This window comes from Camellia sinensis, chromosome 12, assembly GCF_055761805.1.
Source record: "Camellia sinensis isolate YWXY chromosome 12, ASM5576180v1, whole genome shotgun sequence".
NCBI classification, from domain to species: Eukaryota; Viridiplantae; Streptophyta; class Magnoliopsida; order Ericales; family Theaceae; genus Camellia; species Camellia sinensis.
Genome location: NC_138972.1, coordinates 131,184,195 through 131,256,283, shown reverse-complemented (window position 1 = coordinate 131,256,283; position 72,089 = coordinate 131,184,195). Strand labels below are relative to the sequence as shown.

The 72,089-nt window shown below is 39.7% G+C and overlaps 1 long non-coding RNA gene across 1 annotated transcript; it reads right to left on the bottom strand.

Annotated features, from left to right (window-relative positions):
• Nucleotides 1-36,607: 36,607 nt before the first annotated feature.
• LOC114322046 (uncharacterized) lies at nt 36,608-62,125 on the bottom strand. The gene is made up of 3 exons (XR_014347184.1): nt 61,859-62,125; nt 37,402-38,049; nt 36,608-37,156 (listed from the first exon to the last, which is right to left on the bottom strand). It is a non-coding gene; the product is annotated as an uncharacterized LOC114322046 (long non-coding RNA).
• Nucleotides 62,126-72,089: the final 9,964 nt, after the last annotated feature.

The window sequence follows — 72,089 nt, the reverse complement described above, 5'->3', positions numbered from 1 at the left end:
TGGGCTACAATTGTCGAATTGACTTTTTCTTTTTTCTTTTTTCTTTTTTTGTGAATGATATACATGAAAAATTCGATAAAATAAATAATTCGGACCATCAAAACGGAACTTGTGATGAACCTATGGATTCAAACAACACTCTAATCCAAATCACAAACTAATCCAATTGGTAATTAATGCGTAGCGCCAAATAAATTTTCCTGATTAGTAGTCTCATGGGGTTATTTTTAAGTTTTTGAATTAGTTTTATAGCATTATTTTTTAATCTTAGGGGTGGCCACGCGCTGGATGTCCCTTCTAGTCCAACAAACCTAATTTTTTTGATTTAGAATAATTATTTGTCTGCAAATTAGAATGGGCAAAATTTTAAATTCGTTTATAAAATATAATAATTTTAAATTTTATATTATTTAATTAGAGAATAAATTATAAAATATATATTAAATTTTTCTGATATGGGTATAAAAACCCAAATAAAAATATTTGTTAGGTTCCAAATACATTTATAATTAAATTTTAAATTTATTGTGACATGGATCACATTCAAAATAGTTCTCACTCACAAAAAAAATTTCTAGTAATTTTTCTAGCTGGTTTCAATACAGATAGGAGCTGATCAGTGTGTCAAGGATAACTTGCTGAAACAGGATTGAGTATGGACCAAGGAATGTTTCGATCTGGTAAAGGAATTAACAAGGGTCTGTGAGACTTATTATGTGTTATGTTTCAATGATCCAATTTACTTATTTTATCAGGTATTTCATATTATTCTTATAATTATAATATATTTAATTTATTATATTTATCACAAAAAATAAATGACAATTGTGTTTTTTTTTTATAACAAATGTGATAAATTAAATTTGTTACGATTATTAGATCAACCTTTTTTATTATTATTATTATTTTTTTTGTAGATGATATATACGAAGAAAAAAAAGAACGGTTTAAATCATCAAAATAAATCCTATGATAAACTCCATGAACATCAACAACACTTGCAATTCTGGTTATTGACCACCTTCTTAAAAAAACTAAGTAAATCAGGAATTGATTTTGTTTCTTAGTACTTGCAAGTTATTGTTGGATAAAATAGTACCAAACTATAAGAAAAATATAATTTAAAAATATATAAATGCTTTTTGGGCAAAACCAAAAACTCAAATACATCAACATAATAACGTGATAAAACTTACAGTACGTAAACAGATAAAACCTGATCGAGTCGAGTGTGTGACACTCTTTCCTTAAGACAGATTCGTCCTCCCACCGGTGCTTAGGATTCAATGGACGTCTATATCACAGGATACAACGATCAATGTCTTGCACTAGCAGCACTACTATTGCAAGCCTAGCGAACTTTGCTGTGCATGAACTCTCTTTATAGGAAAATTAGACTCAGGCAATATGAAGAATAAATGCAAAGTGAAGAAGAATGACAATTCACTGTCCAAAATGAAGTGAGGGACATGGAATATAAAGACTTCTAAGTGACTCTTCAGAAAGGTTGTGATCATTCAAAAGGACACACCCTTTCATCTCAAGAGACACAACCATATGAGTAAATTTAAATTCAAATTTTCCAACAATCCCCCACATGAATGAAATTTACGGAAAGGACATGCAACAACATGCAGACAAAGAGAGAGTACATTATGGAAATATCCTGCATCGGGATAGGTAGCTTTCGGCTTTGAACCTTCCCTAGTGAAGGCCTATCGGACTTACTAGCTAATCAGTGGACGTAATGCCTTGAACTGTTCAGCCGTTTGTTTGTATTTAATTTTCTGTGTTTTCAAACTAATATTCTGGTTGGAAAAACAAATAGTGATTTATGCTATTTGACAGATAGTAGTAATATACTGTCTCTTTTCTTTGACAACTAGTTGTAATATACTGGTGTCATTAACAATTGCAGAATATTATTTGGTGTTACAGAAAATTATTTTGGTATTTTATTTTTCTAGTTTTAGTAACAAGGAAAATAAAATTATATTATTTTCTAGTTTTAGTAACAAAGAAAATAAAATTATTTTGTGTTTTAATTTATTTTCTGATTTTGGTAACTAGAAAATTATTTTGTGTTTGTTCTGATTTTTGTAATTAGATAGTTTTGTGGTATTTTATTTTCTAGTTTTAGTAACAAGGAAAATAATATTACAGCATTTTCTAGTTTTAGTAACAAAGAAAAATAAAATGATTTTGTGTTATAATTTATTTTCTGGTTTAAGTAACTAGAAAATTAAGTTGTGGTTTGGTTTTCTGATTTTTGTAATCAGATACTATTTCGGTATTTTATTTTACTAGTTTTAGTAACAAGGAAAATAAAATTATTTTGTAATGTAATTTATTTTCTGGTTTTAGTAACTAGAAAATTAATTTTGTTAATCAATCATGTAACTTTGTGACTCGGTCACAATCTGTTAATTTTGTAAGTAACTTATGGTTTCGTTTGGTAGACCACTTATTTTTGAACCCTTTGTGAAAAGGTGTTAATTATTTTGACTTTATCACAGTTCATCGTGAGTATACATGTTCTGATTGAACAGGCCAAACACATAAGGAGGGTGAAGTTCTTTATCGATTAATTTTCCGGGTTGTTTATGGCGGATGAGAGGCCGATGTATTCACTCGGACTCGACGGAGGTACAACTACGAGTTTGGAAACGCCGACTCGGAGATTGAGTCCACGGTTTTTTTTTTTTTTTTTTGTCTCTCTTCATTACATTTTGCATCCAATCATTGGTTCAGTTTTTGTTTATGACGGGTTAATGTACTTAATGAGAGCAATGCATTGTTTGGCCTGTGATGCCTTTGAATCCGTCGTTAGCAACGGAGAAACCAATCGGCATGATAATGTTTCGTACAAAGGTGACGTGTCATTTACATAATGGTTCGACCCAAACTGTTTGGAACCTTAAGTTGGGTGATTTGTTAGTGGACTTGGACAGAGTTGGGGTCGAAAATTTAAGGTTCTTGGTGGAATATTTAGAGTTTCTGGAAAGACTTCCATCACAATTTTGCTTTCTGGTGCATCTTCACTGTTCACCACAGCCTACACTTCCATTTGGTGCAACTCTTTTGACAAATTCTAGTAATTTTTTTTTTTTTTGGCATTGTCAAAGGATTTGTAGTAATTTTTATGTGGGTTACTGTACTTCATGCAAAAATAACAATCCATTTGAACATGTCAATAACGTTCTGTATCGCCGGAGTGGTTATCCGCGTGATGGTTCAATTCTAAACAGGTAGGTATGTCAGTTTTTGATCAACTTTGGTGCTTAGTTTGTTTGGCCTCTGTTTATTATTATTTTAGGTTCAATGGCCCTAATTTCCATTCCCAGTTTCCATGTGTTATAAATCTGATTTGTTTATAGAAATGGGCCCATGAGAAGGACCTATCACATTGGGCATCTTCGGGGGCCAATGTTATGGTTTTTTTTTTTTTTTTTTTTGTTATTTGGGTCGCTTGGGCCTTTGATTTTTAATCAGTTGAAAGAATGTGGAAGTTCTAAAAATGTATTTTGAAATTAAATTGTGATTTTAATTATTAAAATTTGGTATGATTTTTGATTTGTGAATTCTTGAAACTTGAGAAAATATAGAGTATATGTTATATACTTGGGTAAATTTTCTGAATAAATAAATTAGAATTTCTAATTTATGTAATTTTTATTTGAATGGAAATTTTATATTGATTGGTCAATCTATGATTCAAAACAAATACAATCACAATTTAATTGGAAGTAGTTTGAGACATCTTTTGTGTTGATTATTATTTTTTAATAATTAATTGAAAGTTATTTTTCAAGTAACTTTAAATTTTGTGAGATAGGATGTCTTCAATCTTTATTTCCCTTGTGTGGTAGATTTGGTTAACCTTGTATCATGTTCCTACTGTGGGAATTTATCTTTTGAATTAAAAGAGATAATTTCATTCTTGTCCCATATATATATATATATATATATATTTTATGAGTTATTTTTTGTGACTGTGTCACTTGTCTAGAAATGAATCATGTTGTTTGTGCTAATTTATGTATTATCACAAATGTGGGGGAAGAGAGATTAATGCAAATTAATCTTATTCCATTGACTTGTTAATCTTGCCCATGTTTACATATGTTGTAGAGTTGACAATCAAATTATGATGCCATTAATATCAATTTGGTATGTGGTATATTATAAATGGATGTCAATTATTTATCAAAGTATTGATAAAAAATGTGAACTTATGTGTTTTGACATAAGAGGAATTCTAATTATTCTTTGGAATAATGACTATGAAATTGGTGTGGTGACCGATAACTCCGTAATGAAATATTATATGAGTTAAAATATTTTATGGGTAAAAGACACTTTGGTAATTATCAACGTAGTCACTAATACTGGATAAGACAAATAAGATGTAAATGTATTTATACAGTGACATTTATATTCCATGTTAAGATTGGAATTAAAGGTTGCAGTAAACAAAAAGAAATTAATCATGGCTAAAGAAATGTTATTTGACAAAGTGTCGTGGCCACAACCGGTATTAGTCATTTCTTCTTTGTACTGCAAAAGCAAGTTATGAAGTCTAATTGTATTATTAGACAAAATTAGTATTGTGATTATATTCACAAAGCAATTCACATCTTGTTATTTAGTTCAAGCACGCCAATTATATATTCTGATTTATCTAAGAATTGTGGGGGTGTATTTATTAAACACCAACAAGAGGAATTAAGTTTCCTTAGAATGCTTAAAATGTGGGGGTGCTTGGAGGGTTTTACCAAAGTAACGGTTCCGATAATAGGTCCAGAAAGAATCTCAATTCTTTATATAGGATGTAACGCCCTCAAAATAATAACAATAATCCGATCAGATCAGACATGCATTTACATATAAACTAACCACATTCTTTTATTCATTAGAGTTCCATTACATAAGTATTACATGTTAACATCAAAACAAAATGCCTTACAGGCTTACAGCTTTCCAAGTTAACACTTGGTTACAACAAAAGAGTACTAACTCGTTTACACATTAAGCCCTAGGCTTGAAGTTACATGTAATACATCAAAAGTTAAGCGACAAAAGTATGTCCACCTCTAGCCACCCAGCTATGTCCTTGGAGGTGGCATGCTTCCTGCACCTGAAAATGATATTCCCATATAGGGTGAGCCACAGCCCAGTAGAAATACACTAAACCAACCATGAACAATGACTAAAATATTAGCAATTGATAGATGGCCAACACTGATATATTCACATAAATTACACATTTATGTCATACAACTTATGAGTCTAAGTGACCTTTCATTTTCCCTTTTTCAACAGATAAGCATGTTAGCTCTATCATCATTTCCACAGATATGTATAAAAACTATATCCCACATTCAGATAAGCATATAAGCTATATCCACATTCTCAACAGATATGTATAACAACAATATCTCACATTCACAGATAAGCATATAAGCTATATCTTTACTTCTCTAGACAAGCATATGAGCTGTGTCTACGGAGTTCATCCCCAGTCTTCTCCCAACACTATCCGGTTTAGAGGTACATCCCCTATCTTCCCCTAAACCGCGGAGTACATCCCCTATCTCCTCCTCTACACATAACGTATATAAACACATTGGTTCTATATACAATCACCCAATACATACAATTAATGTATTCTATTAACCGTCAAGTTCCATGACACATTTCATTGATTAGTTTCAGTTTGCCTAATCATCATGCATTGTCTACAACAATCACAACTATCCTCCACCGATAGCCCAAGCAGTTATTTCTAAACAGAAAATAAATGCACAAATGGATATTCAATCAACATTTCATTTCCTTACTTTTCACCATTAATTATCCCAATTAATCAAACAATGTAATTAGGCCATTTTCCATAATTACCATTTCAACCCTTAGGTCCCATTTTCATCAATGATTCAACATTTATTCCATTTCTCCATGCCAAACATGCATCTAGGTTTATTATGAATAAAACCCCAACTTTTGTAAAATTACACAAAAGCCCCAAACTTTCACAAAATTACCAAGCCAAGCCCAACATCTCAAAATACCAAAATTTAAAGACAAAACCCATAGAGAGGAGTAGGATATCCCTACCTTGAAGTTTTAGCCAAAAAGGAGATGAAGACTCGAAGATCAACGTGCTCCAAATCCAAACTTTTTCAGATTAAATCGAAGCTCTCAACACCCTCTATCTTTTTAACAAAGGCCCTAGGCTAGATTTACACCCTAGGGAGATCAAATCTTAGAGAGAATGTAAGTTTGGAGAGAGAGAGGCTCGGATCAAGGGTTAGATCAAAGAAAAGAAGTGAAAAAGTGATGTTTTAGACGTTGCTGTCCGCTGATATAAAACACGCTCGCTCGAGCGAAGGATTGGTCGCTCGAGCGACCAGACACAGAAAACTCTCGCTCGAGCCAAGAAGTTCTCGATCGAGCGAAGAAAAATCCAGACCGCTCGAGCGAAGGAAGCTCGCTCGAGCCAAGAAAGACAGCTCTCAGGTCCAAAACCAGGTGCAACCGCTCGCTCGAGCGAGCCACTCTGGCTCGACCCACCAAACACGAACCCCACTCTCGCTCGAGCGACCAACTCCTCGCTCGAGCGAAGGTCCAAAATTCTGGGCAGCAACACTAGGCTCCCGAACACAACCAACCTGCAACAAACCTGCCTGACACATCCTATAACTCAAATATGAAGAAAAAGGAATGTAAACACGATAATAACCAACTACCAACATCCACGGACACATGTCCGGATCACTGTACAACAAGGGTAAACCCGGGATCGCTATATAGGATAAAGTTGGAGTAGAAGCAATAATGGTTTCATTAACTCCTAAGGAACAACTCTATATTTATTATTTAAATGGAAGTGACATAGAGTAACGATAAGTCTCGATGTAATCAAAGACTTAACACCGTATGACATTTGCTTTTAGTTGTGAATATTGTCTAAGGATAATATAATGGATTCACTAACTACTCAATGATATCTGACGAAGAAGGTCAAATGAAAAAAATAGCGGCCGCTAAACAAAAAGTTTGACCAGAGAGAAAATGAAGGAAAGTTTATCGAGGGGAATATGATTAAAGCTCTATTACATCAGAGCCATCATAATGGTAACCCTACTTAGATGACTGGAGATCCCAAAAACTAAGTTCAAAGGGACAACTAAGTTATGTGTGGCTTGCCAGAAATCACTAAAGGAGTCTAACTCCTATCCATTCCTATGATGAGAGTGATATCTACAACATGTGTTGTATGCAGGGAACTTAGGGTAAGCTATGCTTTTAATGATTACTTATATCTTGGAAATCCTAGAGGGGTATCTTTCAAGAGGAGTATTTAAGAGACTCGAAATAAGGATCACCTATATGAGTGTGAAGGGGCCGCTTCTATGAGAATTGATAAGGCTAAATTCTCTAAAGCACTCAAGAAACACCAGGACTTGCCCAAGGCCAAAAGGGGCACAACCGTGAGAACTAAGCTATGTTTGAAGATATTCTGTGTGAATTCTATTGTCTTGGCTTACACAAACGGCTGAACAGTTCAAGGCATCACGTCCACTGATTAGCTAGTAAGTCCGATAGGCCTTCACTAGGGAAGGTTCAAAGCCGAAAGCTACCTATCCCGATGCAGGATATTTCCATAATGTACTCTCTCTTTGTCTGCATGTTGTTGCATGTCCTTTCTGTAAATTTCATTCATGTGGGGGATTGTTGGAAAATTTGAATTTAAATTTACTCATATGGTTGTGTCTCTTGAGATGAAAGGGTGTGTCCTTTTGAATGATCACAACCTTTCTGAAGAGTCACTTAGAAGTCTTTATATTCCATGTCCCTCACTTCATTTTGGACAGTGAATTGTCATTCTTCTTCACTTTGCATTTATTCTTCATATTGCCTGAGTCTAATTTTCCTATAAAGAGAGTTCATGCACAGCAAAGTTCGCTAGGCTTGCAATAGTAGTGCTGCTAGTGCAAGACATTGATCGTTGTATCCTGGGAGATAGATGTCCATTGAATCCTAAGCACCGGTGGGAGGACGAATCTGTCTTAAGGAAAGAGTGTCACACACTCGACTCGATCAGGTTTTATCTGTTTACGTACTGTAAGTTTTATCACGTTATTATGTTGATATATTTGAGTTTTTGGTTTTGCCCAAAAAGCATTTATATATTTTTAAATTATATTTTTCTTATAGTTTGATACTATTTTATCCAACAAGAACAACCTACGTACCACGTATTGTACTGTACTATCATTTTTGTTAAACAACATTGGCAGCTACATATGATTTTTAAAATAAAAAATTTAAAAAAAAAAAGAACAAGGAAAAAATATATATATATATATATATATATATGGCTGCATCATAACAACAATGATTCATCCCACTAAAAACATCACCACTAATAGCACTAATGCATTAAAAAAGTAAAAAAAAAAATACAACTCCAAGACCAAAACATCATATCATTAATGGCGGGACCCACTGCCACCTAATTAGTGGGAGCACTAATTAGTGCTCCCAAGCATTTTTCGCATCATAATGAGACAAACATTATTTTTTGACACGTAAAAAGGAACCATTAGCTGACGCTGATCAGGATCTCACTTGTTTTAATTTGGTTGAGTTAGACACGAGACTGAGGCATAGCTCCTATGTTGGAAAATGAATGAGCAGTGAGCCAACTCGGAAGCATCAATGGAACTCTTCTGCCCATTATTATCTAATGCACCCACTGCCACAGCATCTGAAGTCAACGGCTCAACAACTCACCTGAAGAGAACAACACGTAGAGAGAGTAGAGAAGAGGCCCAACTGAGTCTGGCAAAAGAATTGAAGTCAGAGAGACCAAACCAAGCCAACCAAACACCACCACCCCACGGCGAGCATAAGTTTGAGTGCGTTGACTTGCATAAAATCTCAGTTCAGCATCGTAGGCTAAGCAATACATAAGCAAACTAGCAATGGCAACACTAATTCATTTGCGGTGAGTTTCAAATGGGGATATTTCAAGTTTTTGATACATGAGTTGCAGAAAGTTGAGTGGCACCAGGACGATAAAGGCTAGAACGGCGTGACAGGAAGACAAGTTATTGAGCTTTCTTATTGTTGGGAGAAGTAATATCTCATGCCGATAATCAGAACGTTGATCTGTCCAAAGAAGTTTCTGTGTGTGTAGCAATCCCAGTTTCTATCCTTCTTTTATGTTTTGCCAATTCGATTGAGCCGATCGGGGGTCGAGGGGGCAGCGCCCCTTCGCGGGGATCCAGGGAGTAGCGCCCCTTCGTGGGTCCAAGGGCAACGCCCTGGCGACAGTGCCCCTCAAAACAAAAATGCAAAACGCATTCGAAGTTGCTTGTCCGCACATGCGGGAAATGAGACCGCACGTGCGGAAAACAGGGCAGGGGGCTGAAGCACACTGCTAAAAAGGCAGGTGCGGCTGGAGGTGCAGGAAGTTAGGTAGATCCCGAATTTTTTTCCTTTTCTTCTCTCTTTGGGCTGATTGAATGTCACTTTTTGTATATATCTCTCTCTCTCTAAAAACATTTCCACTCCTTTCTCTCTACATTTCCTGCCAAAAACCTCACAAGATCTTTGATTTCTCCAGATCCATTGGGATTTAGATCCAAGTCCTTCATCAAAGCTGGTTATCTAAGCGAGAGCTACGTTGTGTGCGGTGGAGATCGAGTTTAGGCATCGTTGATTTTGGGGTTTCAACTCATTTCTTCTTCAAACTTGAGGTAGGGATTTTCTACACTCTAATATGGTTTTTAGTTTAGTTATTTGCTATTGTGTATAGATGATGAGATTCGGTTGTGGTTTGGACAAATCTAGGATTTGGGTGTGAAATGAAAAGAGGGGTTTTGATGAATATGAGGTAAACGAGTATGAGGCTTGAATATAAGATCATGTTGTGCCAAAATAGTTGATTTTGGTATTTTGGTTGATATTTGGTAAAAGGCGGGTTTTGCCCTAATTTTGATTAAATTATTATTTTGCATAAATAATTTGGATAAACATTGAAAATGTGAAATTGGAAGGTTGTGATTATAAATGGTGATTTTGGATATGTATTATCTCACCTATGTAAGTTTTGAATAAAATAATTGTTTGAGATTGAACATCTCTTTTGAAATTATTGTATTGGGCTATCGGTTGAGGATAGCCATGTGTAAACACCCAATTTTTGACCGTCCTCAAGACTTGTATGTCATCATTTGAACACTCGATGATCATCCATGCTCGTGTTCATTTTGAGTTCCCGAAGGTCTCGGCTACACGCTTTGCCTTAGGATCTCTCAATTTGTCTGTTTTGTGCTTAGTTGTCGACCAAGGACTTGTGGTTTTTGCTTCTGAGGGAAGGGGGTGGCTTGTTGGCCATCCCCACAACCCATCGGCTAAGGCCTTGCGCCATCGGCCATGTTTCCTTGCCATCATCCATAAGTGGTGGCCAATCGGCACTCTTTTTGGTCGATCGGCCATATTTTCTAGCCAAGACCTTTCCCCCTGCTTTTGCAGATATTTTTGTACCAGCTATGACAGCTGGTGAGCACAATTCTCATCCTCCATACACATGTATGGAGGGATTGCATCAAGACTCAAGCTTGTTCAACAAGCTTGAGAATTGAAAGTCTATAAGAAGGGAGACCCCTCTCCCTTTCCAGAGGTTCTAAAATCTTGAGATACAAGTTCTATATCTCTCTATATATATATATATATATTTCTGTGAGTTTGAGCTTAAAAGTGTAACTTCTTCATACTATTGCACTAAAGCACCCACTAGAACACCACCCTTTTGTTGCTGAGGCTTGTTGAGGTTGTTTTTGGTTGTTTTGGACTGGTTTTGATCCAAGAAGAGTGTTGGAGTTGTGTTCTTGAAGGTGTTCTTCAAGGGTGAGTAAACAACCTTTTAATCCCTTGTTTTGGCTTAAGCTTTTAGACCTATTTGCATGCTGATTTAAGCTTAACTTTCTACTATAAAAATTTTTGATTTTTCATGCTTGTGATGTTTGTTTAAGGTCACTTTTGTGTTTGGGGTAGTCTACCCCCTCTTAGGCCTTGTTTAGCATTGCTTTGTGCCTTCCTTTTTGAGCTATTGGGACCACTTTGTTTGGACCTTCTCACCACTGAAATCCAAAGAATTTTTAGTGGTGGAAAGATGGTTTTGAAGTCCCAAATAGGAGAGGGTCATCCCCTCTCCTTGTGTCTTGTATGCTAGTATAAATGGCTCATAATAGTAGCATGTTTGCTTAGCTTGTTTTGGCTCTATTTCAGCAAGTATTTGGTGTTATTTTTCCATGCTATACCTCTATCTAAGGTTGGCTTGATAGCCTCTTACATGCAACATGCACTTGAAGTGTAATCCTCTCTATTGCCTTAACATGCATCTTGTGCTTGGACCATCATTCTTGCATGTTTTGGCTCAACTCAAAGACGCTTTTAGCCTTGTTTTACCATGCTTAAGCTCTGATTTGTGTTGTTTTAGTCATGCATGCGTTGTTTTGTATAGCCGTGGTTCAATCTAGCTTGTTAGCTTTGAGTGTCCAAGTTACTAGCATGCGTTACTTAGAATATTCTCATGATTTGGCATCGTTCGAAATGATATTTCAGTGCATGTTTCATGGTCAAACACTTGCCTTTGTCATCCTTTCAATGCTTTGAAGAGTTGGTGTTTCATGCCTTAAGAGTAGATCATTGTGCATGCCTCTATGCTTAGGCCTTTGGGATGCTATCTCAGTGGGTTTTTGGGCTTATTTTGACATGCCATAACTTCGATTTTTATTGGTTAAGTCATGCCATGTTCGGTTTTGATAGGTGTAGTATAATACCCCTTTGTGGCCTCGCATGCTTCATGCTTTTGGTTTTTTTTTTTTTTTGTTCTAGCTTGTGTTGGCTTGGTTCAAGCATGCTTTTGGTCTTGTATTGACCTGCCTTGGGACTGTTTTGGATGCCCTTGCCCCTTTGGGGCTTGTTTTGCATGGCCATGGCTTAAGTCCCTTTGCTTGTTTCGAGTTTTGAACTTTCTTGCATGCTATGCTTGTCTTGTTGGAGTGGTTTGGCACCATTCCATGCATGATTTCAAGGCCTATAGTGTTGTCACACTTGCATGCTTTTCACTCTTTAAGTGCTCTTGAGAGTTGTCCTCTTTACGCCTTAATTTTTAGACCATTACATACGCATGCTTGTCTTGTATTTCATGTCTTCAATTCATCACTTTGGCCACTGATTTAGGCATGGCTGAGGTCTGTGCATTTTGGTTTAAGTCCATCTTTTGCATGTTGTTGCATGCTCGTTCCTTTTTGCATGTTGTTGCATGCTTATCTTTGCATGTTGTTGCATGCTTGCTCCATTTTGTTGTTATTCCATGCTTGGTGCATTGCATGTTGTTGCATGCTTGTTGCATTGCATGATTTTACATGCTTGTTACATTGCATTGTGTGTCCATGCCTTGCCTCTTGATCAAACATGATAAAGGTTAAGGTCCCTTATGTATTTTTGTGCATTTCATTCACATTGAATTGTGCGGCTCAGTCTCTTTGGCCATCATGCATCGAAATACGCGATTGATGGCTCGAGAGTCGAGCACTACACTCCTTTGAGCTTCAAACATGATAAGGGGTGTAGTTACACAACATTTTCTTGTAAATGTATTGCCATGCCTCTGTTTGTACTCTGCTGCAACAAAAGGAGCAGTTTGCAGAAATTAGTGGCCGACCGGCCATTCTGGCTGCCAGTCGGCTATCAATGTTTGGCCGATGGAATCATAAGTGGTCAATGACCCTCATCTCTTGGCCGATGGCCTCTCAGCATATCCATGGGGTGAATCAGAAGTGCGTTAGAGATTTGTACAATTTTCAGAGGTGCAAAACAGTGCAAACAGAGGCAACATAAGGCATGGCAACGGATTTCTGAGCGAGGCGATCGGGCATGCATCATTCATCACTTCGAGGCAGAGCTGTGGCAGCCTATTTTAGTTTCTTACTTAGTTGGTTTTGTAACTTAACTAATTTGTTTAATTAGTTAAGGGTTTTGTAATAATTAATTAGCTAGAATAGTTAGTTAATTAGTTGGTTTGTATTATTCATTCAGACCCTCCATCGAGAGGGTGAATTTTGTAATAAGTGTGTGTGAGTGTGTGAATGTCTTCCAACCCCACGTCTTTTTCGTTTTTACTTAACCGCTTACGATGGTTAGTTCTAGGTCATGTTTTGATTAGCATCCTAATGCTATGCATGTTTGCATCATTCATCTGTATTGCATGCACCGGGCTCGGCGCATCATACTGTAACACGTCCGCGAGGGACCCCGCTACAGTTCGGACTCGATTTGTGTCACGGTTCTTAATCTGAACCAAAGAGTCCAAATCCAGCAAATCGTTTTGAGAAATAGATTTTTGAAAAGAAGTGCCAAACATGGACTACTTTGCCAGATACAGAGTCGCCACCTAAATATTTTTTAAGGGGGAATTTAGGAAACCCTGACTCGGTGCCAAAGGCCACGTGTCCGTCATCACCAAAGTTGCCTCGGCTCGGGAGCTAGGGTACGATTGGGGAAGGTCAGCTATGAGCACCCCCTCTCGCCTGATCCGAAGATCGGCCTCTACTAACCGTGATATCCGTTTTTGAAAACGCTATGTGTTCTTATCCCGATTATTAGCCTAGAATTACTATGTTATGCGCACAGCACAAAAGTATAGGCTAGATTGCCTAATTTGGGGAATAAGCATTGCATATCCGTTTGTTTTGGAAAAATGTTTTGGAATTTGCTACTCGCAAGTAGGCTAAAACACGGATTTCAATGAGCTATTCCAACTCAGACAATCCAACCTTCACCCACAGGCATTCAAGCAGTTATATCACATAAGCAGCTAGCCTCATGGTAATCATGCTATGATGGCAACACTCACACGCATGCAAGGATGCTAAAGCATAAATACTTACATCGTACTCCGTGCCAAAACAAAGAACTCGTTAGCAATCAATGCATGATCCAAGTCCATGTTTAAATGTCTAATGCAACACATACGGAATGTCACTAGAGTAGGCTCGGCTAGTCTATGAATGACATGTGAAAATGCACAAGTAGCATATATTCAAGTTAGATTTGAAATACTAATGCAGTTAGCATGATGCGCCGAGCCCGATGCATGCAATACTGATGAATGATGCACGCATGCATAGCATAAGGTATGCTAAATTAAACATGACCTATTACTAACCATCAAAGCAGGTAAGTAAAAGGGAGAAAAAAGTGGGGGTTGGAAGACATGCACACACTCACCCACACTTATTACAAATTCACCCTCGCTCGGAGGGACCAAAAGAATAATACAATTCGGATAATGAATTAACTATCCTAGCTAATTGATTATTACAGACCAACTAAATTAATTAAACAAATTAATTAATTTAAGAAAGCAAGAAAAAAAAGGCCTCGGGAAGAGGGCTCAATGCACGCGTGCTCGGGTCTTGCTCGGAAGTCCACTGCCATGCACAAGCTGCCTCTATTTTCCCTGCTTTGCTTCTCTAAAGACTGCCAAAGTCTCAGGATGTGCTCACTGGATGTTGGGGAATGCCACCGGCCGAAGGGAATCATCATCGGCTGTGATTTGGTGTCGATCGGCCAAAAATGAATCCATCGGCCACATATGGATTGCCGGTCGGCACTCTGTGCAGTCGATCGGCAAAAAGTTCCTGCAGAATCTGTTTGACAGCAGTAGAGGACAGGGCTTTGCATGGCAATGCAATTCAAGCAATGTATGCACCGACCATATCCCTTATCATGTTTATGACTCAAAGGGACATGGTCCTCGATTCTCGGGCCACCAATCACGCATTTCGATGCATGATGGCCGAGGAATCGAGTGTGCAACTTCAATTTCAAATGTAATGCAATGCAAATAAACAAGCAAAGGGGCTCAACCTCTATCATGCTCAACTCAAGAGGTATAGCATGCATGTTAATGCAATGCAATCCTAAGCATGTGAGCTAACATGCAACATAGGCAATGCAATGTGTACATGCAAGTATGCAAGCAAACATACAAGGTGAGCATGCAAACAAGCAAAGAGATGGACTTAAACATGATTAGGCAATTCTCAAACAAGCCTAAATCAGTTGGCCAAAGTGCTTAAACATGGCGGCCAACACACGCACACACATGCACATGTTAAAGAGCTAATACTTAAGTACAAAAGGGCAACTCTCAAGCACACTTGAAAGAGGCATAACATGGACGATTAGCATGTGAATTAAGCTTTGAAAATCATGCAAGAACATGGTACCAAACCAACCCAAACAATGCAATCAAAGTATGCAAGCTAAGTCCAAGATTCAAAGCAAGCTAAAGGGGTATTGAACCGCACTTAACAAGACCAAACATGGCATGAATTCAATGACCCAAAACAGAGTTTTAGCACATAAAACACAGCCCAAAAGATTACGTAGATGGCATCTAAATGACTTGAATTCAAAAGTATGCACAATGACCAAAACATGGAGCATGCAACACAAGCCTTTGACACATCAAAAGGACCATGAAATGCAAGCATACAAGCATACTAAGTGGACTGAAATGACATGGAAAATGGTCCCAACCCACTAAATCAAAGCAAGTAATGCATGCTATACACTCACACCTTTAAGGCCAACAAGCCAAAATACAAAGGGGCTATACAATGCATGCCAAAGTTGACCCAAACAACTAAGGACAGACCTTAATCATGGCAAAATAAACATGAAAGCTTCACAAAGCCAAGCCTAAAACATGCTAGAACAATGGTTTACAACCTAAGGCATGTTAAGGCAACAAAATGGCATTACAAGGCATGTATGCTAAGCAAGCATGGTGTACCAAAACCAACTTAAAACAATGCTATTTCATGGAAAAATAAGGATAAATAACAGTTAAGGCATGGTCAACAAGAGCCTAAGCTAGGTGCTCCCTCAAGAGGCAAAAATGGTCCTTTTCAAGGACAACAAGGAGAGGGGGTGGCTCTCTCCTTCTTGGGACCTCAAGGCACCATCCTTACCACTGAAATCCCTCAAGATTTCAGTGGTGAGGAGGCCCAAACACCAAAGTCCCGGAGCTCACACAAAATAGCACAAAACAAGGGCCAAACAAGGCTTAAGAGGGGTCAAACAACCCCAAAGCTTAAAACACTATTAACAAACTATTTAGAGGCCCTAAAAACAGAACTTTTATGTATTATATGCAAAGCCAAAAAACAGTTGCAAGATAGGTAAAAGTGGTGTGCAAAAATGGGGTAAAAAGGGCTAGTTTCTAACCCTTGAAGTCCTCCTTCACAAATGATGATCTTGTTGCCTCCTTGAGCTCAAATCCAGTCAAGAACACCAAGAACAACCCTTTGGTCCCTCAACAACCAAGAGAAGGTGTAACACTATGTGTTTGTGTGCAATAGTATGGACAAACACACACTAGACACACACAAGAGAGAGATATAGAGATAGGAAATATATATCAACCCTAACCCTAATCCAGAGCTTTCTCTGAAATTTTTGTAACCCTAATGCCAAGAGAGGAAGCCTCTTCTTATAGGCAATTCCCTCTTGGAAGGCTTCCAAAACAAGCCATCCAAGAGGAAAATCCCTCCATACACGTGTATAGAGGGGAACAGAGTGGGTGCTAGCTATCACAACTGGCACAAAATATCTACTAAAAGTAGATGAACAGTGATCAGCCATTTAAAATTGCCATTTTGGCAAAATAAATGGCCGACCGGCAACAAAGAGTGCCGACCAGCAATATACATTGTCGATGGCACAAAATCACTGGCCGGTGGCCTCAAGCCATGGCCGGTGATGTGTGGAGATGCCTCACAAGGCATTCCCTGCCCCTCCAAGGCAAAACACAAGTGTTTGATGCAAAACCAGACACAACACGGTCGAGTCGAGAGATCCTGAGGCAAGGTGCACAACCGAGACCTCCGGGAACTCAAGGCGAACACAAACAAGGGTAATCACCAAGTGTTCCAATGGTGACGTCCAAGTCTTGAGGACGGTCAAGAATGGGGTGTCTACACATACTAACTGCATTGTGTTTCAATACATTTACTTGAATACGTGTCCAACAGCATGTTATCAAGTTACATTTCATATGCCATCTTAGAATAGCCGAGCCTAAAATACCGCACATAGACCGACTCGTCCGGATATTGAGGATGGGTACACAGACTCGATCGTGACTCTGCCAAACTGGTTTAAAATACCGCACATAGACCGTTTCGATGGGTCTGGAGATCCTATGGTGCATTTGCAGCTGTTTTAGGACATACTAAGGCCGATGGGCCTCTCCATATTACAGAAGCTTTCTCTGTTTGGCCGGACCCTGTCAGGTGTAGCGGCTATTTGGTATTGAAAATTAGAGGACTCTGTTAAGAGAAGTTGGGAGGAGATGGCTGAGGCCTTTATAGCTTAATACTCCTACAATACGCAGATTGAAGTCACAACTCGTGATCTCGAGACAACTAGACAGGAGCCAAAGGAGAGCTTCTCCGATTTTGTGACCCGCTGGAGAGCTAAGGCCTCAATGATGACCATCAGACCGGTCGACAAGGACCAAATACAGATGGTTATGCGCAACCTCCAGCCCAAGCTCATGCAAAAGATGATCGTCCTCCCCCTCTCCACCTTTGCAAATCTACATGAGATAGGGGTGCAAATCAAGGACGCCATGAAACAGGGCCTCATTGATCATGAGAGAGAGCAGCCCAAGAGGGCATTCAACCGCAGTGCTAATGCAGGCACAAGCAGTGCTGCAGTTGCCAGAGCTTCAGATGTGGGCATGGTCACCACCACCACCCTAAGAACCCTTGCAGCTATACCATTCACTGGTGCGTCCGAGAGTAACTCACAAACAACCAAGTTTTCACCCCGAGGCCAAAGAACCTTCACCCCACTATACATGTCTTTGTCCAAGGCTTTGGGGGTTTTGATCAAGAAAGGGCACTTAAAACCCCTAGAGCCGCGACCATTGCCAGAAAAACTTCCCCTCTCCCATAATCTGATGAAGTACTACGCCTTTCACCAAAAGCATGGTCACGACACCGACCAGTGTTATAGATTGCGTCACGAGATTCAGAATCTCGTCGACAACAGGGTGATCGTGCCTCCGGAGAAACCAAATGTCACAACCAACCCTCCCTCACCACACAACCAAGCTCCACCCCCCAAACGCATCAATTTGATCCAAACTGGGGTTGTGTCATACGACCCTAGCATATATATCACCCCTTCCCACCTACCCAAGCCGAAGGTGTTCATTCCTGACAACACTGACTTGTGCATATTGGACATTTTTCAAACTTAACCAGAAACGATGGTGGTGGCTATCGAAGATAGAATTGGGTCAACTGTGGAGGCAGATGAGAATGATTATACAGAGCCTGAGGGGTCTGCGAGCTTCATGTACAACCCGAGCGGTTACATTACATCAGCAATCCAGGCTAGGCCGAATGTGGAATTGCCAGTGAGGGCAGAGATTTGAGTAGTACGAGAGGATGGACTTGATCAGGGGCTAGATGACCTAGCGAATCTGGAAGAGGACATTGCTAACGTTCAGTTTTTCAACAAACAGGATCCGGGAGACGTGACTGTCAACTGGTTTGGTCTGGAAGGGTCAACAGAAGCTACCGGGTGGCTCAGCGACGAACCGGATATTATTGAGCAGTCTCAACCAGAACAGGGTCCGTCAGGGACGGGGACATTAGTTGTGGCCGGAAGGGCCGAGAATCAGGATGCACCGCCGGAGAGCACCGGTGTAAAGAATTTTGCTCAGAATACGGGCAGTTTGGGTACGGAAGAAACTGAACAGCAGGCTGCACTGAAGCAGTTTGAGCGGGAAATGATCGAAGATTCTGAGAGGGCCAGAAAGGCCAAAGCCCCCGCAGGGACAGAACGTGCTGTGTGTACAAGAACAGAACGTGTTGCGGGCACAGGAACGGAAGGTGCTGCGGGCACAAGAATGGTTGTAACGGAACCAGATAACTGTCTGTCGATGGCCGACGGTATGTGGTGGGAAGATGACGACCTATGTCTTGCCCACACCTATGAAGACTGGGGGCAAAGCCAGCCGGATGATACCTGGTATGTTGGCGAAGTAGACCACATGACTAGGAGTGGGCGGTATTTCAAGCCCCCGCACTTAGATCAACCAGAGGTGTCCGGAAAGGACAAAGAGATAGACAAGCAAAAAGAAAAGCTGCTCAAAGAGGAGGCTGTGCTAAAACAGCTGAAGAAGATACAAGCAGACATCTCCATCTGGGACTACTTATAGCCTCAAGAGTTCATCGACAAGTTGTCCTTTCTGCGATGGACAAGGCCAAACTTTCAATAGATACCACACCTGAGCAGCTGGTAGGACTGGTCTTTCCGGGAGGAGCTTCCCTGACGTTGACCTTCTCTGACAAGGAGCTACCACCTGAGGGTGCAAACCATAACAAACCACTCTACATCTCTGTTGAGTGTAGAGAGAAGTGGGTACCGATAGTTCTTGTTGACACGGGATCCACCATTAACGTGTGCCCGTCAAGGACGGCATATGCAATCAGCTTGAAGCCCGCGGACTTTGTGCCAACTGCCCAGGTGATAAGGGCATATGACAATACGAGCAAAGAGGTGATGAGGACTGTGCAGATTCGGACTCAGTTTGGTCTAGGACAACACGAGATTGACATTCATGTCTTGGACATCCCGCAACCTTTAATTTACTCCTAGAGCAGCCGTGGCTGCACCAGGTGAAGGCGGTCTCTTCCACCCTGCATCAAATGTTGAAATACCCCTACGGGAAGGGGGTGGCTATTGTTTTTGGGAATTCGTCAATCCATCTGTAGCCAGAAGTGTCTACACCAGTTTTGGAAATCGAGCATGGCACGGAGGATGTGTTCCTATCAGGATTTATCCTAACCGAGGCCTAGGTCGTACAGAACATCTTAGCTATTGATGAGGGGTTATATTGTAATAACCCGACCCTCGTATGTGATTCTGATGTATTTTCAGTCCTTTCTTCTATGCTTTCAAATGCCTATTGTGAAATTTTATAAGGAATTAAGGTTAATTAAGTGAATCCTATGGTTATGGATGCATATCTGTTTAAGAAGGAAAGCATCTGTCACAATTAGAATGTTTGAATCGGAAATTGAGGGCCTTAGAGACTTGATAATCTGAAATTGATTTTATATTTGGAGTTAGCATAATTTCTAGGTAATAATAAGCATTTTTGTAAAAATTTGATTAGAAATGATTAAATTGATTAAATTTCATCCTCATTCACTTATATATATATATATATATGTGTGTGTGGCTCCCTAGACATTTGACTTAGGATTGTGAACTCAAATATTTCTGAGAGGGTTAGGGAAGGAGAATTGGGGAGGAAGACCTTCAAGGAAGGCATTGGGAAGAAAATTTAGAGGGAACTTGAGAGATTTGAGCTCACAGTAAGTTTATTTATCTCCTTTAACTACTCTCTTGAATTGGAGTGTGATTTCTTCACAATTGTGTAACCTAGGACTTGGAATTGAACCTAGGGTGTGATTATTTCTTAATTTGGATCATGTTTTATCATTTGAGTGATTTAGAACTAAGTTGGTTATGCTATTTCTTGTTTTCTCATGAAGAACGAACTTAGTTTACATATGTGATATTGTGTGCAACGGAGAATTGAGTTATGTTTATGTTTATGGGTTTAAGAATTAGATATCTAGTTTATATCTAGATTGATGTGTGTGTTTGAGGATCCTATGAACATGATTTTATGCCATGTTTTATCAATTAAGAAAGCTATTTTGGGCCTTGTTGATGTTCACCAAAAATTGGGATTGTGTTTGAATTTTCGAACTACGGTTGCACAGAATCGCCGCACGTGTGGGGGTCATGGCCGCACGTGCGGGAGCTTGGCCGCACGTGCGGGAAATGGCAAAATTAAAGACTTTGGCTACTGCTTAAAAGGCACGTGCGAGCTTCACTGCCGCACGTACGGGACAAACTGCCGCACGTGCGGGGCTCACAGCCACACGTGCGGCCCATGCTGAAAAATACGGGTTGCTCCGTTTTGCATGCTTGACCCTTGGATATTTTTAGAATTTGTATTTTATGCCTATTGATGTTTGTAAAATTCATTTGAAGTGGAATGAATCAGGAACTAATTCAACAAAGAGAAATGAACTAATTCGAAAGTTATGAATGTGTGCAGGACACACTCCGGGAGGAACTAGCACGTCGTCATAACACTGTGAGTAGTAGTACTATAATCGTACGTTTACTACCGTTAATAATTCTTATTATTAGCGCTCCGTTCTTTGCAAGTAATTACGTTAACATTTATGTTGTTTGGAAATCAGTAAGAACATTGAAAGATTCTGTGTACATCGGCATGACTCTAGAACTACTCTGCATCCCGGTTACGGTTAATAGTTAGCACTAATGTGCTATAACCTGTAAGTTACCTATGACTCCATATAAGGAATACATACAAATTATCAATACTGTGCAATTGTTTGACGGGAAGGAATTATGAATGTAAACCCCGCTTACTGGGAACATGATACTTTGAACGAAAACATGATATTTTGAATGTCCTAATATGGACTCATACCGTCTTGTCCGGTTCGACGCATGTTTTACGATATAGATATCTATCTAGAATGGATTATTGAAATGAATATTCAGATAGAATCATGGGTTGACTTATACGTCAAAGAATTGAATATCAGTAACACTGTTATATGACCCACGTTATGGTGTGAATTGTTCCGTCCCCATGAATAGTACTGAAGTGACACACGAGCTTCTATGAACAATTATTATTAATGCTCTGTTATACGCAAGACAACTGTGTCAATCTGTAACATACGCTTTACTTACAGCTAATGATTGCCATTAAGCATTCTATTATCGCATGTTAATTATGTAACTATGTGAATGATTCAAAGAATGTGCATGAATGATGGAAAGGATGTGTATACTTTCATATGACTCTGGAACTCTGTAAGATTCTGGAAATAGTCTGCTCTGATGATATCTGGGCCTATGGGGCCAATCTACATTTTTTGGGTATGAAACAAAGTGTTGTACGGAACTAAGTGCTACAATGTGAGTCACCTCTAGAATCCATACAAGACTCCTCTTGAGTTCAAACATACATGAAAGGGCTTAATGTCAATCTGTTTAAGGGCGTAATGCCAATCTGTTCAAGGGCTTAATGCCAATCTGTTCAAAGGCTTAATGCCACTCTGTTCAAGGGCTCAATGCCACTCTGTTCAAGGGCTTAAAGCCATTTTGTTTAAAAACTAGGCCTAAGGCTGTTCTGGAAATAATTACAGCATTAGTTTAACTACATGTCCTTTTACTTTAGATACGCATTAATCTAGATTATAATTCAAGTTAATCATTGGTTTATTAAAGTACTATTATTCACTGAGATTGTCTCACTCTGTATTTTGTCTGATTCTGTAGGTAATAAATCTGGAGGTCAGCTTTGACCCTCGATGCTCGACTCTCTTTTGTCAACCTCTGTGTATCCAGGCATTTGAATGAAGCCTGCCCATCTTAGTGGAATTTTTCTAAGTTTTAGCTTGTACTCTGATTGTCTTTAATATGTTGAGGCTTCTAATGTTTTTGTTATCCGCCTAAATAAAGGGCAGGGTTTGTATATGTGTACTTAAATATTTATCATCTGATGTGCTGTTTGTGATCCTGGCATGATAGTGGTCGCTCAATGGATGTAATTATTTTTACTTTATGTTATTTTCTAATATTTAATGCTTCCGTTCAGGCCCCATATGTTATGTATGGCAGGTTAAGTGTCCGTTTCTGAGTAAGTCATGCCCAAACTTTTAAGGGCGAGTTTGGGGCGTGACAAGTGGCAACAGAGCATGAGTTGCTATCTCACACACGAATCCATTGAGCTTTAGGATGTCTAGAAAAGACTTAGGCATCATGCATGACATCCTTAGTGCATATGAAAGAAATTGATGGCAACGATAATGGTACATGTGATATCGTTAACCGCAATGGTTACTATTCATGTCTGTTGTGCATTCCTTGTATATATTATGATTGATTGCTATGTAGAACATGGTGAGCATAAAGATGGAAGGTCCGGAAGATTCTACCTCCGCGTGGTTAGATAAAAAGGAAAGGAAAATTGTACAACATATGTAAAAAAAAAATTTAAATAATAAATAATTATGGGAATTATTACCTCTGTTTACCATACGTAGATTGGTGAACAATGCAAGACATGTAGATGGGGTTAAGTCAACCGTGTTGCACTGTGGAAGCGTGGTGAAGGTTCGAGCTGATTGGTAAGACAATCTATATGTCAATGATTAGGTAAGACGTATGTTATCGGTTGTTATTCTGGGATTGAAAGTTACTTATCATCTGTTTGGATGAAGTGACTAAACTTTAAGTATGGAAAATTTCTAAGACTAAAGAAAATGATATATTCTTTCTTGTCATAATAATGTTTAGATCTGTGATTTTGAGAAATTACTGCATTTGAGTATTTTGATAAGATGTGTTTGTGTGCTAACTGAAAGTGTGTTGAGTACGATTGGCTATAAGAAGAAGTTATGCATATAATGAGCCCTCTTAAAATTGTGTAATTTGTTATGGAAACCTGTAATCTGAAATCTGAAATTTGAAATCTGTAATCTGTACTCTGTACTCTGTCATCTGTAATCTGTGATCTGTTTTGTTTATGTGTAGTTTGTAATCTGCAATAAGAATTTCTTGCAAGAAATGGTTGAATGGCATGAAGAACCCCACCTATACTACGCGTCTACCCATATGACACCCGTAAAAAGATAAACAGTTATTGACTACCTCGAGATTAAACCAAATGATTGATCAACTGATAAATTACCGCAAGGATTAAAATCATGTTTCTGTATATTTAATGACTTAAGATTGAGAAATTATTTTTGTGATATGCTTCTGTATAGATATGCAAATGTTAGAAATTGCAATTGTTAAATTAATCCTTATTTCATATTTGAAGGCTATAATGTAAACTGTTCTGTATGATATTGTGAACTCTGATAGAAACAAATGGAAATGAGAATATGCTATATTAGTGTTTGATTAAGGCTATGCACTGGGCATTTACCTCTTATTGCAGGCTTATACGGATTTGAACGATATTCATTATGTGGTTATGAATTGATTTACTATCAGATTGAACTAATCTTGTCAAGAATTCTAACTCTGATATTAGTTGGTCACATCATTTTGTCGTTATATTATTGAAATTCTAGACATTACGAAACCTGGATGGATGTGATTACTGTGACCTACGCATGTGGAGTAACTAGATACTCTGTTTATGTTAATTGACTGAGCCAGATGACTGGTCTATAATTTTTGTATGGCTAGTTGCTGACCCACTGTAATTATGAGTTGTGAATACGAAACCATGTGGTTGATCTCGTGTCTTACAGTAGGAAAAGAAAGAATCATCTGAATAATAGAATACTAAGATGATTGTGTCGTAACAAGAAGAAATGCTTATTAAGAGAAGATGTTATCCTTTATGGTTATAAGTGATTAGTCAAATATGATTTTAAATTGGATTCCTGGCTTTGTTTTTGAGTGACTCCTTTTGCTCAAGATAATGGTTGTTAGAGATGTATTTATTGTTTAGATTTGAACTTAGGACGGCATGATCAGGTGTCTACAATAGTATGTCTGCATGAATTTACAAAACTATATGTTATTTGCTTCGGTATTATCGTAACTATTTGATTTGGAATGTGGTCCTCCTTGTGTTACTGTATTTAGAAGTACTTCTGTGAAGAATTAATGATATCGATTGGGATTCTTCTTCCCATCGTTCTGACCCTGTCAAGAATTAGTATATATGGTTTTGAACCAATGTAACGATATGACTTTGATATTCTTTCCCATCGTTCTGACTTTGATATGAAGCTAGTGGCTACGTACCTAAGTGATTTATTTGTGACTACTGGAGTGGAACATACCTTGCTCCTTAGGCAGAACCTTGTTTGGTAGATTCTAATATCTGATTCAATTATGCATAACCAGATTTGAATTTAATCACGTAATTAAATTATTCTGGAAACTATATAAAGACTCAAGGAATGACTTAACTGGGCAAGTTTGATCTTGTACTTTCTAAGGAGAATTGCATATGGACTATTAATGCTGGATCAATCTGGTTATGAACATAGTGGAGAACGTTTTTGTTATTGCGATTGAAATTAACGCATACTGTGGGAAAATATGCCTTATGTGCGTAAGGAAGTGATTTCTGTACTTGACAATTGATGTTATGAAGCTTATTGATAGGAAAATATTGTGATTATAAACTCTGCCTATTGGGGATTTTGTGCCTTAAAAGTCCTGCCATGGACTCGTGTAGTCTTATCTTAGTCAACACATAATCCTGTGAAATAAATGTACGGAGTTGTTACTTTTATTTCTACATGCCTGAAATGGACATTGAAATGACTAGTTGGATAAAGCTATGAGACGCGGGTTGTGTTAAATATTGGATTAACCTATGAATTGTTCGAACTGAGGAATTATGTGTGCATCTATAACAGAATTAGGCAATCATGTGATACTGGGATTTCTAATCTGTTACATGGTAAAACAAGTTTGAGGGACCAAACTTATTTAAGGGGAGGAGAGTGTAATAACCCGATCCTCATATGTGATTCTGATGTATTTTCAGTCCTTTCTTCTGTGCTTTCCAATGCCTATTGTAAAATTTTATAAGGAATTAAGGTTAATTAAGTGAATCCTATGGTTATGGATGCATATCTGTTTAAGAAGGAAAGCATCTGTCACAACTAGAATGTTTGAATCGAAAATTGAGGGCCTTAGAGACTTGATAATCCGAAATTGATTTTATATTTGGAGTCAACATAATTTCTAGGTAATAATAAGCATTTTTGTAAAAATTTGATTAGGAACGATTAAATTGATTAAATTTCGTCCTCATTCACTTATATATATATATATATATATATGTGGCTCCCTAGACATTTGACTTAGGATTGTGAACTCAAATATTTCTGAGAGAGTTAGGGAAGGAGAATTGGGGAGGAAAACCTTCAAGGAAGGCATTGGGAAGAAAATTTAGAGGGAACTTGAGAGATTTGAGCTCAAAGTAAGTTTATTTATCTCCTTTAACTCCTCTCTTGAATTGGAGTGTGATTTCTTTACAATTGTGTAACCTAGGACTTGGAATTGAACCTAGGGTGTGATTATTGCTTAATTTGGATCATGTTTTATCATTTGAGTGATTTAGAACTAAGTTGGTTATGCTATTTCTTGTTTTCTCATGAAGAACGAACTTAGTTTACATATGTGATGTTGTGTGCAAAGGAGAATTGAGTTATGTTTATGTTTATGGGTTTAAGAATTAGATATCTAGTTTATATCTAGATTGATGTGTGCGTTTAAGGATCCTATGAACATGATTTTATGCCATGTTTTATCAATTAAGAAATCTATTTTGGGCCTTGTTGATGTTCACCAAAAATTGGGATTGTGTTTGAATTTTCGAACTGTGGTTGCACAGAATCGCCGAACGTGCGGGGGTCATGGCCGCACGTGCGGGAGCTTGGCCGCACGTGCGGGAAATGGAAAAATTGGAGACTTTGGCTACTGCTTAAAAGGCACGTACGGGACCAACCGCCGAACATGCGGGGCTCACAGCCGTACGTGCGACCCATGTTGAAAAATACGAGTTGCTCCGTTTTACGTGCATAACCCTCGGATATTTTTAGAATTTGTATTTTATGCCTACTGATGTTTGTAAAATTCATTTGAAGTGGAATGAATCAGAAACTAATTCAACAAAGAGAAATGAACTAATTCGAAAGTTATGAATGTGTGCAGCACACACTCCGGGAGGAACTAGCACGTCGTCACAACACTGTGAGTAGTAGTACTATAATCGTACGTTTACTACCGTTAATAATTCTTATTATTAACGCTCCGTTCTTTGCAAGTAATTACGTTAACATTTATGTTGTTTGGAAATCGGTAAGAACATTGAAAGATTCTGTGTACATCAGCATGACTCTAGAACTACTCTGTATCCCGATTACGGTTAATAGTTAGCACTGATATGCTATAACCTGTAAGTTACCTATGACTCCGTATAAGGAATACATACGAATTATCAATACTGTGCAATTGGTTGACGGGAAGGAATTATGAATGTAAACCCCGCTTACTAGGAACATGATACTTTGAACGAAAACATGATATTTTGAATGTCCTAATATGGACTCATATTGTCTTGTCCGGTTCGACGCATGTTTTACGATATAGATATCTATCTAGAATGGATTATTGAAATGAATATTCGGATAGAATCATGGGTTGACTTATACGTCAAAAAATTGAATATTAGTAACACTGTTATATGACCCACTTTATGGTGTGAATTGTTTCGTCCCCATGAATAGTACTGAAGTGACACACGAGCTTCTGTGAACAATTATTATTAATGCTCTGTTATACACAAAACAACTGTGTCAATCTGTAACATACGCTTTACTTACACCTAATGATTGCCATTAAGCATTCTGTTATCGCATGTTAATTATGTAACTATGTGAATGATTCAAAGAATGTGAATGAATGATGGAAAGGATGTGTATACTTTCATATGACTCTGGAACTCTATAAGATTCTGGAAATAGTCTGCTTTGATGATATTTGGGCCTATGGGGCCAATCTGTATTTTTTGGTTATGAAACAAAGTGCTGTACGGAACTAAGTGCTACCATGTGAGTCACCTCTAGAATCCGTACGAGACACCTCTTGAGTTCATACATACATGAAAGGGCTTAATGCCAATCTGTTTAAGGGCGTAATGCCAATCTGTTCTGGGGCTTAATGCCAATCTATTTAAGGGCGTAATGCCAATCTGTTCAAGGGCTTAATGCCAATCTAGGGCTTAATGCCAATCTGTTTAAGGGCTTAATGCCAATCTGTTCAAGGGCTTAATGCCACTCTGTTTAAGGGCTTAATGCCACTTTGTTTAAGGGCTCAATGCCACTATGTTTAAGGGCTCAATGCCACTATGTTCAAGGACTTAAAGCCATTCTGTTTAAAAACTGGTCCTAAGGCCGTTCTGGAAATAATTACAGCATTAGTTTAACTACATGTCCTTTTACTTTAGATACGCATTAATCTGGATTATAATTCAAGTTAATCATTGGTTTATTAAAGTACTATTATTCACTGAGATTGTCTCACTCTGTATTTTGTCTAATTCTATAGGTAATAAATCTGGAGGTCAGCTTTAACCCTCGATGCTCGACTCTCTTTTGTCAACCTCTGTGTATCCAGGCATTTGAATGAAGCATGCCCATCTTAGTGGAGTTTTTCTATGTTTTAGCTTGTACTCTGATTGTCTTTAATATGTTGAGGCTTCTAATGTTTTGGTTATCCGCCTAAATAATGGGCGGGGTTTGTATATGTGTACGTAAATATTTATCATCTTATGCACTGTTTGTGATCCTGGCATGATAGTGGTCGCTCAATGGATGTAATTATTTTTACTTTATGTTATTTTCTAATATTTAATGCTTCCGTTCAGGCCCCATATGTTATGTATGGCAGGTTAAGTGTCCGTTTCTTAGTAAGTCATGCCCAAACTTTTAGGGGCGAGTTTGGGGCGTGACATATATGTTAGCACACAGTCTGTGTACCTCATGAACAAGCTTCAGCACGTCCCTAGGATGGGACTAGGAAAAAGTGGCCGGACGGGCATTACAGTATCGACCGAAGTGCCGCACAACCCGCATTCCTTTGGCTTAGGCTATCTGCCTACCAAAGAGGACTGGGTGAGGAAAGGTAGAGAGATGGCCGGAAGTGCCAGAGCCAAACAGACCGTCAAGCGTTATGAGTTGATGCATCGGCCTATCCAGGGCACCCTGAACGGACGCTTCGTCCGGGAAAGGGAAGACTTTCCATTCTATGGTTTCCCTGAGTCGTGGTTGAACGCAGAGAAGAGGCACCTACCGAGATTTGAGATTTTCTTCGACTTACAGTTGTCTGGGGATGATATTGCCGAGGAACAGGCAGACCCATCAGCTGAGGTTGAGCAGTGTAAGGAAGTGGATTCCGAGAGCACCGAGATTGAAATGGGGGTAGCACTGGCTTGTCTACTTTCAGATCCTCTAATCATACATGAGTGCTTGGGGGATGACCTCTCAATGTCTATGATCGAGAATGAAACGGCTGCGAGCCCACCTTCAAACATTTTGGATGCGTCCATCGCACCCTCCCTCATCTGGCAATACAAGAAGGGATTTCTATCGAGCAGCACCGGGTCAGGCAGTGAGCCGGAATCTGATTCCACCAAGTCTGTGGAGTCAGAATCAGGTTCCAGCTCGTCTGAGTCTGAGTCCCGTATTCTTGGGGGTGACAACCCGGATGCTACAGTCCTGTCTAGGTCGTCTTTTTCTTTTTCCTTTGAGTCTGTTGTAACAGAGGAATCAGGCGATTTGAAAGTGATTAATGAGAATGGAATGGCTGTGGCCTTTGAGTACTTTTTTGTGCCTTTGATTTATTGTATTAATCAAGACTTTCAAAATTTCGATGAAAATGATGAGGAAGAAATTCCTCCGGTTTTGAAATATTTGCTAGATCAAGAGCAGGAGAGGTTTGTAAAGCTACTGGCTGATGAAATCACCCAAATTAATGTTGGTACTAAGAAGGACCCGCGGCTGGTCCAGATCGGGTCCACATTGTCTTCAGAGGAGCGCGAGCGCTTAGTCATTTTATTAAAAGAATTCAAAGATGTTTTCGCGTGGTCCTACGAAGACATGCCTAGAATTGATCCTGAGATTGTACAGCACCGGATCCCTCTTGACCCAGAGGCCGACCCGTTAAGCAGAAGCTCAGAAGGATCTGCCTGGACTAGGCTATCAAGATCAAAGAAGAGGTCACCAAGCAAATAGACGCAGGGTTCCTGCTGGTATCTGAATACCCAACTTGGTTGGCCAATATAGTTCTGGTGCTGAAGAAGGACGGCAGAATTCGGGTATGTGTGGACTTCAGGGATTTGAATAAAGCCAGTCCGAATGACGACTTTCCTCTGCCACATATCATCGAATTAGTGGACTTCACTACAGGGCATGCGTTGCTCTCATTCATGGATGGGTTTTAAGGCTACAATCAGATTCTGATGGCACCCGAAGACCGGGAGAAGACTGCTTTTACCACCCCATGGGGGACCTATTGCTATAGGGTGATGCCGTTTGGGCTAAAGAATGCTGGAGCTACATATCAACGGGCTACGACCACAATATTGCACGACATGATCCACAAAGAGGTTGAGGTGTACGTGGATGACATAATTGTCAAGTCCAAAGAAAGAGAGGGCCACTACACCTCCTTGTAAAAATTCTTTCAACGGATTAGAGAGTATCGGTTGCGACTGAATCCCCAGAAGTGTACGTTTGGTGTTACAGCAGAGAAAATGCTGGGGTTCTTGATCACACAGAGAGGTATCGAGGTCGATCCTTCCAAAATCAAGGCCATCTTAGAAATGCCACCACCAAGGACTAAAAAGGAGGTGCGAGGCTTTCTGGGTAAAGTGCAATTCATAAGACGGTTTATTGCAAAATTAACCTTGACTTGTGAACCACGCTTTGGTCTTCTGAAGAAAGGAAAGAAATTCCAATGGGACGGCCGATGCCAAGGTGCTTTTGAACAGATCAAGCAATATTTACAGAACCCACCTATGTTGTCACCGCCTGAGCCGGGGAAACCGTTGAACTTGTATCTTTTAGTGACTGAAATGACAATGGGCTGCATGCTTGCACAGGAGTCTGAGGACAAGGTGGGGAGAGCTATCTACTACCTGAGCAAGAAAATGATGGATTACGAGACTCGCTACACTCCGCTGGAGAAGGCTTGTTTGGACTTGGTATGGGCTACCAGGAAGCTGCGGCACTACCTGTTAGCTCACTCTGTAATACTGGTTTCGAGATTAGATCCCATCAAATATCTCTTCGAGAAACCAGCACTTACGGGTAGGCTAGCCCGTTGGTTGCTTCTACTTTCTGAATTCGATCTTAAGTATGTGACGCGCAAGTCGAGTATCTGTTCCCAGACGAGGCCATTCCGCATGTCGAAGAGGAGACCTGGACGATGTACTATGACGGAGCGTCAAACCAATACGGGTATGGGATAGGGGTGTTGCTAATAGCACCCGACAATTCCCTTATACCTTTAGCATTCAAACTCCGTTTCAAAGTCTCAAACAATGAAGCAAAATATGAGGCATGTATTGCTGGTTTAGAAATAGCCCTAGAACTAGAGGCAAAACGGTTGGACGTTATCAAGGACTCGAACCTTGTTGTATCTCAAGCTAAAGGAGATTGGAAAGTTAAAGAAGAAAATATGAGAATCTATCACCAGACCTTGGACGTGCTGATTCCTCGGTTTGAGAAACTAAACTTCGCTCATCTATTGAGAGAGAACAACTGGCTCGCAGATTCACTAGCAACTCTATCTTCTATGATAGACATCCCTTTTGGGGTCCGGATGCATCCGATCATCATCGAGCAGAAATTTGTGCCGGTCTACGAGCTGATTGCCGCCATAGATGAGGTACAAGACGAGAACCCCTGGTATTACGATGTCTGGAACTTCTTGGAAAAAGAGGCGTATCCACCAGAGGCAAATGCCAAAGATAAGAGGGCAATTCGAAGAATGGCTGCTCAGTTCATCGTCTGCGGAGGAAAACTGTACAAGAGAGGTCATCTCGGGATGCATAAACTGTGTGTTGATGCTGAAGAATCTAAGCGCCTGATGGGGGCCATCCATGGAGGAGAGTGCAGAACGCACATGAACGGGGTGATGCTAGCCCGAAAGATCCTTAGACAGGGTTATTACTGGTCCACCATGGAGGAGGATTGTATTGGCTTTGTCTGGCGATGCCACAAATGCCAAATCCATGCAAACTGCATGAACATTCTGCCATCGAAGCTGTACAACATGACTTCGCCATGGCCGTTTTCAGCCTGGGGGATTGATGTGATTGGGGTTGTCACTCCGAAGGGGTCCAACAACCATAAGTTCATTCTGGTCGCGATAGACTATTTTACGAAGTGGGTTGAGGCCCAATCTTATGCGGTGTTGAAGGCATCGCATGTTGCTAAGTTCATCAGGAACAACATCGTCTGTCGCTACGGGGTCCCGAATGAGATTATTTGAGATAATGGTTCCCACTTCAAGAAGGAAGTGATCGACTTGTTGGACAAGTACAATGTGGCTTTTCATAAGTCATCTACATATCGGCCACAGACCAACGGAGTAGTTGAGGCCGCCAACAAGAACATCAAGCACATTCTGCAGAAGATGGTGAAAACCTACCGGGACTGGCTAGATAAGCTGCCATTTGCTCTATGGGGCTACCGGACTTTAATTTAAACTTCTACTGGGGCAACTTTGTATTCCTTGGTTTATGGGATGGAGGTTGTTCTGCCTATCGAAGTTGAGGTTCCGTCTTTGCGAGTACTGGCTGAGTGTCAGATAGCTGAGGCAGATTGGCAACAAAGCAGGTTCGAAGAACTCATGCTCTTTTGACGAGAGGAGGCTGAAAACACTGTACCATGTTCAGGGTTATCAACGAAGAATCACCAGAGCTTTCAACAAGAAGGTTAAGTCCAGGAATTTGAAAGAAGGGGATCTTATGCTCAAAGACAACCGAGCTCCCATCCACGACCCTAGGGGCAAGTTCAGACCTAATTGGACTGGTCCTTACATCATCAAATCTATCTGGTCGGGTGGAGCTGTCGTTCTGAGGACCTAGATGGCCTAGAGTTCTCCCAACTGATTAACATGGACAAGTTGAAGAAATACTTTCCCTGAGTGGCTCGCAAGGTTGAAAACCTGAAAGGGCGACCTAGGCAAAAATAAGAGCATGAAAAATTTTGAAATTATAAAAACTGAGCTTGCAAAGTTGAAAACCCAGAAAAGGCGGCCTTGGCAAAAGTTAGAGCGCAAAAGGAGAGTGTTAATACACGAGTGAACCCATGCCGAACTACGTAAGGCTTGATTCCCATCTTTGGGATATGTAGGCAACTTCATTCTGAAGTCCAGCCATAAACACTTCCCCAATCAACTTTGTCCATGTGATCATGTTTGGTCATCTTCGTCCATTCTGCATTTAAGAGCTCGGTTGTGATCTCTAGTGCAATGCTATTCAGACTAGGGGCAACTTTCCAGTTGCTGGGATCCGAGGTTGTACATCTCAGTGATAGATCTCAGGCGTGTCCAGTTGTGATCCATATTGAAAATGGTTTTGAAAAGTTTTAATAAAAGTTGATTTTGCTCAAATTAATCTTTTTACAACTTAGACCATTTTTGGACCAAACGGAAAATTTTCAGTACCCACAACCTTCAATTACATTGATTTCAATACAGAGTTCTCCTACTCTTGAATACAAATTGAAGTTGTTTTTTTATTACATTCATAAAGAAAACTTGAAAGTACTAATTAAAGCAAAAAAATTCGGGGCATAGTCAAGTGTTCCTGCCTCCTCTCCCAGTGCTTGTGGAAGCCTCTGATGCCAAAGTGGGCCCGACCTGCGCCTCCTCATCAAGCCAAGCTATGCACTCGTCAAAGAGGGTGCAACTGAAAGTGGGAGCGGGGTCCAGAAGCTCTCTAGTCCTCCATGCTGTGGCATACCAAGCTAGTTGTGCGCCTCGGACTGGAAATGCAGCAGGGTACTCTATCCTCTCCTCCGGGCAGGTCTGATCATGGCCAAACTAGCGCCGGAATCAGAACGGAAAGTAAATGACACAGTGTGTCAAGCCAATCAACTGAACCCCAGATTGTCGGGACATGCTGTAACTCATTGCCGGTAGATTGAGCCAAGGACAGCACCAAGCAATGTCTGTAGTGGACAAACTGCACATCCAGTCGCACCACCATCCCTCATCAGGGGCATCGACTAGACGTCATCGGAAGAAATAGTCGCGAGCTAAATATGCTGGAAATGAGTCTACAACCTTCAATTTATCCATCAACCATATCTGGGGAGGGATAAAAAATGAGAGATTAAAGAATAGAGAGGTGTACGTTGACAGAAAAAGTAAGAAAAGGGTTTTGAGAGAAAAATCGAGCCTGAGGGCCGAGTGATGTGAGAAATATATGTGAGATGGGGTGGGAAACATTGCCTGCAGCAGTAGTGGACTCCCCGCGAATCTAGTCCTCTCTCGGCGATGGAAAGCATCCAAGCCCATCAATGTCTCAGCCAGTGTCATGGAATGGCAGCTCTTGCCTTCTCTTAAGCCTTGGGCAACCTCAATCAAACGGACACTAGACCATCCGAAGCCTGAGGCAAGCAAAAAATGAGACAGCATGCATAAGCAAAGCGCATGTCGCCTAAAACCCTGCCAATGATGGTCGCCACGATCACCGGCATCAGAAAACAAATGAACCAAGCTGGGGATGTCCAATTCTCCATCACGTATTAAAGACCGAGCGTCATGCATAGTGAGTCCACACATCTGTCCTAAGGCTTGGATGTAGCCAAAGCAGAATTGTGGCAAAATCTCCTCCTCGCGTTCAAACTCCATCAAAGCTTGGAATGCTTCGAAAGTGGGACACATCTCTTGTCCGCCAAAGCTAAAGACATGTGTTACCAGATTCCAAAACCTTGTCGTGGCATGAAAGAACGGAAAACGCAGCGGGGTGCAACTCAACATGAATAGTGCATTGATGCCAAAACCCCGGAAGTTCAGCTTTTCCGAGCCATCTAAGTTGGCAATCCAATTTGTGAGATTTTGGACAAGAAATGCTTCCATTTGGTGCAAAAACTGAACTGAAATGGAGAAAACTACGAAGTTGAGGCTTTTGTAGAAGATAAGGTGTTGAATGGAAGACAGGTGTCAGTATTCTGGAGGTGCTTGCCATTTTTGGCTGATCTGCCAAAAATAGTGCCGACCGACCATTTTTTTTGGCCGATTGGCTAGTAATGATGGCCGATGGCCATTTCTTGTGGCCGATGGCCTCTCACTTTGGCCGATGACCTCCCTCTTTGTTCTCTAAGCTATATAAGTGTTGAAGATGTTGAGAACTTGTGACTGGTTCCACTTCAAATACCTTCCGATGATGATTTTGCGAAGTCGTGCCTGTGTTACTTCAATTTGTTTATCGAGTTGTTGTACTTTTGTTTATCAAGTTGTATTTTGTGTTCTTTAGCCCTTGTCTTGCTTATCGAGTTGTATTTAGCTTGTCAAGTTCTTTGTTTTGCTTATCAAGTTGTTTTGTTGTTAGTTGGTTCACTACCTGATTAATGCAATTCAAGTGCTTGATTTTCAAAACAAAGTTCAATCTCATTTACATTGTTATGTAATGCAATGCGATGCATAGAATGTACAAATATAACACTTTTTCAACAAAAAGAGCTGTTTCATTCCATCATGTTTTCCTTTTGCAAAAGTACATAGTTTTGAAGAAAATAAAATCTGCCTAACGCAGTACAATGTGCAAAACTACTAGTAAAAAGGAAAATAAAGCAAAAAAGGAGAAAAGCAACAAAATGTCTGAATAAAGAAAAAAGAGAAAAGCAGCAAAATGTCTGGATCGGCGCCAATTGCCTCAAGTACGGGAGTTCGTTCTCGTCCTCTTCCTAGACGAAGGTCCAGGATCACCGCCATCCCCTCCGCTGTCTGAGCCATCTCTGGCCTCATCCTGAGACGACTCTGCCTCTGCATCAGACTCGTCATCATCCGGGAAAGGCTCCAGTGAACTACTCCCAGAGCAAGTGCGTCTATGCCTGCCTTGGCTATGTATCGTCATCCCCTGTTTGGCTCCCCATGCTGCTCTTGGAGGCGCTGAAGGTCCTACTGGAGCACCCCCTACGGCCGAAATCTGGAACGGGGCCTGAAAATAACAATTGGTAGATGCATCAGTTATGCTATGCAAAGTCAAGTATGGTATCAAATACAGTGTATGATTGTAGTGTATGAATGACATGAACAGTACATGAGATACAGTGTGTCAGTGCCGTGAGTGGTATGTCAGTACAGTGTATTGAATGTCCTATTGATAATGTAATGCATCAGATTATGTATGAAACAGATTGTGCAAAGTTTTGGGACTGAGTTTGAAGGAACTTAACGGGATACCATAGATGGTCAGTAGGTCTATGCTCCTCTGCAGCATCCCCATCACTGAGGCCGTCAGCTCCAAAGACTGACTAGTGTACTCAATCGAAGCCGGCAAAAGTGTTGAAGTATTTAGTATTCCACGAAATATCAACTGAAATGAAATGACTGTACAGAATGAAAGTATAGTACGCACCAAGGTCGAACCGCAAACTCCGACGAGCTCATGATCAACCGGAGGAGGAGCGATGGGTATCCGATAAGTCTCCTCACCCTATCCTCGGCATGTCATGGTGGTGGGCAGCGCTGGCCACTCTACTCCTTGTCCCCTCCGGGACCCACTCCTGTCGCAGGCCCGAGACGCCCTTGATACTCCTGCTCCTCCGGCTGGCGCTGCAGGCCTCTCCCTCTCAGCTCGGTGAGCACCGGTCAAAGGTCACATGAGATAGGTCTGGATGAACTCGGTGTAGTCGCCTCATCTCTGAAGAGGTCAGAATCCCAGCCTATCATGAAATCCATCATCTCCTCCAGAGTGTACCTCTCGGTGGCCCTCGTATGGGTAGGAGGTGGCCTCGGGACTATTTGCTCGGGCACGCCAAGGGTCTGCCGCAAGAAGCGCTCCCCGAAATACTAAGCCCGGTATACAGGACGCTCCAGCAAAATCCTGAACCGGGCAGTCTCCTAAGCACCCGCGTACTGCTCTCTCACTTCCTCCGGCAACACGGCCCAGGGCTGCTAGGTGATCTGCAAATGACAGGATATACAATTTGTTATCTGTTATTGAAAGTGCAATGTAAAGCGAAGCTTAAATAAACTGTAATGTTTGAAATACCTCTGCTGCGATAATGGTATCGAAGTATCGGCGGAAGAATAGGAAAGACTCCCTCGGCCTCCGTTCGCACCTTACATCGTATCGATGAGAGTATGGAACTATGGGGGGCATCTCCACATCCAGCACTGGGGCAAGCCTCAGAAAGTAGGCATACACCCACAACTATAGAGTGTAACAGGGTAAAAATGAGTAGGCTTATCAGTAAGGCAGTATGCAGATAAAGTAGAAATCAGAGAATAGTGTGCAGTGTACTGCGCAGTGTGTGTAGTGTACAGCCAGTGTGAAGTAGATTGCATGTGTGCAGTTTGTGTAGTGTATAGCCAGTGTAAAGCATATTGCATGTATGCAGTGTGTGTGGTGTACAGATAGTATAAGGCAAAACTGTAAAACAGAAAGGGAAAATGTACCTCCCAGGCTCGCCAGTAGCCCCCAAGTAGATGTCCGCTGCGGCGAGAGGAAGAGCTCATGTATCCGTAGAGTGTGGTTAGGCCTGCGCCGCCCCAGTCGTAGCGCCGGATCCACGTCACATCCACCAGCGCGCTTAGCAGATAAAGAGTAACAGTGTTCACTCGGTCGATCAATAGGGTGGGGCCCAGCAAGAACATGATGAATCCTCGAGTGTACTGCTCCACCTCCTCGCAAGTCGTAGGCGTCTGTATCCGAAAATGGTCCTCAAACCAAGAATACCTCACGAACCCTGGACGGGAGAGAGGTGGCCGAGCGCCAAGCAAATAGATCTGGGCAGCGTCCCACTCGTCCATGTCAATATCGAAGGGGATCGGATCACCCTCTACTCTGATGCCTGTGAGCATGGAGAAATCGAAGGGAGTCATCGTCATCTCCCCTGCAGCAGAAAGGTGGAAGAAATCGGTGGTGTCCCACCACCTCTCCACTAGTGCACCTAGAAGGGGCCTACTCGCAGTAAGGCGTGAGAGTCCCATGCAGAAAACGCCGAAGCTGGCCTGATCAACGATATGACGAACCGCATCGGGCAGCTCCATGTACCAACCTCGGGCAATGGTGTTCCCATACCCCCGGAAGGCATGGGAATCTCCCTGTGTTCAAAGACAAACAGATGCAAAGTAATATTAGATATACAGTGTTTGAATGCGTTCAGAGTTGATGAAAATGCAGTGTGTGTGCATGTGTTCGAGTCGACACAGATATCGTGTGATTGTGCTCTGGGTGAACTAAGCATATGATGTATCAGTGTATTTGGGTTATTCAGTTGAAAAACAGAATTGGCTATTCAAGATATCTGATCTACATTACAGAAAGTAAAAGAGGGGAAGAGTATACCTCAGCGGCGTCGTAGGAAAGGTGTGACTCTAAATCACGTAGCAAGAGCTCCAACGGCGCACCTCGTGCGTAGCTCTTGAACTAGCAGATGCTATCAGGAGGCAATATGTGTATCGCCGGCCGGTATGTCACCGAGTCGAACGATCGAATGCTAAGAGGCAGGAGCTCGACCTCAGGATCTGTGTCCATCTCTAGGGGAGTCCCACCTCGTGGAATATCGTCCGCCATCTCGAGAAGAGTGCACAAGTGGTCGAAAGTGTGAAAAATGGGTGAAAATGCAAAAAGTCAACCGAAAGTCAACCCCAAGGGGTAAAAACGAAGGAAAATGAGAAGGCTCGGAAGAGGGCACGGGAATCAAGGTAAACTCGGGGAAACAAACCCCAAGTGGTGGAAATCGAGAATGGGGCACCGAAATCGTGTTTCGTTCGGTTCAAAGTGTTTGGAACGAAGAGGTTTTCGTGAATCGGAAGTCACGGGAGGCTCGAAAACAAGGGAAAAGCTCGGATCTAAGGTTGGAAAATGACCTAGAGAGAGAGAGCAAGCATTTTCGGCAAGGGAGAAGTGAGGATATAGGGTTTGGAACCCTATATTTAAAGACCCGAGGCAAAATGTCAAAACTGCCCCGAATTTGCCATTTTTGGCTGATCGGCCAAATTATTAGTCGATCGGCTAAATAGTTGGCTGATAAGATCTTTTTGTGGCCGATGGATGGCCGATGGCCTGCCCTTGTGGTCGATGCACCTCCAGTACCCTTGTTTGGGTCGATTCTGTTGATTGATACGCTAACCTTTCAAGAAAGTGCAAGAAAGTACACTTTTGAAGCTTAAACGGCCCCCGTGGTGGCCTCGAACCATATCTTCCATGTGCGGTGCTTGGTATGCGTGAGTTGTATCCTTTTTCGTATCCTTTTGTATATTGCGATATTCGAAAATTGCTTTGGATGCCTTGCATTACAATGTTTTACATGTTTGTAATAAGCGCGCTTGTTATACGTCCTTTCGCTCTTGCATTGAGCATGCCTCATCTTGCTTTGAAGTTGCATCTCAATGTCACGAGTAACATGCCTTTACCATGTTTACGTTGAACATGTGCCTCTTTTCCTTACATTGTTATGCACACACTATATGCATTGTCGAGCACGTTTCATTTACATTGTCATGCACACCTTCCTCGCATTATTATGCACACACTATATGCGTTGTCGCGCACATTTTGTTTGCATTATTATGCACATCTCTTTTGCATTGTTATGCACACACTATATGCGTTGTCATGCACGTTTTACGTACATTGTTATGCACACTTCACCTGCATTGTTATGCGTTTGTTTCGCTTGCATTGTCATGCAACCTGTTCAACTTGCATTGTTATGCACACTTCACCTGCATTGTTATGCGCGTTCTACCTACATGTGTTTCTACTCTATTGTACCTATTGAGTTTCTTTCTTTTGTAGGCGCGATATTGTATGTACGGTTCATTTGAAGCTGGCACGACCAGACGTTATTGTATGTGCGGTTCTTTCGAGAAGTTCTGGTTCTGTTTGTCTGCTAACCTTTCTCCACTCGTGTGCCGTGTTTGGACGTATCTGCATGTTTGCATTCGTCGCGCGTCGTGCAACCTTTCTCCACTCGCGTGCCACGTTTGGATGTATCTGCATGTTCATGTCGTCACACGTCGTGCAACCTTTCTACACTCGCGTGCCATGTTTGGACATATCCGCATGTTCGCATTCGTCGCACGTCGTGCAACCTTTCTCCACTCGCGTGCCGCGTTTGGACGTATCTGCATGTTCGCGTTCATCGCGCGTTGTGCAACCTTTCTCCACTCGCATGCCCCGTTTGGACGTATCCGCATGTTCACGTTCGTCATGCGTCGTGCAACCTTTCTCCACTCGAGTGCCGCGTTTGGACGTATCCGCATGTTCGCGTTCGTCACGCATCGTGCAACCTTTCTTTACTCGCGTGCCGTGTTTGGACGTATCCGCATGTTCACGTTCGTCACGCGTCCTGCAACTTTTCTCCACTCGCGTGCCGCGTTTGGATGTACTCGCACTGTTATGTGCATCGCGCTTTCTTGTGCAACCCTTCTCCACTCGCATTTGGCATGCATTTGGATGTATCTCTCTCCTCTCGTGTTTGACACGCGTTTGGATGATTGTGCTTTCTTGCACAGTCCTTTCCTCTCATGCGTGTGCCACACTGAGAGATGCTCTCTTTCCTCTCTTGCGTTTGTTACGCTGAGAGATGTTGTGTTTCAGACTCCGGGTTGTCTTGGTAGTCGCTTTTAATCTTCTCCGCGTGAGACGCAGTGAGAATTGCATAATTTTCTTGCATCCTTTCTGTTGGAATGTGTAGGACTGTTATTTCTTATTCGCTTGCTTAAAATGCCACATTTATTTTGCATGTTATGCTTCATCACAACTCTCTTTGCATGATCATAAGTTGTGTTCGACATTATGCTTGTCATTTGCATCTTGCCCCTGCCTGCGGGCGCATCTCTTTGTTATCTTGTATGTTTGTCTAAGTCTTCGACCTTGTCGAAAATGGATCGTCTCTGGGCTTTGACATTCACTCTCGTCATCTTATGACTTTCTAGTTCTGTCAAAGAGGGGCAACTGTACACACCCCATTTTTGACAGTCCTCAAGACTTGGACGTCATCATTTGAACACTCGATGATCATCCATGCTCGTGTTCGTTTTGAGTTCCCGAAGGTCTCGGCTGCACGCCTTGCCTTAGGATCTCTCAATTTGTTTGTTTTGTGCTTGGTTGTCGACCAAGGATTTGTGGTTTTTGCTTCTGAGGGAAAGGGGTGGCTTGTTGGCCATCCCCACAACCCATCGGCTAAGGCCTTACGCCATCGGCCATGTTTCCTCGCCATCGGCCATAAGTGGTGGCCGATCGGCACTCTGTTTGGTCGATCGGCCATATTTTCTAGCCGAGACCTTTCCACCTGCTTTTGCAAATATTTTTGTGCCAGCTGTGACAGTTGGTGAGCACAATTCTCATCCTCCATATACGCGTATGGAGGGATTATATCGAGACTCAAGCTAACAAGCTTGAGAATTGAAATTCTATAAGAAGGGAGACCCCTCTCCCTTTCCAGAGGTTCTGAAATCTTGAGATACAAGTTCTATATCTCTCTCTATATATTCCTCCCTCTCTCTCTATATTTGTGTGAGTTTGAGCTCAAAAGTGTAATTTCTTCATACTTTTGCACTAAAGCACCCACTAGAACACCATCATTTTGTTGCTGAGGCTTCTTGAGGTTGTTTTTGGTTGTTTTGGACTGGTTTTGATCCAAGAAGAGTGCTGGAGTTGTGTTCTTGAAGGTGTTCTTCAAGGGTGAGTAAACTACCTTTTAATCCCTTGTTTTGGCTTTAGCTTTTTGACCTATTTGCATGCTGATTTAAGCTTAACTTTCTACAATAAAAAGTTCTGATTTTTCATGCTTGTGATGTTTGTTTAAGGTCACTTTTGTGTTTGGGGTAGTCTACCCCCTCTTAGGCCTTGTTTGGCCTTGTTTGGGCTTGTTTTTTGAGCTATTGGGACCACTTTGTTTGAACCTTCTCACCACTGGATTTCAGTGGTGGAAAGGTGGTTTTGAGGTCCCAAATAAGAGAGGGTCATCCCCTCTCCTGGTGTCTTGTATGCTAGTACAAATGGCTCATAATAGTAGCATGTTTGCTTAGCTTGTTTTCGCTCCATTTTAGCAAGTATTTGGTGTTATTTTGCCATGCTATACCTCTGTCTGAGGTTGGCTTGATAGCTTCTTACATGCACCATGCACTTGTAGTATAATCCTCTCTATTTCCTTAACATGCATCTTGTGTTTGGACCATCATTCTTGCATATTTTGGCTCAACTCAAAGAAGCTTTTAGCCTTGTTTTACCATGCTTAAGCTCTAATTTGTATTGTTTTAGTCATGCATGCGTTGTTTTGTATAGTCGTGGTTCAATCTAGCTTGTTAGCTTTGAGTGTCCAAGTTACTAGCATGCGTTACTTAGACTATTCTCATGATTTGGCATCATTCGAAATGATATTTCAGTGCATGTTTCATGGTCAAACACTTGCCTTTGTCATCCTTTCAATGCTTTGAAGAGTTGGTGTTTCATGCCTTAAGAGTATACCATTGTGCATTCCTCTATGCTTAGGCCTTTGGGATGCTATCTCAGTGGGTTTTAGGGCTTATTTTGACATGCCATAACTCTGATTTTTATTGATTAAGTCATGCCATGTTTGGTTTTGATAGGTGTAGTGTAATACCCCTTCGTGGCCTCGCATGCTTCATGCTTTTGGTTTTTTTTTTCTTCTAGCTTGTGTTGGCTAGGTTCAAGCATGCTTTTGGCTAGGTTCAAGCATGCTTTTGGGACTGTTTTGGATGCCTTTGCCCCTTTGGGGCTTGTTTTGCATGGCCATGGCTTAAGTCCCTTTGCTCGTTTCGAGTTTTGAACTTTCTTGCATGCTATGCTTGTCTTGTTGGAGTGGTTTGGCACCATTCCATTCATGATTTCAGGGCCTATAGTGTTGTCACATTTGCATGCTTTTCACTCTTTAAGTGTTCTTGAGAGTTGTCCTCTTTACGCCTTAATTCTTAGACCATTACATGCGCATGCTTGTCTTGCATTTCATGTCTTCAATTCATCACTTTGGCCACTGATTTAGGCATGGCTGAGGTCTGTCCATTTTGGTTTAAGTCCATCTTTTGCATGTTGTTGCATGCTTGTTCCTTTTTGCATGTTGTTGCATGCTTATCTTTGCATGTTGTTGCGTGCTTGTTCATCTTTGCATGTTGTTACATGCTTGCTCCATTTTGTTGTTATTCCATGCTTGGTGCATTGCATGTTGTTGCATGCTTGTTGCATTTCATGATTTTGCATGCTTGTTGCATTGCATTGTGTGTGCATGCCTTGCCTCTTGATCAAACATGATAGAGGTTAAGGTCCCTTATGTGTTTTTGTGCATTTCATTCACATTGAATTGTGTGACTCGGCATCTTTGGCCATCATACATCGAAATGCGCGATTTATGGCTCGAGAGTCGAGCACTACACTCCTTTGAGCTTCAAACATGATAAGGGGTGTAGTTGCACAACATTTTCTTGTAAATATATTGTCGTGCCTCTGTTTGTACTCTACTGCAGCAAAAGGAGTAGTTTGCAGAAATCAGTGGCCGACCGGCCATTTTGGCTGCCGATCGGCTATCAATGTTTGGCCGATGGACTCATAAGTGGTCGATGACCCTCATCTCTTGGCCGATGGCCCTCAGCATATCCATGGGGTGAATTAGAAGTGTGTTGGAGATTTGTACAATTTTCAAAGATGCAAAACAATGCAAACAGAGGCAACATAAGGCATGGCAATGGATTTCCAAACGAGGCGATCGAGCATGCATCATTCATCACTTCGAGGCAGAGCTGTGGCAGCCTGTTTTAGTTTCTTACTTAGCTGGTTTTGTAACTTAATTAATTTGTTTAATTAGTTAAAGGTTTTGTAATAATTAATTAGGTAGGATAGTTAGTTAATTAGTTGGTTTGTGTTATTCATTCAGACCCTTTGTCGAGAGGGCGGATTTTGTAATAAGTGTGCGTGAGTGTGTAAATGTCTTCTAACCCCACGTCTTTCTCCCTTTTACTTAACCGCTTACGATGGTTAGTTCTAGGTCATGTTTTGATTAGCATCCTTATGTTATGCATGTTTGCATCATTCATTTGTATTGCATGCACCGGGCTCGGTGCATCATACTAACTGCATTGTGTTTCAATACATTTACTTGAATACATGTCCAACAGCATGTTATCAAGTTGCATTTCATATACCATCTTAGAATATCCGAGCCTATTTCTAATTGCATTTTGCATGTGTTGCATTAGCCATTTTAACATGAACTAGGATCATGCATGATTTCTAACTAGCTTTTGTTTTGGCTCGGAGTACACTGTAAGTGTTTATGCTTTAACATCTTGCATGAGTGTGAGTGTTGACATGATAGCATGCTTGCCATGAGGCTAACTGCTTAAGTGTTTAATTGCATGAATGCCTGTGGATGAAGGTTGGATTGCTTGAATTGGAACAATTCATCGAAATGCGAGTCTTAAGCCCGCTTAAGGTGGCAAAATCATATTTTCTAAGCCCACTTGAGAGTGGCAAAATCCACGTCTTAGCCTACTTGCGAGTAACACCTTCAAACCATTTTCAAACAAACATGAGATGTTTTGTTCCAACTTAAGCGATCTAGTCTATACTTGTGTGCTGTACGCATCACGTAGTAAAGCTAGCTAATAAACCGGAATAAGAACGCATGTGTCTTTAAAAACAAAATATCATGTTAGTAAAGGCCGATCCTTTGATCGGTCGAGCGGGGGTGCTCATTGCATGACCTTCCCCTCTTGTACCCAAGTTCACGAGCCGAGGCAACTTTGGTAATGACGGACACGTGGCCTTAGGCACGAGTCAGGGTTTCCTAAATTTTCCAAAATAAAACATTTAGGTGGCGATTCTGTATCTGGCAAAGCAGTCCATGTTTGGCACTTCTTTATTAAAATCAGTTTTCCAAAACGATTTGCCGGATTTGGACTCTTTGGTGATTTATCGGTCTTGCATTGCACTTTGTGATATCAGATTTAGAACCGTGACATTGAGTCCGAACTGTAGTAGCGAATGAACAAAATGATTTCGCGCCTTCGCGCGCGTGGAGCCATGACGTTCAGGTACGTCTACACCATGATTGTAGTAGAAATTACATGAGGATTAGGCGATTTAATGCTAATCTATTGTTGGTGTCATTGAATATGGCCATGTTTATAAATACATAGAAGAAAGGGGATGTACTTCGTATGTGACCATATTTATAAATACATTGTATATGTATGTTTATTGGGAGAAGAAAGGGGATATACTCCATATATCATTATGCTTATAAATACATTGCATATGTATATTTGTTTGGGAGGAGAAAGGGGATGGACTCCATGTAAAGCAAGCTGGCCAGAGTGTCTTGGGTGAAAGACCCGAAATTATATATATATATATACATGGATGCCGATTCCCGCGGACGAAATTTCCGTAAAATGGCAGATTTGAAGTGATTATGGTGTTTGCATAAATGGGAACCATTGAGTTGTAGTCCCATTTTGGTTGTTGAAAGATAATGAATTTAACTCATGAATTAAGTAGTATATATATGAATTGGAAATGAATTGATGGAAAATAGAATGAGATTGGCCTTAGTGGCATATAGATACGTAGGCCTTGTGGATACGGCCATATCGGTATTGTTTATGCACGTGGTATTTATACCTTTGCTAAACTTCATATATTGTGTTAGATTATCTCTACTGGGTTGTTGGCTCACCCTATACGGGAATATCATTTTTCAGGTGCAGGTAAGATGTTTCCTCCAAGGCAATAGCATGGATGGACTTTCAGGAAGCAAGAGCTTCTTATTTATGCTTTATGTGTGTATGTTTGCTATTTGTAAAGCCAAGGGCTTAAGATGTAATGAGCGAGACTCAATTTGTGTAACCAAGTAATGACTTGGAAATATGTAAACCTAAATGGCATTTAACTGGTTGTGAAACAGTGAACTCTGATGTATGAAAGTATGTTGTTTCTCATATTTATTCCGCATATGAGTTATCCTTATTGTAATATTTTGGGGGGCGTTACAGTGTGTGTTGTGCAGAGGTGCTGTTATTGTAGTAGTAGTTTCGGCCATTGATTTAATAGTAATAAATATTCTGAATAAAAATATACAGTTAGTTAGTTGGTTAGTTACAAAGAAAGCAGAGTATACGTAGATATAACATGGCAAGAGAGGATAAACGTATTACATACCAGGATTCCAGAGATAATGTCACACCCTCAAAATAAATACATAAACCAATCAATTATAATATCCATAGACATGAGACAGTAAAATATATTCATTCATCAGAGTGTTTCTTACAGAGGGTATTACATGTTGATAACAAAAGTAAATGCCTTACGGGCTTACAACTTTCCAAGTCAACACTTGGTTTCAACAAAAGAGAGTTCTAACTCTACACATCTTAAGCCCTTGGCTTGATTTACATGTAATACAAAAGACAACTACAAAAATAAGCCTTCAGCTTCTAAAACCTTCCAAGCAACAACCTTGGCGGCGGCATATCACCTGTACTTGAAAATGGCGTCCCATATAGGGTGAGCCAAAGCCCAGTAGAGATATACTAAACCAAATATGAGTAATAACTAAAACATTAGCATTTGATAAATGGTTAACACTTACAAGCCAAATTACACCATTTACCAAAGTTATCAACAAGTACATCCATATCTTAAATCCATCTCTATTCATCCACCCAAGTTAATTCATAAGCATGGGTCATTATTCACTCGAATATTTCAATGTGAGACTACAACTCATATTAACAACATTTCAATCATTAACAATTCAAAATGAGGCTACAACTCATATAGACAAACTTCAATTCATCAACAATTCAAAATGACACCACATCTCATAATATTAATACTTCAATACTTCAATCATCTATGTTATGCAAACGTAATTAAGGTTTCGGGACTTTCACCCTGGACACTCCGGCCATGTTAGTTATCCATGGAGTCCATCCCCTACCTCCTCCCAAACAGGTTTGGGAGTACATCCCCTATCTTCTCCCAAACCATGGAGTACATCCCCTATCTCCTCCCAAGCAAGATACATATACTAAGTATACAAACGTTTTATCATATACAATGACCAATCCAGGCACATATTCAATGTGTTAATTCAACCGTCATATTCAATGACATAACTCAATTGATTAGTTTCAGTTTTCTCTAATCAACATGCAGTGTCTACAACAATCAAGACTATCCTCCACCGATAGCCCGAAACAGTTATTTCTAAACAGATAATAAATTTATCAAACAGATAAATTGTCAACAATTTCATAGGTGAGTGATTAATCAATCCAACTACACCATTCCAACTCATAGTTTCCCAATTTCATGATTTTCAACTCAATTTCATATTCCCACAATTCATCCAATTAATTATACAAATTAATTATTAAAACTTAATTCGGGCATTTTCTCCATTTTTTTTTAAATATTGTTCCCAAGGCCAAATTTCATCAATCATATACAATAACCTCATTTTAGGGACCACACATACACTTGGAACCCCAAAAATAGAAAACCCCTCTTTCATAATTTCAATTTCAAACCCTAACTTCACCCAAAAACCCTAAATACCACCATTTATACAAAATAACCAACACTTATGTTAAAACTTATAGAGGAGAGTAGAATATCCCTCCCTCAAATTTCGGAGCTCAAAGGAGAAGATGAACCAAGCAAGTGGTGAACTCCAAAGGTTGCGAAATCAACTTCTATTCGGATGGAAATGGAGGTCTTGAGAAGCTCCAACACTTTAATGAAGACACAAGGGTTGGGTTTCACTAAATCAAGAACAAAATGTATAGAGAAAGAGAGAGTATTCTAGAGTGAAAAGCTCTCAACCTAGGGTTTTGGAATACTTTAGAGAGAGAGTGGGCCGAAAAAAGTGATTCAAAATGGCTTCTTCTAGGACTGAAATACACACAGTCCGCTCGAGCGTGGAACACCTTGCTCGAGCGTCAGACACAGACTCCCGTTCGAGCGTGAAAACGGGCACTTGAGCATCGAAAGCACACTTTCAGTTTCTGCAGACCTGCGAAAAAATACTGTAGGCTGAAGAATTCCGCTCGAGCGTCATACTGGCCGCTCAAGCGGAGGAGCAAATGCAAAAGGGCCCGCTCAACTGTTAAAAGTCCCGCTCGAGCGAGGAGACCAAAATCTGGGCAATTGCTATTTGTTTCTAAACACAACCAATCTGTTACAAAACATGCCTAACACATCCCAAAACTCAAATACAAAGAATTAAAGGACGGAAATGCGATACAGACAACAACAATAATCCACGGAACCGAGTTTGGAATACAATAAACAATGGAGGGAAAACCGAGATCGTTATAACCTCCTCCCCCCTAAAGAATTTCGTCCCCGAAATTTGATATAAGTTTCAAAATTGTGGTCTTTTCAATTCTCAACATAATTACAATACAACCTTTAACAACATAAACCACTACCGATCATTTCATCTCTTTTCAAGAGGACAATTTACAAATATAGCTCAATGTGCATTATCAACATGCATTCCTTTGAAATTCATCAATTTCAACGCATATATTCCACCATTCTATAACATATTCAATGTTAATGATATATTTGCATTTTTACCACACATTCAACATATGCAATGTTAAATTAAACTCATAGTTCCGAAATGTATTCAACAATTTCAATATTTTCATAAACCAAGACACATACAATGTTCTTAGAGTTTACCAACAAAACAAAATTCTCAATACAAGGTCAAACATTAACAAACAAGTCCGAATATTTCCCTCGGACCTCTAACTTACGTTCCCAAGTGGCTTCCTCCACTACGTGATGTTTCCACGAGACCTTTACCAAGGGTATCGTCTTGCCTCGCAAAACATGGTCCCGCCTATCCAAGACCCGCACCGGTCTCTTCTCATACGAGGCCTCCTCATCTACCTCTAAGTCGGTCCAATCCAATACATGCGATGGATCCGGCTCGTACTTCCGAAGCATACTAACATGAAACACGTCATGCACTCCGGACAACTGCGGCGATAAAGCTAAACGGTATGCAACCTCCCCAATCCGCTCAAGGATCTCAAAAGGGCCAATAAACCGAAGGGATAACTTCCCCCTCTTCCCAAACCTCATCAAACCCTGCCTAGGTGATATTTTCAGAAAGACGTGATCACCCACCTCAAATGACAAGGGACTCCTCCTACGGTCGGTGTAACTCTTTTGGCGACTCTAGGCTGTAACAAGTCTCTTACGGATAAGTTCAACTTTCTCCGTAGTCTCCCGAACCAACTCCGGGCCCAACAAAGGTGCATCACCCACCTCAGCCCAACTGTAGGAACCCACATTTTATGTCCTCGTCATGTTCATGAGCATCGGTATGATTATGACTTGTTAAGCTTGCATGTGTATGTTTGTGACTTGTTTCGCTTGAGCGAATGTGATCCATGCCTTGTTTTGAAGCCTTGTGATTTGTCTAAGTGTAGTGTGCTTGTCTTGTTCCTTCCTTGATGTGAAACTTAGGTCACGCCTTGCCTGAGTTATGCTAGCAGATGTTATTCCAAGCCTAGGTTACGTTACGCCTAGATCATTCCAAGCTGAGGTCATCCTCAGTCTAGAAGTATCTTAGAACCCCTGGTTGACCTCCGTCCTCGCCTTGACACATTAGCCGAGATGTTACCTTGCACCCAAGTGATCTCGTCCTGGAGTGGTATGACTTAGACCGAGGTGTGGCGCATCTAGGCCAAGATGTGGTACAGCTTAGTCAAGTGTTGTCCTTCCTAGCCGGGGTCATTGTCACCTTAGTTGCCGAAGTCCTTTTGTTAGCCGATGTCACCCCTTGTCGGAGTGCCATTCCGTGTAGCTTGTTAAATACGCCTTGTTATTAGCCGATGTCATTGTCTCGTCAGAGAGCCCATACCGCTTTACTTGTTGAACACCCTTCCACCATGCTTTGTCTGGTCTGTCAGCCACCTTTTTAGGAAAAACCCAACCAGTCGCCGCCACATGTCTCAGTAGAGGGTTAACCCCAGAACCGGGTAAAGAAAACTATCATTTGGTATCATAACCTTGCCTTGCAGAGAGAGAAACTCTAGGAGGAAGAAGGAGCTTTAGAGTGAGGAAGTAGATCTTCAAGCTTGATTCCTAGAGATCGAACCGTTAGATCCGTGTTCTAAGGTTAGATTCTTGATCTGCTCATGATGTTCTCTATGTTCATGTTATTGCATTGCATGATCGGATATGATTTGTAAGCCATGCATTGTTTTGAAGTTCGATTTTAGAAAGAGAAAATGACATTCATGTGTTCTTCAAGAAAGTCTTGTTTTGATCTGAAAGCTTGCATAAAGAATCATGTTTTTGTGTTTATTTCCGCAAGAATTCCAAGTACGGGTACCCAGGTCCATGTTTTCAAACTCATAGCATGAAAATCTCAGATTTGTGATGACAGATTATGATTGAACATTTATATTTTTCATGTTTTCACACTCATGTTCTTCATGTTCATCAGCAGAGGGAAACCCAGAGTTTCCCGACCTCTTTTCCTTGCATGTGGCCCTCGGGAACACACCTCGGCGAGGAGGTGTGGAACCTCGGCCTAGACCTGGTTGATGCCCAGCATGCTTTCCGAAATCATTTGTGTACATACGAAACTTGCTGAAGGTGCATTCAATAGGCTTTGCCATGTGTTTGTAGGACTTGGGCTTGTCTTGACCCCGACGTTTGAAGAACTATGTGAGTGGTATTTTTAATAAAGCTATGTTACACTTGCTTTCATAAATCTCGTCTTGCCTTGTTTTGAAAAGTACTTGATCTAGCATGAATGACTATCCCTACTTGTATATTAAGCACTATCTTGTTTTGATGACATTTCTTGAAAGTCCTTAGTTGCAGGGGACTATAATGCAACTGCACTCTTGTCTTGAAAGTCCTTAGTTGCAGGGGACTATAATGCAACTGCACTCTTGTCTTGAAAGTCCTTAGTTGCAGGGGACTATAATGCAACTGCACTCTTGTCTTGAAAGTTCTTAGTTGCAGGGGACTATAATGCAACTGCACTCTTGTCTTGAAAGTCCTTAGCTGCAGGGGACTATAATGCAACTGCACTCTTGTCTTGGAATTGTCATCACCCCCTTGTATTAAGTAGATGTAATAACATCCAAAGAACTTGAAAGGCCGGCAATGAACTTGATTTCCCCCTTGATTGTAAAGTATGCTATGTATTGTTTTGAAAGAAATCTTGGATATCAATCATGCAAAACCTTTATTTCTAATATCATTCACTAAGTACCCAAGCTCACCCTCTCTATATATATGTAGGTGATGAGCAAGAAGGCAATGAGGCCTAGACGTGTAGCCGATGTGTTTTTGGGTGCATTGCCGACGTGTTTTGGATTAACATTTTGTACCATCTTGAAGATTATGCTTCATAGCCTATATTTCATGTGTACTTGTATATGTCGGCTTGAGAAGCCTTTTGGTCAAGATGTATTTTGTATCTCATTCCCTTATTGTATCTAAGTTGTAAGACTTTGTAAAAATGTATGTCATTTCATTGGACTTAAGCACGGCTCTCATGGACTATTTAGATTCTGTATGTATATATGTTGCTTCCGCACTTGTAAGCCCCATATTTTATACTCTGATTGTGTGTGATTCTTGTAAGTCGGCCTTCGGTAATCTCGAATTACTGGCCATCACGGCACCAAACTACTAGGGGCGGTTTGGGGGCGTGACAGAATGGTATCAGAGCACGAGATCCTTATAGTACGTTAATCACCCACCTTAAGTCCTAAAGGGCATAGGATTTTCCTTAGAATGATGTTAGGATTGCATCATATTACTTGCTACTTGACTACGTGTGCATCATTTCGGCATAGACATTTGTTACTTGTATACGTATTATCTGTTCAGTTATTTTAAAGTCTCATCTTGCATCCTCCTAGCATCATGAGGAGAGGTAGACCTCCAGTTGGCCGAGATCGTTCAGAAGATAGATTGGAGAGATTGGAAAGGTTAGTCGAAGGCTTGGTTCGTGAGCAGAGACAACCTAGGCCACAGGATACTGGTACGACTTCCACGCAGGCCGAGCAGACGAATGGCCGTTATACAGCTCCACCCCCTCCAGTGCCACAAGTGCCTCTACAGCAGGCTTTGTATGGGAACGACACGATAACCCTAATCAGAGAGTTCAAGAAAATGAAACCGCCGAGATTTCAAGGAGGTATAAAACCAATGAAAGCCGAGGCGTGGGTTTTAGAGATGGAGAAGTTGTTTGAGATCTTCCCCAGTACAGACGCCCAGAAGGTATCTCTGGCAGCATTCACATTAGACGACGATGCTCGTAGGTGGTGGATGATGGTCCGAGAAAGCAATCCGGGTTTGACTTGGGCAAAATTTTTGGAGTTGTTCTACAACAAGCATTTCCCCCTCAGCGTCCGAGACCGAAAGACCACGGAGTTTCAGAATCTAATGCAAGGGAACAAGACATTCGCAGAATACGATCGTGCATTTACTGAACTGGCGAGATATGCGCCTCATATGGTTGACGACGAATACCGAAAGGCGAGGAAGTTCGAAAGTGGGTTGCGTGGACCGATACAAGATCGGGTCAATATGCTCAATATGCCGACATACGCCGGAGTACTGGACAAGGCCATTCTGGCTGAAGCTAATTTGAACCGATATCAGAGTTCGGGTGAGGGTCAGAGGAAGAGACAGAATTATGATAATCGCCGAGTTCCGTTCAATGCCAAGAAGAGAATGAGCACAGACAGTTCCAGCAACTCAAATCAGGAAGGTAACGCCAAGCCGGTGTGCGCGAGTTGTGGAAAGCTACATTTCGGGGTTTGTCGTTGGGCAACAGGAGCTTGCTATGAGTGCGGCGAGATAGGTCATCGTGTGAAGGACTGCCCGAAGGCAGGGACTGACGATGGAAAGAGGAATGGAAGCACCTCGGGCTCTGCACAGAACAACAACGTCGGGAGAATACAGGCAAGGCAAGGCAGAGTTTTTGCATTGGTACCCGGAGACGCCCAGAATGCCGAGGCGGTAGTGTCAGGTACCCTTTCAATTTGTTCTCAAGATGCATACGTATTGATTGATTCGGGTTCTACGCATTCATTTGTGTCCATTATATTCGCCGAGAAGTTGAGTAGAGAATTAGAACCCCTTGATTACGTATTGTCTGTGTCTACTCCATCTGGGAGGAATATGATTGTTACATCCATTTATAGGGCGTGTATTGTTGTGATTGAGAGTGTAGAGTTGTTAGTTGATTTGATGCCATTAAGCATGACCCACTTCGATGTCATATTGGGAATGGATTGGTTAGTAGCGAACCATGCATCCATTAATTGTGTTACTAAGAGCGTCACATTGAAGACCCCAAGTCAAGCTGAGGTCATTTTCCAAGGTAAAGGAGTAGTACCCCCACCTTACTTAATCTCATCCATGAAGGCCTACAGGTTGATCCAAAAAGGATGTCAGGGTTATTTATGCAGTATACTAAGTGATTTGAATGGAAGTGTTGAGTTGGCCGACATACCCGTTGTTGAGGAATTCCCCGATGTCTTTCCAAATGAGTTGCCTGGCCACCTTGTCGATAGGGAAATAGAGTTTACCGTGGACATCCTGTCAGGAACATAACCCATCTCCAAAACACCCTACAGAATGGCCCCAGCCAAACTCAGAGAACTGAAATCGCAATTACAAGAATTGTTGGACAAAGGATTTGTTAGGCCGAGCACTTCACCGTGGGGAGCACCCGTTCTATTTGTTAAGAAAAAGGATGGCACACTTTGTCTTTGCATTGACTACAGAGAACTTAATAAGGTGACCATTAAGAACAAGTACCCATTTCCTAGAATCGATGATTTGCTTGATCAACTACGAGCGAGCACGAGAATCATCTGAGACTTGCCCTGCAGACCCTGAGAGATAAAAAGTTGTACGCCAAGTTAAGTAAATGCGAGTTTTGGCTTTCCAGCATTTCATTTCTAGGGCATGTGATTAATGAAGACGGTATATCAGTTGACCCCAGTAAGATCGAAGCCATTGTGAATTGGCCGACGCCGACCAACGTGTCCGAGGTTCGTAGTTTTCTGGGTTTGGCAGGTTATTATAGAAGGTTTGTGAAGGATTTCTCGAGGATTGCAGTGCCATTGACACAACTAACTAAGAAGGGAGCAGCTTATGAATGGACCAATGAAAGAGAATCAGCCTTCCAGGAGCTGAAGACGAGGTTAGTTACAGCACCAGTTCTGGTACTACCATCGGCTAATGAGGAATTTCAGATTTACAGTGATGCTTCCCGTAAGGGTTTGGGTTACGTGTTAATGCAAGAAGGTAAAGTCATAGCGTACGTGTCTCGTCAGTTGAAGCCCAATGAAAAGAATTATCCTACCCATGACCTGGAACTAGCTGCCGTGGTTTTTGCTTTGAAGATATGGCGTCATTACTTGTATGGAACATCTTGCCAAGTTTTCACCGACCACAAGAGTCTGAAGTACTTGTTCACTCAGAAAGAGTTAAATATGAGGCAGAGAAGATGGCTCGAGCTACTGAAGGATTATGACATGCAAATTCAGTATCACCCAGGTAAGGCAAATTCCGTAGCCGACGCATTGAGCAGGAAGTTAGTTGGAAGTTTGGCGTGCCTGACAGCGGTTTCGGTGGAACCGACCATTATTGAGGAAGCGAAGACCAGACAGAGGGAGGATAAATTCCTCAAGAAGGTAATTGATGAATTCGTTACCAAGCCGAGGCCGGGATACACCATGGAGAATCAAGTGCTTAAGTTTGAAGGAAGATTGTGCGTGGCCGACGTACCAGAGTTAAAAAGGAAGATTTTGCAAGAGGCCCATAGTTCCAAGTTTGCCATTCATCCAGGGAGCACCAAGATGTATCAGGACGTAAAGCGGACCTTTTGGTGGCCAAACATGAAAAGAGAGATAGCCGAGTTTGTATTTCAGTGTCTGTGTTGTCAGCAAGTGAAGGCAGAACACCAGAGACCGGCAGGACTTCTTCAACCCTTGTCAATTCCTGAGTGGAAATGGGAGCACATCTCCATGGATTTCGTAGTGGGTTTGCCGAGGACGCAAAGAGGTATGGATTCCATTTGGGTTATAGTCGACAGGTTTACTAAGTCAGCTCACTTCTTGCCTGTCAAGACTACATTCAATGCCGACCGACTTGCCGAATTGTACATGAATGAGATCGTCAGGCTTCATGGTGTGCCGATGTCCATTGTGTCAGACCGAGATCCGAAGTTCGTTTCTAGATTTTGGCAGAGTCTGCAAGGAGCCTTGGGAACAGAGTTGAGATTTAGCACAGCCTTTCACCCCCAGACCGACGAGCAGACAGAAAGAACGATTCAAACACTCGAGGACATGCTCAGACTGTGCGTGTTGGATTTCCAGGGAAGTTGGGAATCGCATTTGCCATTAGTAGAGTTCGCGTACAACAACAGTTATCAAGCCAGCATAGGCATGGCGCCGTATGAAGCTTTGTATGGAAGGGAGTGCAGATCGCCGATATGTTGGACTGAAGTAGGAGACAAAGCTCTAATTGGCCCCGAGTTGGTTCAGGTGACAACTGAAAAGATCAAGCTCATTCAGCAGAGGATTAAAACTGCACAGAGTCGACAGAAGTGTTATGCCGACCAAAGAAGGAGGGAGTTAGAATTTGAAATTGGGGATCATGTATTTTTGAAGGTCTCACCGATGACTGGAGTTTCGAGATTTGGGAAGAAGGGTAAACTTGCACCCCGATATATTGGGCCGTTTGAAATTCTTGAGAAAGTTAACACCGTTGCTTATAGACTCGCTTTGCCGCCAGATTTGAGCCAAGTCCACAACGTGTTCCATGTTTCAATGCTGAGAAAATATATCCGAGACCCACTGCATGTAATAGATTACTCCGGGGTTGTAGTTAATGAAGACCTGGGCTACGAAGAGAAGCCGATGAGAATTATCGACCGACAAGTGAGACAGTTGAGAAACAAGTCGATATCAATGGTGAAAATCGAATGGGGGAAGCATTGTGGCGAGGAGGCCACATGGGAAAAGGAAGAGGAGATGAAAATCCGTTACCCGGAGTTATTCGTAGGACAAGATAACTTAAGTTTGGGGACCAAACTTCTTTAAGGAGGGTAGACTGTAGGAACCCACATTTTATGTCCTCGTCATGTTTTCATGAGCATCGGTATGATTATAACTTGTTAAGCTTGCATGTGTATGTTTGTGACTTGTTTCGCTTGAGCGAATGTGATCCATGCCTTGTTTTGAAGCCTTGTGATTTGTCTAAGTGTAGTGTGCTTGTCTTGTTCCTTCCTTGATGTGAAACTTAGGTCACGCCTTGCCTGAGTTATGCTAGCCGATGTTATTCCAAGCCTAGGTTACGTTACGCCTAGATCATTCCAAGCCGAGGTCATCCTCAGTCTAGAAGTATAGAAGTATCTTAGAACCCCTTGTTGACCTCCGTCCTCGCCTTGACACATTAGCCGAGATGTTACCTTGCACCCAAGTGATCTCGTCCTGGAGTGGTATGACCTAGACCGAGGTGTGGCGCATCTAGGCCAAGATGTGGCACAGCTTAGTCAAGTGTTGTCATTCCTAGCCGGGGTCATTGTCACCTTAGTTGCCGAAGTCCTTTTGTTAGCCGATGTCACCCCTTGTCGGAGTGCCATTACGTGTAGCTTGTTAAATACGCCTTGTTATTAGCCGATGTCATTGTCTCGTCAGAGAGCCCATACCGCTTTACTTGTTGAACACCCTTCCACCATGCTTTGTCTGGTCTGTCAGCCACCTTTTCAGGGAAAACCCAACCAGTCGCCGCCACGTGTCTCAGTAGAGGGTTAACCCCAGAACCGGGTAAAGAAAACTATCATTTGGTATCATAACCTTGCCTTGTAGAGAGAGAAACTCTAGGAGGAAGAAGGAGCTTTAGAGTGAGGAAGTAGATCTTCAAGCTTGATTCCTAGAGATCGAACCGTTAGATCCGTGTTCTAAGGTTAGATTCTTGATCTGCTCATGATGTTCTCTATGTTCATGTTATTGCATTGCATGATCGGATATGATTTGTAAGCCATGCATTGTTTTGAAGTTCGATTTTAGAAAGAGAAAATGACATTCATGTGTTCTTCAAGAAAGTCTTGTTTTGATCCGAAAGCTTGCATAAAGAATCATGTTTTTGTGTTTATTTCCACAAGAATTCCAAGTACGGGTACCCAGGTCCATGTTTTCAAACTCATAGCATGAAAATCCCATATTTGTGATGACAGATTATGATTGAACATTCATATTTTTCATGTTTTCACACTCATGTTCTTCATGTTCATCAGCAGAGGGAAACCCAGAGTTTCCCGACCTCTTTTCCTTGCATGTGGCCCTCGGGAACACACCTCGGCGAGGAGGTGTGGAACCTCGGCCTAGACCTGGTTGGTGCCCAGCATGTTTTCCGAAATCATTTGTGTACATACGAAACTTGTTGAAGGTGCATTCAATAGGCTTTGCCATGTGTTTGTAGGACTTGGGCTTGTCTCGACCCCGACGTTTGAAGAACTATGTGAGTGGTATTTTTAATAAAGCTATGTTACACTTGCTTTCATAAATCTCGTCTTGCCTTGTTTTGAAAAGTACTTGATCTAGCATGAATGACTATCCCTACTTGTATATTAAGCACTATCTTGTTTTGATGACATTTCTTGAAAGTCATTAGTTGCAGGGGACTATAATGCAACTGCACTCTTGTCTTGAAAGTCCTTAGTTGCAGGGGACTATAATGCAACTGCACTCTTGTCTTGAAAGTCCTTAGTTGCAGGGGACTATAATGCAACTGCACTTGTCTTGAAAGTCCTTAGCTGCAGGGGACTATAATGCAACTGCACTCTTGTCTTGGAATTGTCATCACCCTCTTGTATTAACTAGATGTAATAACATCCAAAGAACTTGAAAGGCCGGCAATGAACTTGATTTCCCCCTTGATTGTAAAGTATGCTATGTATTGTTTTGAAAGAAATCTTGGATATCAATCATGCAAAACCTTTATTTCTAATATCATTCACTGAGTACCCAAGCTCACCCTCTCTATATATATGTAGGTGATGAGCAAGAAGGCAATGAGGCCTAGACGTGTAGCCGATGTGTTTTTGGGTGCATTGCCGACGTGTTTTGGATTAGCATTTTGTACCATCTTGAAGATTATGCTTCATAGCCTATATTTCATGTGTACTTGTATATGTCGGCTTGAGAAGCCTTTTGGTCAAGATGTATTTTGTATCTCATTCCCTTATTGTATCTAAGTTGTAAGACTTTGTAAAAATGTATGTCATTTCATTGGACTTAAGCACGGCTCTCATGGACTATTTAGATTCTGTATGTATATATGTTGCTTCCGCACTTGTAAGCCCCATATTTTATACTCTGATTGTGTGTGATTCTTGTAAGTCGGCCTTCGGTAATCTCGGATTACTGGCCATCACGGCACCAAACTACTAGGGGCGGTTTGGGGGCGTGACACCAACACACTGGAGACCTACACGGTTGGCCATACAGGGCCTCAAACGGTGCCATACCAATACTCGATTGGAAACTGTTGTTGTAGGCAAACTCCACTAAGGGCAAGTGTGTCTCCCACGACCCCCTAAAGTCAAGGACACAGCCTCGAAGCATATCCTCAAGGATCTGAATGGTACGCTCGGACTGCCCGTCAGTCTGAGGATGATAAACCGTGCTAAAGGTCAACTTAGTGCCCAAGGCACTCTGCAAACTCTGCCACAACCTAGCAGTAAAGCGCGGATCTCTATCTGAGACGATGGATACTGGGACTCCGTGCAGCCTCACTATGTCCTAGATATACAAGTCGGCAAAAAGGTCTACCGAATCTCTTACGCGCATAGGAATACAGTGCGCCGACTTAATCAACCGGTCTACGACCACCCAAATAGCATCACTACCCCATTGAGTCCTCGGAAGACCTATAACGAAATCTATCGTGACATGCTCCCACTTCCACTTGGCTATAGGCAAGGGTTGCAACAAACCCGCTGGCCTTTGATGTTCGGCTTTCACTTGCTGACAAGTAAGGCACTTAGATACAAAAACTGCCACATCCTTCTTCATACCCCGCCACCAAAACTGGCAACCCAAATCACGATACATCTTAGTACCTCCCGGATGCACCGTAAGGCGTGAATGGTGAAACTCTCGGAGTACCTCCTCTCGGCAAGACTCCGGCACAAACAAGCGATCTCGGTACCTTACACTCAGGTCAGGATACACAGTCAAACCCTTCTCAACCTTTCCACTGGAGATCTTCTTCCGGAGGGATTCTACCTCAAAGGCACTCCTCTGTGCCTCTAACACTCGATTCACAAGCGTAGGTTGTGCAACCACAGAAAACAAGGCTGCAGACTCAACAGACTCACCCAGAAGTAAGGGCTTACAACTTTCCAAGTCAACACTTGGTTTCAACAAAAGAGAGTTCTAACTCTACACATCTTACGCCCTTGGCTTGATTTACATGTAATACAAAAGATAACTACAAAAATAAGCCTTCAGCTTCTAAAACCTTCCAAGCTACAACCTTAGAGGTGGCATATCACCTGTACCTGAAAACAACGTCCCATATAGGGTGAGCCAAAGCCCAGTAGAGATATATTAAACCAAATATGAGTAATAACTAAAACATTAGCATTCGATAAATAGTTAACACTTACAAGCCAAATTACACCATTTACCAAAGTTATCAACAAGTACATCCATATCTTAAATCCATCTCTATTCATCCACCCAAGTTAATTCATAAGCATGGGTCATTATTCACTCGAATGTTTCAATGTGAGACTACAACTCATATTAACAACATTTCAATCATTAACAATTCGAAATGAGGCTACAACTCATATAGACAAACTTCAATTCATCAACAATTCAAAATGAGACCACATCTCATAATATTAATACTTCAATACTTCAATCATCTACGTTATGCAAACGTAATTAAGGTTTCGGGACTTTCACCCTGGACACTCCGGCCATGTTAGTTATCCATGGAGTCTATCCCCTATCTCCTCCCGAACAGGTTTGGGAGTACATCTCCTATCTTCTCCCAAACCATGGAGTACATCCCCTATCTCCTCCCAAGCAAGATACATATACTTTGTATATAAACGTTTTATCATATACAATGACCAATCCAGGCACATATTCAATGTGTTAATTCAACCGTCATATTCAATGACATAACTCAATTAATTAGTTTCAGTTTTCCCTAATCAATATGCAGTATCTACAACAATCAAGACTATCCTCCACCAATAGCCCAAAGCAATTATTTCTAAACAGATAATAAATTTATCAAACAGAAAAATTGTCAACAATTTCATAGATGAGTGATTAATCAATCCAACTACACCATTCCAACTCATAGTTTCCCAATTTCATGATTTTCAACTCAATTTCATATTCCCACAATTCATCCAATTAATTATACAAATTAATTATTAAAACTTAATTAGGGCATTTTCTCCCCCTTTTTTTTAATATTGTTCCCAAGGCCAAATTTCATCAATCATATACAATAACCTCATTTTAGGAACCACACATACACTTGGAATCCCAAAAATAGAAAACCCCTCTTTCATAATTTCAATTTCAAACCCTAACTTCACCCAAAAACCCCAAATACCACCATTTATACAAAATGACCAACATTTATGTTAAAACTCATAGAGGAGAGTAGAATATTCCTACCTCAAATTTCGGAGCTCAAATGAGAAGATGAACCAAGCAAGTGGTGAACTCCAAAGGTTGCGAAATCAACTTCTATTTGGATGGAAATGGAGGTCTTGAGAAGTTCCAACACTTTAATGAAGACACAAGGGTTGGGTCTCACTAAATCAAGATCAAAATGTAGAGAGTGAGAGAGAGAGTATTCTAGAGTGAGAAGCTCTCAACCTAGGGTTTTGGAATGCTTTAGAGAGAGCGAGGGCCGAAAAAAGTGATTCAAAATGGCTTTTTCTCGGGCTGAAATACACACAGTCCGCTCGAGCGTGGAACGCCCCGCTCGAGCGTCAGACACAGACTCCTGCTCGTGCGTGAAAACGGACGCTCGAGCGTCGAAAGCACACTTCCAGTTTCTGCAGACCTGCAAAAAAATACTGAAGGCTGAAGAATTCCGCTCAAGCGTCAAACTGGCCGCTCAAGCAGAGGAGCAAATGCAAAAGGGCTTGCTCGACCATTAAAAGTCTCGCTCGAGCGGAGGACCAAAATCTGGGAAGTTGCTATTTGTTTCTAAACACAACCAATCTATTACAAACCTGCCCAACACATCCCAAACTCAAATACAAAGAATTAAATAACGAAAATGCAATACAGACAACAACAATAATCCACGGAACCGAGTCTGGAATACAATAAACAATTGAGGAAAAACCGGGATCGTTATAGATAAAAAAAAAAATCAAAGTGTATATCTATGTTTCAAGATACTAAGGCATGCATTTCATAGAGTGATATTGTTGTTGCCTAAGAGCATCTCCAATGGAGTTGCCAAAGCTATAATTTGGCAAAAGTGAACAAAAAGGTGTCTCCAATAGCCTGCTATTCTTCTTGCCAAAGATAGCAGATGCTATTTCTGTTCTCAAATTTGACAAGTTGAAACATGCCATATCATCAAATATCAACAGATTTTTGGCTCCAAATTTAGTTGAAAAGACAGAATTCATTCACTAAAAAACAAATTTCATAAACAAACAGAATTAGAAAATCGATTTCATAATAATCATTCAATTTCAGTTCCACAAATCCCTTTCCCTTTTTTTTTTGTTTTCCTTTTTTTGTTTCTCATCAACCAAACAGTGCAAACATCAATTCAATTCAATTCAATTGAAGACAAGAAGATGAGTAGAAGTGAGAGTACCAGGTCTACAAAAGAAACTAGGGCATAAGCAGCACAGAGACTGTAGAAAATCCCATCTTGCCATTGAGCTGACTCGTTGATCTCGTCCCACTAGTTCGAAGTCAGAACTCTCAACTCAATCCAAGGAAATCTCAGTGACATTCTCGTCATTTTGATCATCCATAGAACCTAGTGAAGCTCTACGAAAGTAAAAAACATACAGATATATATATATATATATATAGAGAGAGAGAGAGAGAAAGAGAGAGAGAGAGAGAGAGAGAGAGAGAGAGAGAGAAAATGTGTGCGGTGTTGTGTGGTGTGGTGTGGTATGCCAGACGGTCTTGGACGGATGGGGTTTATGGCAAGGTCGGTCTCAGCCGACTAGTTTGAGATGAGAGTAGGAGAGAAAGAGGACAGATAGAGAGATAGGCGTAGATCATTCTAGTGAATAGATCTCAACCGTTGGATTATTATTTAATCAAGGGGTGAGATCTAACTCATTAATCAGCTGTTGGATCATTCTATTTTGTTCATTGAAAATAAATATAAAAAAAATTGTAAAACAAGCCCAAACCACACTTGTTCTAAATATTTAATTTTTTAAAAAAAAATGTTTTAAAAAGGTCACAAAAACAAAAACAAAAATGAATAATAAAAAAATCACTAAAAAAGTTATATCTAAACAATACCTATAAAATTAGAGGAAAAGTTGGTTGAGATTTGCCAAAATAACATGTGAACTATTGGAGCACTATTATTATAATTTGACAAAATAACATTATTTATTGTCAAATTATAACAATAATAATACTATTTTAACAAATATCATTGAAGATGCTCTAAGCTTATGTGCAGCGGCTGGCATGCTTTCAGTGTTGTCCTTGTAAAATTCTCCACATCTGATAAGCCAAAATCACAAATTTTAGGCTGATGTGCCTTCCTCACGATGTAGTGATAAAATTTATTTACATAAGGTTAATAATACACAACATCTCATTGATTAAATTAATGAAATGGTCTCAATAAAAACATAAAGTGGAAGGATCCTCTCCTATCGAAATTTTAGATGGGAGAATGCTGTTTGGGTCGTAAGATCTATCATAATTTCTGTTTTGATGATTTGAATTATTCATTTTGTCAGGTATTTCGTGTATTTCATCTATATAAAAAATTAAATCGATTAGATAATTGTAACTTGTTTAATTTTTCACTAAAAATATAGACAACAATTATGTTTTTAAAAAAAAAAGTAATATATTTGTTTGCCATAAATATAATAAATTGAACAAGTTACAGTTATTAAATCGATTTTTTTTTTTTGTTTGACAAAATACATGAAACACCCGATAAAATAAATAATTTAAATTATCGAAATAAGATCCATGATAAGTCTCATGGCCGAAATAGCGCTCTCTAATTCAAAATTTAAACTGATGGGGATCCTCCTCTAAATATAAAATAAACCAATGAAATGATGTGTGTTATTCACGTACGTATAAATAAATATACACTAACAAATATTGACTGTGAAAGTAACATCAAAAGTCAATAAAGGTTTGTTTTGGAAAGTAGTTAAAATTAAGTTTTGATTTTTAATTTTTAATTTTTTTTTAAAAAATATATATAAAAAAAATAAATAAGTGATGTGATTTAAAAAAGTCAAACAAGCTACTTTTAACTACTTTTCCAAAACTAGCTAAAAAATTATAAAAAAGACTACGGTCTAGTTTGCCATATACTACTTTGGCATATTTTTTTATTTTTTATCTTTTTATCTCATTTGAGTCACATTAATTTTTATTTAAATCACATCAATTCTTATTTAAATCATATCATTTTATTATATTACATATTTTTTTTAAAAAAATAAAAAAATATATATATATTTATTTAAATAAGGGCTATGCTACAGACCCCAGCTGGGGCACCCCAGTGACCCCAGTGGCATGTGGCACACTGCCATTGGGTGGACTTCAAAAAAAAAAAAAAAAAAAAAAAAAAAAAAAAAAAAATTCAGCCTATCAGGGGCGACCCCCAGTGACCCCCACTGCGGTGTTAGGCATTTTTCTTTAAATAATTCCTAGGTCAATAAATATTGTCTCTCATATACAATTAGATCCAATATTTACTGCTCAGTGCAGTCATGATACATCTCACCGCTTTCGACAAATTACACGTCATTGCCTTGGGTGGAATCAATCAAACAAGTCATTTTCGCTGGTCATTGGTCAACCATTTTAGAAAGAACCGAGGGGCTTCCCGGGTCCACAAAATCATGCGGTGGTGGTCTTAGATAAGTCTGTAAAATACTGCACATTATAATCGTCTTAATTGGCACCGATTCAAGGTTAATTATGGATTAATCTTGATTGCAGTGGCTTGCCTTCATGCTACCATTTGAATTGGAGGTGCAGTCCGGTCTATTAGATTTATTTTTAATTTTTTTTTTTTAATAATTTAAATTATTTACATTTTAAAATTTATTGGATACATTACTCCTATAAAAAATCATGTCGATAGGATAACGGATACTATATATTCGGATCACTCTTTTGTGAACAATTAATTTTCTGACCGTCTATTTTTTTTTAGACAAAAGTGATCCGAATATATAGTATCATTTATCCGATTGATGTAATTTTTTACAGGGATAATGTACTCAATAGGTCCTAAAATATGAACGGTTCGAATTATCGAAAAAGAACTCAAAAGTAGACCTAATGGGTTGAACTGGACCGGACTATCCCAAATCTAAACTGGAGACATTCCAGACCCAATTTTGATATTATATTTCACCTTTAAAATCGTTTCACTCCTAATGGGTTAAAATCGTTTCCCAAATCTAAAATGGAGACATTTTTTTTTTAACTCCAAATAAAATATCAAAATAAAAATAAATATAAAATAAATTTAAGATATAAAATTTATAATAAATTAGTAAATTATATATATGAAAAATATTGTACAAAATAGTATTATATATTATGCAAATGTTTAATAATAGTTTAAGAACATTTTTCAGTCAACTAGCAAATTGAAACTGCTCAAATCGTGATTTGATTATTTATCAATTCAACATTCACAGTTTAATTTATAATTTTATTCTCAAACCTCCTGAACCATACCTTACACACCTCTAATCTTATGATAAATTTACATGGAATTCTAACTTGATATTTGTTACTTAATAAAGATGTGAGTTTACTACTTTTTGTTATGATTTTAGACAATAATTTGACAAGTGACCAGTGAGAAATGGTATAAATCAATATTTTAAGACCATTAAATAATCACCCCTCCAGTCCATGATCTAATTTGAAGATGCTATCAAAACTCATTACGGTTTCGATAATTCAAATTATTTATTTTGTAAAATTTTATTCTTGATAATCATAGATTATTAAAGCATATTTATCTTCTTTTTTTTTAAGACAAATACAATAATATAAATAAATTATAAATATCGGATTGATCTAATTTTTTGTATAAATAATATATATATATATATAAAAGATATTATAAAATGAATAATTTAAATTATTGAAACAATAAATGTTGCCCGGAAAAAAAAACCAACTGCTTTTAGAAATAAGATTTTGGGGCAATTTGGAAAGTTAGTAAAAAGTTAGTTTTTAATTTTTAACTCATTTTTAATCACATCACTTCTTACATTTTTTACAAAGAAAAAGATAAAAAAAAAAATTAAAAAATCAACTTTTAACCAATTTCAAAAATCACCTCTTTATAATAATGAAAACTGAAATTAAAAAATTTACTTAATTCTTTTAACTGAATTTATAAATTTTAAACATAAACAAAAATATACACTATTATAAATTCACTACTACTACCGTCACTACCATTACCACCACCATGCCACCGCCATTACCATTGCCGCTACCGCTACCGACACCACAATCATGCAACTGCCACCACCTTCGCTATTACTACCGTTATTACCACCACAACCACTATTACCACTACCATGGCCACCGCCACCATTACTACCGCTACCATCACCATGCCACCGTTACCATTACCACCATCACTGCTACCACCACCTTCATTACCATTGTTATTGTTGCCATAAGCACAACCATCATTTTACTATTACTATCATCGTTACTGCTACCACTAGCCGCCGCCACCACTACCACCTTCATCACAATTATCGTAAGTACCACAAACATTTTACTACCACTACCGTCATTACTGCTACTGTTGGGCAATCTTCACTGTATTTAAATAGATTAAATTCTGTTGTGTACTAAATAACAACAAGAATATAAAGAAATAAAGGAAATGAGAGAATTCGTTTGATTACAAAAATCAAACTAGAAATAAATAAATAACAGATTTTATTTTGTTACAAAAACAAAATTAAAATCTAATTTAAATAAATAGTAATAACACCGAAAATAAATTAAATAACTTACTTGATTAATTCTTGAATAATAACTTACTTGATTAATTCTTGAATAATAATCTGACCAAGTCCAGTGTTTGGCACTGTGTACTTAAGACAGATTCGTCCTCTTCACGACGCTTTCAGAATGTGGACATCTATCTCTCAGGATGAAATGATCAACTATAAAAAACAGCAACACAATAAATTGTTTGCCTAACGAACACACTAAGTGTTTATACTCTCTCACAAAAGAAAATAATGCAGCAATATGAAGAGAATGTTTGTAGAATTATGAAAGAGGAAAATTATAGTTTACAAAATCCAAATGAGGGTTGTCCTATTTATAGATGGATTGGTGGCTGTAGGTTTTGAATTAAACAAGTGCAAACCTATTTGAACAGGTATGAAGCCTGTTTGGTTTTGAATTTAAACAGATTTGAATCTGTTGGGTTCACAATTCAAACAGATAACAAAAACGGGAAGGGCCTTGTTTGGGTGTACAGTAAAACCGAACCATTTTATTTCAGGAATTAATTCGAATTGTGGATTTTATTTTATCAAAAAATTAAATTAAATTTAAATATTTTTGACCCAAAGAGATAGGTATTGGACCGGACAAGCCCAACCCAACCTCACACCACGCACCCAAGCCCAGCCCGCCCGACTGACCGGACGAACGGCGGCGGCGCGCACGTGCGTGTGTGGTGATTTTTGGGTCCAATGGGTCTAGCCCATTTTGCCCATAACCTCCCTCTCTAAAACACTTGGGAACCCCTTGGGGCACACCCCAAGTTCCAATCCCATGCCTTATAAACCCATTCAAAACTTTCCACCAAATCAATGTGGGACAAGCCTTATTCAAACCTTTAAGGATTTTCCACAAAAACTCCATTTTCATGGAGCATACTTTGGCTTCAATTTCCCATTCACTCAGTAATGATTTTGAGCAACCAAATATACCACGTGAATCACAACGCAGCATAGAACGCGTTACCACTTTGACCCGCAAAAATCGACGCACGAGGCCCACCTAAAAAATAGACCAAAGTTAGGAAAAAATATGTTATATACCCAGATTTTTCCAAACCATTTCCAACAATCCCCCACATGAATGGAATTTGATGACAACGGAAATGCAACAATATGCAGACTATATCAAAAGAGTATAAGTCGAAAATATCTTGCATCAGGATAGGTAACTTTCGGCCTTGAACCTTCCCTAGTGATAACCTATTGGACTTACTAGCTAACCAATGGACGCAATGCCTTAAATTGTTCAGCCGTTTGTGTAAGCCAAGACAATAGATTTCACACAAAATATCTTCTAACACATCGTGGTTCTCACTGTTGTGTTCATTTTGGCCTTGAACGCTCCTGGTTTTCATGAGTGTTTCTAGAGAATTTAGCCTCTTCATTCTCATAGAACCAGCCCCAATTCGACACTCATATAGATGATTCTTATTGTAAGTATCTCTTTATACTTGTCTTGATTTTTATACCTAAATCAAGATATAAGTAATCATTAAAAGCAAAGCTTATCCTTATACTCCTGCAGACAACATATGTTGCAGATATCACTCTCACCATAGGAATGGGTAAGGAAATTTAATCCCTTGGCGATTTCTGGTGAGCCACACATAACTTAGTTGTCCCTTTGAAATTAGTTCTTGGGATCTCCAGTCATATAAGTAGGGTTAGCATTATGATGACTCTTATGTAATAGGCTTTAATCTCATCCCTTTCGATGAACTATACACTAACTCTTTTGTCAAACCTTTTGTTAACGAATCCGCAATATTCTCTTTAGATTTTATATAATCTATTGAGATTATTCCATTTGACAACAATTGCCTTACGGTATTATGTCGAAGACGAATATGTCGTGACTTACCATTATACATATGATTTTGTGCCCTGTCTATTGCAGATTGACTATCACAATGAATGCAAATAGCTGGCACAGGTTTTGGCCACATTGGAATGTCTTCTAAGAAGTGACGAAGTCATTCTGCTTCTTCTCCTGCTTTGTCTAAAGTAATGATCTCGGATTCCATTGTGGATCGCGCAATGCATGTTTGTTTCGTGGATTTCCAAGAAACAGCAGCGCCTCCCAGAGTAAAGACATATCCACTTGTGGATTTTGAATCTTTAGTATCTGATATCCAATTTGCATCACAATAACCTTCGAGTACTGCTGGTATCGAGTAAAATTCAAACCATGATCACGGGTGAATCTTAGATATCTAAGAACCCGAATGATCGCCTTCCAATGGTCTTCTCCAGGGTTACTAGTGTACCTACTCAATTTACTGATAGCATAAGCTATATCAGAACGAGTACAATTTATTAGGTACATTAGGCTTCCAATGATTTGGGAGTATTTTAACTGAGACACTGCATCACCTTTATTTTTTGATAAATAAAGACTGATGTCTACAGGTGTTTTAGCTACATTCAAATCATCCTTGATAAATTTATCAAGAGTTTTCTCAATATAATGAGATTGAGATAATGCATATCCGTCAGATGTTTTAGTAATTTTCATTCCTAATATAACATTTGCGACCCCCATATCTTTCATATCAAATCTTTTATTAAGCATTTGCTTAGTTGATTTGATCATGTTTTGACTGCTTCCAATGATAAGCATGTCATCCACATAAAGACAAACTATGACATATCTTTGGTCAGTGTTTTTAACATAGACACATTTGTCACATTCGTTTATCTTAAACCCATTAGTAAGCATTGCATGATCAAATTTTTCATGCCATTGCTTAGGTGCTTGTTTTAATCCATAAAGAGACTTTACAAGCCGACAAACTTTCTTTTCTTGCCCCGACACTACAAACCCTTCGGGTTGCTCCATATAGATCTCTTCATTTAGATCACCGTTTAAGAAAGCCGTCTTAACATCCATTTGATGTATTTCTAAATTAAACAACGCTGCTATAGAAATAAGCATGCGAATGGATGTTATTCTTGTCACAGGAGAATATGTGTCAAAATAGTCTAGACCTTCCTTTTGTCTGTAACCTTTTACTACAAGTCTTGCTTTATACTTGTCTATTGAACCATCTGCTTTCACTTTTCTCTTGAATATCCACTTATATCCAAGAGGTTTAGAACCTGGTGGAAGATCCACCAATTCCCAAGTATGATTTTGCATAATGAATTCAATTTCATTATTAACAACCTCTTTCCACAAAGGTGCTTCAGGACCTGCCATTGCTGCCTTAAAGCTTTGAGGTTCATTTTCTAACAGGTATGTCAGAAAATCTGGACCAAAGAATTTTGATGTTCTCGCTCTCTTACTTCGTCTTGGTTCATCATCAGTTAAATCCTGTTGGTCGAGACCATTACTAGCCTCTTGTGTTTGATTGTCATTAGTCTCTTGACTTTGTATACAATCATAAGTTCTTTTCTGTGAACTTAATTCCTGTCCTTTCTTGTAAAGAAAGACATGTTCAAAAAACACAGCATTCCTTGACTCTATAATAGTGTTCACATTTATATCAGGTATTTCTGATTTATAAGTCAGAAACTGATATGCACTACTATTCTGAGCATAACCAATAAACACACAATCTATTGTTTTTTGTCCAATTTTAGTCTTTTTAGGAACAGGAACTTCAACTTTTGCCAAACACCCCCCACACTTTTAAGTATTTGTAGGAAGGCAGTCGACCTTTCCACATTCCATAAGGAGTGTTGTTGGTTTTCTTGTGGGGTATTCTGTTAAGAACATAATTAGCAGACAATATTGCTTCCCCCCACAAGTTCTGTGGTAAGCCTGAACTTAGTAACATGACATTCATCATTTCTTTTAAGATTCTATTCTTCCTTTCAACAATTCCTATTTTGTTAAGGAGAATAGGTGCTGTAGTTTGGTGAATAATGTCATGTTGTGCATAAAATTCATTTAATGTGCATCATATTCACCACCCCTATCACTTCTAATATAAATCAATAAATTTTAAAACAAATTCAAGAAAAAAAAAACCAAAATAATTATGACTACTCAAGTCAGAATTAATATTTTGACAAAATCATATCCTCATAAAGATTTTGCCTAAGAATCGAACAAATCAAAAAAACCCATTTGATTATATAAATTCTTGCAACTCATTTACGAATAAGTAACACTGTCACAAAAATATTTGTGATAAAAGAAAACTAAATTATCTCTTCTAATGTAAGAGATACACTCCCATATTAAAATAATGGTTTATGGTTTAACAAATTCTACTACACAAGTAAAATAATGATTGACAACATCTTATGTCACAAATTCAACAAATAATAATCCACATAAAAGATTTCTTAAATATACTTCCCAATTAAATGGAACGATATAACTACTGAAATCTTCATGTGTTAAATTTCTCTGCTGTTTAAACATCCATCAAAAATTGATTGAAAAAACTCAAATTAATCCGCTTATGTACAAGGACAACATATCAATTGTCATTCCAAATCACATGAGATTATTTTTAAGAAATAACTTGAGTTGATATCAATACATGCATATCAAACGCATCAAATAAAAGAATAAATTAACAAAATAAATTTATCATGCATGATCCTAAAACTTGCATCATGAGATAAAAAGATTCTCAACCCATAACTAAAATCCAACGCATTTTTAAACTTCAAAAATGACAAAACATACCTTCATTTAATCAGTGTGATTTGTACATAAATAAACTAATTATATATACATTAAAATGTTCTTGTGCAGAAACTATTCATGACTACGGATCCATACACAGAAATTAAAGAATAAATCAGTAAACCAATAAAGAAAATAAACTTGCCACAAAGGTTTCTTCGTGATAAAAATGAATTAGTTTGTAAAACTAATATTTAACTCCAGAATCAAATACTTCCATGTATACTCACAATGAACTATGATAAAGTCAAAAGAATTAACACATTTTCACAAAGGGTTCAAAATTAAGTGGCCTTCCAAACGAAACCGTAAGTCACGCACAAAATTTACAGATTGTGACCGAGACACAAAGTTACATGATTGATTAATAAAATTAATTTTCTAGTTACTAAAACCAGAAAATAAATTATAACACAAAATAATTTTATTTTCTTTGTTACTAAAACTAGAAAATAAAATACCACAAATTAATTTTTTAGTTACTTAAACCAGAAAATAAATTATTACACAAAATAGTTTTATTTTCTTTGTTACTAAAACTAGAAAATAAAATACCACAAATTAATTTTCTAGTTACTTAAACCAGAAAATAAATTATTACACAAAATAATTTTATTTTCCTTGTTACTAAAACTAAAAAAATAAAATACCACAATAATTTCCTGTAACACTAAATAATATTCTCCAATTGTTAATGACACCAGTATATTACTACTAGTTGTCAAAGAAAATAGACAGTATATTACTACTATTTGTCAAATAGTTTATAATACTATTTGTATTTTTCAACCAGAATATCACTTTGAAAATACAGAAAATTAAATACAATGAAGATCCCAAAAAGGAATTTGTCTTAAGATTGTTGGACAATCTTCACTGTATTTAAATAGATTAAATTATGTTGTGTACTAAACAACAACAAGAATATAAAGAAATAAAGGAAATGAAAGAATTTGTTTGATTACAAAAATCAAACTAGAAATAAATAAATAAATAAATAACAGATTTTATTTTCTTACAAAAAATAAAATTAAAATCTGATTTAAATAAATAGTAGTAACAGCGAAAATAAATTAAATAACTTACTTGATTAATTCTTGAATAATAATCTGATCAAGTCCAGTGTTTGACACTGTATCCTTTAGACAGATTCGTCCTCTCCACGATAC